This window comes from Schistocerca piceifrons, chromosome 4 (assembly GCF_021461385.2).
Source record: "Schistocerca piceifrons isolate TAMUIC-IGC-003096 chromosome 4, iqSchPice1.1, whole genome shotgun sequence".
NCBI lineage: Eukaryota > Metazoa > Arthropoda > Insecta > Orthoptera > Acrididae > Schistocerca > Schistocerca piceifrons.
Genome location: NC_060141.1, coordinates 312,693,131 through 312,765,219, shown reverse-complemented (window position 1 = coordinate 312,765,219; position 72,089 = coordinate 312,693,131).

Below are 72,089 nucleotides of genomic sequence, written 5' to 3'. Positions count from 1 at the left end.
TGTTTCTGCGGCAATTACGAATTTTTAACCCTTTACAAAGGAACTGCAGTTGTAACAATACAAAGTAAGTCAGACACGCGCAGATGTCGGCAGCCCTCGCGGAAGTACTCGATACGAATGAAACATGTGCAGCAGTATGAGGTGCTGCGTAAACGAAAAAGCGTCACAAGAAGCAGCCGCTGCTTATTTTGTCTCTCTCCACTTTTTAAAACCGTTGTTGAGTCAAGACTTCAGTCAGTCGAAATGGACGGGTTTCAAAAGATGCAATCTTCACCGAGGACGCAGCTTTTCCTTAGCTGAAAATAACGTACGAAAGGCGACATTCCTTCTTGAGAATGGCTGTCAGTGGTTAAGAAATTTGGTGTGTTACCTACGTATATTACATAACAGCGATTTGCTAAAAACCTTTATTTATTTAAAGTTCTGATACGATCCAAAAACTAATTTAGTGCAACACACTTATTTTGTTTTCGAGCGAAACAATGCAGCATTTCAGACATTTTAGTGCCTCCCCAAATTAATTGGCATTTTTGAACTTACGCCTCGGCTTTGTTGCTTCAACAATGATTTATGCCAAGAAGTAATAGGCTATCCTCCTCCTAATGGAACGTGCGCTCTCGGAATTGAAACATTAAACCTCGTCATAATGCACGACGCCTGTCTTGGAGTATCTGACACTGTAGTTTGTTGGGTAGCTACGAACGCTACAGTTACGAAACTCGTCGCTGTTGTTCTATAATCCAAATCTCTTTCATTAATCCAACCTGGTAATGATGGTAGACTGGTGAGCAGTAGTAAAGAATCGGTCGAATGAATGTTATGTAAGCAATTCTTCGGCTGAATTACAGTTTTTTAACATTCTCCCGATGCATCTCAGCCTGGCACCGACTTTTCCTATATTTATTTCTATGTAGTCATTTCACTTAGGACCCTCTGGACGTTACCTCTTAGATATTTTACGGTTGTTATTGTTTCCATTGTTTCTTCGCCAATAGCGTAACTGAACAGTAATGGAACTCATAAACAATTTATGCACAATATATTATATGAAGTATTTGTTTACGTTCAGGGAAGCAACAGATATCAGGAATCTGAGGGGCGGTCGGGTAACTGACCACTCCGCCACATCTGTCGGTTCCTTCAGCTTCACGTATTTTCCAATCTCTGACACCATTTAATAGTTTCTAATTTTCTCTTAGGTCTCATTCTCTGGAATTTTCGGCATTTCTTTTCTAGCTGTACGATTCTTTTTACACTATTTGCTTTACTATTCTTTTAATTTTTTTATGTTTATCTCACTTATGAAATCACTCGAACCTTTGTAAGCAGTAACACATTTGATCGATAGTCGTATCAACACTCTAACTATCTATCACAGAGCCACAGTGAACAATGGTACCAAAGGTGGCAGAGTAAAGACGAACTCTTTTGAATGTTCAAGTTGCCCACCAGTGAGCTATCGGTACTTACATACAAATTGAAAATAGAGAGGGAGGGAAGAGGGGGTGGGGGAGAGGAAAGGGAAGGGATTGCTGATGTCAGCTCCATCGAGATGTTACGTGGAATCAGCGAGGTGTGTACGGACTGGGATTCGAACCCAAGTGCGTCATCCACTCACTGCGCCATCCCTGACTCATTGCTATCGCAACTGCGCGGACTACCTCGGCGCGTCTCACAGCCATAAAGAAGGACAGTGGTTGATAGCAACATTCCTCTTCGCTTGTTCTGAATTTCCCGTCGTAGACAGTTTTCTCGAATCTCCTGATCCATTCGCTGAACAATCTCACACTCACTTCCTTTCCTGGAGGCCTGTACGTCCTGCTTCGAAATCCCTGCACCTCTGCCACTCGTTGCTGTTATTTATGACACTTACGCTATGTGGTCTGCATGAAATGAGGCGTGACCCCTACGTATAGAGTGCACATCGCACTTAACGGGAAACACTCTTTTTCTAGACCTCTTTGCGTACTCAATGTGCTCACAGGACTGGAAAGAGCGACCTGACGCGATCGATGGAATATTAGAGATATTCGATACTGTGAAACACACCTGTCCTAAACTTCATCAACTTTTCACACCTTGAAAAGAAAGAGAAGAATACGGTAGCTCTCATACATACAAAGGCGAGGTCAACTCATGGAACATCTTTGACCACTGTATTGCAACATTTAATGTGACGAATTAGTATTCTGTTTCCTGTGCACGTAGTTCAAATCTACAATTTGAGCACAAAAATATGGGGACTTAATAGAAAAGTTTACAATTCTAATGCATTTGTACTCACCTTGAAATCTGTGGCAATATGTAACTATACATTCTCAGTTACATAGTTGGCATACGCTTGTTTTCTGGAACGTTTTTGGTTCAAATGGTTCAAATGGCTCTGAGCACTATGGGACTCAACATCTGAGGTCATCAGTCCACTAGAGCTTAGAACTACTTAAACCTAACTTACCTAAGGACATCACACACATCCATGCCGGAGGCAGGATTCGAACCTGTGACCGTAGCAGCAGAGCGGTTCCGGAATAACGCGCCTAGAACCGCTCGGCCACCAGCTGCCGGCGGGATGTTTTGCTTATGTAATTGTGTACTTCAACCCACGCTAGTTTTCGCTGTTAAACACAACAGACTATGTACACAGTTCAGTCCAAAAAGTTTTGGGACCAAATAAAAAGCCGGCTGGGTTCTACACTCTGGAACCGCGCAACCGATACGGTCGCAGGTTCGAATCCTGCCTCGGGCATGGATGTGTATGATCTGAAAAACAGAACTGTACAAACACTTATATTTCCAGTTACTGACTACAGTAATGTTATCCTGCAAAGCCTTTCTCAGGGAAGCCCACAGATTCTAGAACTGCTTACGAATGCCTGTATTCGTTATATCGGTTATGTTCGACTCTTTGATCACGTTTCACCATCATTTGCACAACTAGCCTGACTGCGTGAAGACAAGCTCAGAGATTCGCGTGCCCTTTGTCTTCTCTGATGTATTATCAACCAACACTTCCCCTAAAATCTGTCCTCGTCCTTAACGCTCATGTCTGAACAATATGACAGAAACACCCGTCCCAATCAGACCAAAATCCTTTCTGTCCCTCTCCATTGTTCAGCCACATTGTCGAAGCCTTTCTCTGTAGAAGGACCCAGACTCAGGAATAATCTCTCGGTTTGTATGAGAAAACTAAATAACATCTCCAACTTCAGGAGACAGTTAATGAAATATCTACTAAAGCACCTATAATGACTACTGTTGTCCCTGTACGCACTCGGTACCCTTATACATCCTTCTTTCCTATCATATCTCCCTCTTTTCCCAGTAGACTTACGTGGTGCAGCTTTTTTAAATTTTCTTTCCCAAGAACTTGCTATATCAGAAAACATCTTTCTCGTACATCTATATTTTTCTATATGCCACTATTAATATTACTGCCATTATTATCACTGTAGTATGAAATTTTCACTCTACAGCGGAGTGTGCACTGATATGAAACTTCCTGGCAGATTAAAACTGTGTGCCGGACCGAGACTCGAACTCGGGACCTTTGCCTTTCGCGGGCAAGTGCTCTCCCAACTGAGCTACCCAAGCACGACTCATGCTCCCGTCTCACAGCTTTAATTCCGCCAGTACCTTGTCTCCTACCTTCCTAGTTCTGCGAGGTTTGGAGGAGAGCTTCTGTGAAGTTTGGAAGGTAGGAGACGAGGTACTGGCGGAATTAAAGCTGTGAGACCGGAGCGTGAGTCGTGCTTGGGTAGCTCAGTTGGTAGAGCACTTGCCCGCGAAAGGCAAAGGTCCCGAGTTCGAGTCTCGGTCCGACACACAGTTTTAATCTGCCAGGAAGTTTCATTATTATCACTGTTAGGGGCAGTAGGTGCAGTAGCAAAAGTAATTCCAGTATTAACTTTATTAGTTCATAGTCAATATTATTTACTCATAGTGCTACTTCATACACTCAAATTATTTTAACATTATTTCTCATATTTAAAGATTTGTCTTTTAGGGAACTATGACGTAAAAGAGGTGCTGCACGGTGAAAACCTGATCTAATGTAAGAGACGGCTTGATGGCCCTAATCATATCAAGTTAGTGAAATAAATGAAGGTACAGCTCCTCTCCCCATTGCGATTTGTGGCACAAGAAAGTTTGCACACTACGGTCGCACGTCCACGAATTCGCACCGCCTGCTCGTAACTGATTGGTGGAATGCAAATCTGTTGTTTACAGTTGTAAATTCAAGAGGCTACCGTTTACTGCGCTGTGGTCGCTTATACGCCAGGAACTTTTTGGACGGATGGTGTAGACCAGACATCTGGAAGGCAGTTTTCGTGACATGACTCATCAATGTATGATATTATGCTCTCTTCGAGCCCGGGGTCTTGTAGAACTCCGTACTATAAAAGGGCTTTTTTTTCTACCAACGACAGTTTCATTCGAGGTGCATTTAATCCAGACTTCTATCCCCTCCTGTAGTGACCTGTGTCAACGGAACGTAAATAGCACATTAGATGGGCGGCAACGTTCGCTAGAGATGAGGGGAGGGGGTGGGGGGCAGAGTCCGGTGGATGCGATACTGGGAGGCGGTGGAGGCGGCGGCGGCGGCAGCGGCGGGGGCAAGCGGTCCATTCATGGGGGCGCGTGGCCATTCATGCGAACCCCCAACCCCCAGCCCCGGCCCGCGGATCAATGGGGGCGGCGGGAGGCGGCGTGGCTCTGCATTGCGGGGCAGCGCCAGCGCACACACATCGATTGGCCCGCGGCGCGGCTCTTCCTGTTAGCACGTCACATTAGTGCTCTAGTGCCCCGTGCCACACACTCGAGAGACGCACTGCATCTCACCATTCAGCGGAAACAAAAAGAAAAAAAAAGTCCGAATCTAACCTCTTCCACCCAACACGCCTCGCCACGTCAGCAACGAATCACTTATTACAGTGAATACCTCATCAATACTACAATCACAGAGCTATTTAAAAAGTATATCAATCGTCAGGGGATCTCAAGCTGAGACCATCTTATTAAATATTCAAAAGCCCTTTGATGGTTCAAATGGTTGAAATGGCTCTGAGCACTATGGGACTTAGCCGGCCGCGGTGGTCTAGCGGTTCTAGGCGCTCAGTCCGGAACCGCGCGACTGCTACGGTCGCAGGTTCGAATCCTGCCTCGGGCATGGATGTGTGTGATGTCCTTAGGTTAGTTAGGTTTAAGTAGTTCTAAGTTCTAGGGGACTGATGACCACAGATGTTAAGTCCCATAGTGCTCAGAGCCATTTGAACCATTTTTGAACTATGGGACTTAACACCTGAGGTCATCGGTCCCCTAGAACTACTTAAACCAAACTAACATAAGGCCATCACACACATCCATGCCCGAGAGAAGCGCTCGGCCACAACGGCCGGCATGCTCTTTGAAGCCGTTCCTCACGATCACCTTCTAATCAAATTGCGTGTCTGTGGTGTATCATCTCAGTTGCGGAAATTCGTGACTTCTTATCAGAAAGGCCGCAGGCTGCAGTAATTGACGCGACGTCATCTAGTGAACGGAAATGATGTCTGGCGTTTCCTAGTTAAGTGATGTAGCCCCTCTGCTGCTCTTAATCTATATACATTATTTAATACACAATCTGAGCAGCCCTTCAGGTTTTTTGTAGGTGATGCTGTCATTTACTACCTGCTGAAATCATCAGAAGATCAAAACCAATCCCAAAACGATATCTGTATTGTGCGAAAAGTGGTAGTTGAGACAAAATAATTAAAAGTGACGCAATAGTCTGCGTACTGCCGAGATTTTATTATTTTTCGCTTAACATTCTAGTGAAGGAATCGGCTGAATGATATGAGTGACAAATGAGCAGCTGAATATACACACATGGCCCAAGAGGGAGAATTTTTTATGTTAACGTGATTAAATATGAAATATATTACAGAGTGTTGGGACACTTGTGGGCAACGCTGTCAGCCACGACCGAGGGACTGAGTACCTGGCCACGGGCGGCGTATAACCGATGGCCGATCGAGGTTGCTACTGATGCCAAGGAAAACATATCGACGGCCGCCGCTGAAGATGAGGCAAGACACAAAAAATAAAAAGTCAGTTCTGTATGTTACGATTCATTTAACTACCGAACGGCGGCAAGATTCCTTTAGTAAGAATTCTGACTGCTGTTAATGATTTTCAGAATAGTCAGAGAATTGATGGTACACTAAAATGAATTTTGTGAGAATGTAAACATGTAATTATGAATTGCCTATGATCATTATTTAGCAGTTTTTGAACAGTGTTCATGTGACGGGATGAGCTGCCTGAACTGTCACGGTAGGAGTTAACACAACTGCCTTACAAGCTGATCCCGGGCTTGAGCCCCCGCCCGGCACAGATTTTCGCTTATCGCCGCTGATTCCGCATAAAGTCCCGACCACCGAGCTCGTTATTTCCTTCACTTTTCCTACCTTTCTTCTCCTTCCACCTTCAATTTGCACAATGGTAGATCATTACCGCATCAGAACTCATCACTTTTGAACGGACTCTGAAGGTACTATCAACACATAAAAATGAAAAACTATTAATATCGGCAATGAATATTCCGTGTTAATAACATCATAACGGGAGCCGTCTTTTGATATCTAGGAAGAAAAACGGTTTAACTGTTTCACCCGGCGAACAGTCCATGTGTGTACTGCCGATTCATAGCGTCCAACGAGCGCAATATTTCGGCAATCAGACGTTTCATCATTGTCTGTTGTACAGGGGAACTGGAAAGCACCGCCGACAAAGGGTTATAAGTCAGTTCGTGAGCGTAACCGACGCCGGTGACATGTCTGGCCGCCGAAATAGTGTGCTCTTTGGACACGACGAACCGGCAGTACACCCGTGGACTGCTCCATCAGTCCAATGAAATTACTTCACCTACAAACAATTCATTCAAGGAATAAGTTACCCGCACCATAAGTTATTGCCAAAACATTTATCGGATGACAGTTTCAAGTAGTGACGCTTTGGTTGGCTGCATCTTTGTAAACCCGAATCTGGCGGAGTTTTTCGTACAACTAGCGAGCTAACACTCCAGAGAGAGCGGGCGAGCCGTCCTTATTCGCTCAAACATGAAGTATGGAATTTTTAACACTTTATATTACTTTGTCCATCACGAAAATAACACGACTTCACACAAATTCATCTCTAAAAGTCATACCGATGTTATTACAGTAATAGCTAGGCAGTAATTTGCACTGAAGTAATAGGTTTATTTTTCAGGAGGTTCTGTATGTACATGAATGAAAACGGGCACGTGACGTAGTAGTTCTATTGTGTAGGTATTGGCTACATACGTCGCTTAACATCCTGGTTTAAGTTTCCCTTCACTCCCTCAAAGTGTTCTGCAACGTTCCTCGAGCTCGCTACCACCTACTCTTCCTTCCATCCCAGTCAACTTAAAATGAAATAGAGAATTTTTACTGGAAGATAGAATGTTACGGTACCATTCGAGCAGATCTCCAGCTGGCTCCGAAATAGAACGCAGACAATCTGAATAAGTGCTATTGGACACTCACGAAGTGGCCCAAGCTGTCTGCCAGTAAAGACAAATATCGCACAGCGGTACACTTTCCCGGCCATGCCAAATCTGTACAAAGAAAAAAACTGCACAGAAAATGCTTGTCAAAGATCTGGTGGAGACTGTTGAATTGCGTAATACTGGCTTAGGGAGTACCACTGCTTCAAAGTCGATGAGTTTACTACAGAAATTTTGCCATATAGCTTAAAAGTGCGAAGTATTAGTTCCCCAACAATATTCCTGTGGAGTCGACAGGTACGATGCAACAACATAGGTGCACGCTCTCGTAAGTTGGCACTACGAGATAAGACTAACTACGCCGACCACAGCGCCCTCTGGCCGACGCTGTGGAGCTTAGGGATTGCAGAGCAGACGGCCTGGAAGTATCGCTTCTACTACCGAATGGGCTAGTTTGCTATTGAGACTTTGTATCAGTTACATTCAGTTACAGTTTGGACAGCAACAAGTATTTGTTAGCTTTGAGATTATACGGAACACTCATCGTAACTTCACAGGATTAGACATGGACTACGGCTTCACATCTATGTGCTCATCCTAGACAAAGTTACGTATGTATTTGATATTTACTTGTATTTTTGACTCTATTCCCTCCTACCAACTTTGACCCTCCCTCCCTCTTCCTGTGTCTGTTCCTTTGGGTACCTTCCCTCCCTCCTCCCTTTCTCCCCGCTCCTCCCCCGGGCCTCCCCTCCCCTGTCCCTCTACTCCTCCCATCTCCTCAGCTATTGACATCTTTGTTCTCCCCTCTCCACCCCCCCCCCCACCCTTCTTCCCCTCTTGGCAGGTCCCCGGACTCGCACACGCTATGTGGACTTTCGCGCGCCGGAGATCATCGCCATCAGTGTCTCGTGTGTGTGACGACGTTTTGTGTTTTTAGTGTCTGCCGTCACGCTTCTACGTTCACTTGTGCCGTCGGATTCATCAGTGTTATGTGCGCCGTGTCAACGTGTTTTCAGTGTCGTTATCGTCGAGTGTGAACGGCTCCGTGTTTTTTGTGTCTCTGTGACCACTATTTTTTGCCCGTCACTTTGTCTTTTCTAATTCTCCGTTCTGTGTACTGCTATTGTTACCACTACGGCTGAAGAGCGACGTAGCATGCCGCTGACAGCCTACCTGATTGTTCAGGTATTAAAATGACAATAAAGGAAAAAAAAATTTGACTCTATTAAAAGTGTTAAAGTTACATGTAGTACTAAGTGCTTCACCTCTCCTGCTCCTACTCGCTTCCTTCACTCTCGGCCTGTATTACACAAGTAGTTCACAGGAGCAGACCCACGCGCCGCCTATCCAGGCGGGATACAAAAATTTCGTTAACAACCTTAGCCCTAGAAGCCTTTCTATCGTAACAGCTTTTTGTTCGTTCTTACGTTCTTGCGGGAGAAGTGATCTCGCAGAAATAACTGACTTGCAAAAGTACCAGAGCAGTGATCCCAAGTAGGAGACTGCGGTTTCTGCAAACAACGCATACAGGAGGAACAGAAAATTTTCGTTTGCGTAAACTTTGGGACGTTATCAGATACATTCCTACTTTGCAATTTCTCGAGTCCATGGTATCCAGGTGTGTTGGCGTCGGACAGACAGACGACAATGCACATCGCTTATGGGCCTACCTTTAAGCAATCCGTATGCTGGGCCCACTAAAGAGGTCTGAACAGTGACCACGTAAGATGCGGAAACTTGACCGAAAAGGTCAATGGCGCAATAATGAATTTCCTTCTTAAATACGAGGGTAAGTCAATTATTATCCTCAATTTGGTTATATTTTTGTTATATTGGTAATACTGTCGTTTTACGTTGATCAGGCATGCTTTGTTTATTTGCTGTTATATCTTTTCAATTTTCAAGCTGCTAGATTAGTTTCGTTATCTCAGCCGTGCTGTTAATCATGGCTGCTCCGCTATTTGCACCAAAGAAGAGCAAAGTTCAGTGATCCATATTTTGTGGTCGTAAGGCGTATCAGGGGCCGAAATTCATCGAAGACTTTCGGTACAGTACGGGAACAGTATTTTGCCATAAGAGTGTGTCTACGAATGGATTCAAGAATTACGAAATGGTCGCACAAGTGTTACGCTCGATGAAGGAGACGGACGGCCGTTTACCGCCGCAAACGAAGAAACCATTGAGCCTTCACGTGAAATGATTCTCTTAGACAGACGATTAACTATTGACGAAGTGGCACATCGTCTGCAAATTAGCCACGGTTCCGCCTACGAAATCATCCACAACAGACTAGATGTTTCATAAAATTTGTGCAAGATGGATCCTAAAACAACTCACACAGTTGCCTAAACAAACGCGCTTGGACATTTGGATCGCTATGGTAACAAAGGACGGAACCTGGAGTAAACGGCAGAGTATGAAATGTAAACCTCCTAATTCGCCCAGCAAGAAAAGTTCATGACCCAATCGTCCTAAGGAAAACTGATGCTCATGGTTTTTTGGGATACACAAGGTTCAGTACTGGAACATTGTGGGGAAAGGGACACAACAATAAACAGTGTACATTACAGTGAGGTACTTACTGCCAAGCTAATGCCTGCAATTCGAAGCAGACGCCGAGGATTGCTGTCAAAAGTTGTGCTGTTGTACGACAATGCCCATCCGCATACTGCTGACCACACTGCTGAAACGCTCCAGAAACTCAGATTTGAACAACTGGATCATCCTCCATGTAGTCCCGATCTTGCCCCTTCTGACTATCACTTTTTTGGTCCACTCAAACATGCATTAAGGGGCCATCGATTTGCCTCGAACGAAGCAGTGAAAGAAGCGGTGCATTCCTGGCTCGCATCTCAACCGAGAACCTTCTATTATGAGGGCATCAGGAAGCTTGTACAACGATTGACCAAGTGCGTTGAAACGCAATGGGACTACACCGTCAAATGATGTTCTTGAAAGCTTCCTGTTTGACTACACTAAAATTTTATAACTACTTTGAAGCTAATAATTGACTTACGCTCGTACATTTATCTGAGAAACAGATTTCACACAAACTTTGTTTTTTCATCCGTGTTGAGACACTACAATCAGATACCAATATTCCATAATGAGGTACGTGTCCTGTGACGGTATTAGTTCGGGTCTCATGACGAAGTCACTCCCCTCGCTACGTACTACACAATTATTTATCGTCTGTGTGGGACAGGTCGCGAATACCTCAGTCGGTAAAGCACTTGTCCGCGAAAAACATACGTCTCAGGTTTGAGCCCCAGTCTGGTATACAGTTTTAATCTGTCATAAAATACACTACAATTTGAAAGTGATTCACTGAATGAAAACAAAACTGAATGGTAAAAACGTGCAGCTGTGAAATGCCACGATAAAAATAAGACCAAAATCAGGCAATAATACAAAAAACAATAATAGTACTTATTAGTAGTTACTATCGCCAGATGATATATCACATCTCACTTAAAACGATAATAATAGTTTTTTCTTGAAACTCCTCCACTGGTCCGTGTTTGCAAACAAAAACAACAATACGGGATTGTGGGTCCACCTAGATGAAAAACACTTTGGTTATTTATTTATTTGTTCCGAAACTAGTTTCAACCACAACTATCGTCATCATCAATGGGTTCTTTGATTCTAAAATATGCAGAAATAGTATACTTATAAAACATTGTAGAAAATTATTAAATGTGTACAATTTGGTTCCCAATATCGTTTTCTTCAAATAATTTCATAATTATTTATTTACTATAAGTCACAGCATGGTTTTAAGATTGTTGCCGCTGTTTCCGGTATATTTTCTGCTTTTTTGTTGCCCTTTTTATTGGCATATATCGTGTCATCTCCAGCTGTAAGGGTGACAGTAAACAAATACAGAAACGTGAACTTAACGTATGTCAGCAGTACACCAGTATAAGCTGTTGCTATATTTCTGAATGTGTAGTACGCTATTTCTGCATGTTGTAGAATCAAAGAACCCACTGATGATGATAACATTTGTCGCTGAAACTAGTTTGGGAATAAATAAATCAAAAAAGTATTTTGCATCAAGGAGAACCCACGATCTCTTACTGTCGTTTTTACAACGATAACGGTTATATATCAGGATAAAAGTTGCCATCCGTTATAGACAGAGCGGTCAGATACAGACTGACAAGCTTGTAAGGACGTTGCATGGCAGGTTGTGTAGAGAACTAACTGTTAATAAAATTAATTCAATACGTTGCCTCGTTTCCGAGTTAATTAGCACTGAAATTTAGCAGATCTGTCAGTTGCGCGCGCAAAATTCAAGCGGCCCGACAGAAACCGTCACCAAATGTGGCCTTCGTTTGGATTCCTAAAACCGAACAAGAGAGCGATGCAAAAACTGGGCAAGAAGCTGTAGCAAGGATCGAACCTAAGCCAAGATCTTGTGCTTTTCAGTGTTAATAAACTCTAAAACGGCGAAACTTATCGATTTCTTTCTCAACAATTATTTCTCAGCAAAACTTACCCTAAAATACCCTTACAAGCGTTTCAGAGTGTTTCGGACCATCCTGTACATAGCAGATGCCACCTCTTTCTGCTAATTTCGTGAAATCTCATTTCGTTCCTGGAAATATTTGTCGGTTATTAATTTTCCTCTTTGTCTGTTACTTTTCAAATATCAAGTAAATGTGTTAATGATGCTTACTCGCTTGCGTGATGCGCAAGAGGCTCTCAGAATCGAGAGTTATCACAAATACACTCTCGTGTGCACAGACCGCATAAAGAAAATTCAAAATTGTATGTTTATGAGATATAAACACATAAGAGTGTCATGTGCCCCTCATAAAACCACTGTCTGCTGCCAACGTATGAGTGTTCTAACTATATCTCTAAAACGTTTTTGTTATTATCACAACACATTGGACAAGGCAAACTGTGACTCGCACACAGAGGCAGAACTGTCCTTTTCACGCCCGAGAAACAGACAGGCGAAGATATACACAAAGTTCAGATACTGATGCAAGCGGAAGCCACTGCAGTAACTTATCATTCCTCTTGGTTTCGCACAAAGTTAATCTGACAATTAATTTCACATGGGAACAAATACCAGGTACTTTCATGAAGTGTTATAATGTCCTTTCTTTCATAAAGGAATTTCTTCCAAAGATTGTAAGTGCAAATCATACTTAACTAAATTTAACATTATCTATTGTGTGAGGTTACTTTGTTATGTTTTTACAGTAATAATTTCTGGCATTCAGCATGTTATTGTCCTATATTCAGCTAGACGTCGCATTTCGGGAGGCAGGCTGCAAAAACTAACTCAGGAGGTTAAAACACTAGAAAGTCTAACAGTAAAATCGCGACACCCCTAAAATAAAATACACTCCTGGAAATTGAAATAAGAACACCGTGAATTCGTTGTCCCAGGAAGGGGAAACTTTATTGACACATTCCTGGGGTCAGATACATCACATGATCACACTGACAGAACCACAGGCACATAGACACAGGCAACAGAGCATGCACAATGTCGGCACTAGTACAGTGTATATCCACCTTTCGCAGCAATGCAGGCTGCTATTCTCCCATGAAGACGATCGTAGAGATGCTGGATGTAGTCCTGTGGAACGGCTTGCCATGCCATTTCCACCTGGCGCCTCAGTTGGACCAGCGTTCGTGCTGGACGTGCAGACCGCGTGAGACGACGCTTCATCCAGTCCCAAACATGCTCAATGGGGGACAGATCCGGAGATCTTGCTGGCCAGGGTAGTTGATTTACACCTTCTAGAACACGCTGGGTGGCACGGGATACATGCCGTCGTGCATTGTCCTGTTGGAACAGCAAGTTCCCTTGCCGGTCTAGGAATGGTAGAACGATGGGTTCGATGACGGTTTGGATGTACCGTGCACTATTCAGTGTCCCCTCGACGATCACCAGTGGTGTACGGCCAGTGTAGGAGATCGCTCCCCACACCATGATGCCGGGTGTTGGCTCTGTGTGCCTCGGTCGTATGCAGTCCTGACTGTGGCGCTCACCTGCACGGCGCCAAACACGCATACGACCATCATTGGCACCAAGGCAGAAGCGACTCTCATCGCTGAAGACGACACGTCTCCATTCGTTCCTCCATTCACGCCTGTCGCGACACCACTGGAGGCGGGCTGCACGACGTTGGGGCGTGAGCGGAAGACGGCCTAACGGTGTGCGGGACCGTAGCCCAGCTTCATGGAGACGGTTGCGAATGGTCCTCGCCGGTACCCCAGTAGCAACAGTGTCCCTAATTTGCTGGGAAGTGGCGGTGCGGTCCCCTACGGCACTGCGTAGGATCCTACGGTCTTGGCGTGCATCCGTGCGTCGCTGCGGTCCGGTCCCAGGTCGACGGGCACGTGCACCTTCCGCCGACCACTGGCGACAACATCGATGTACTGTGGAGACCTCACGCCCCACGTGTTGAGCAATTCGGCGGTACGTCCACCCGGCCTCCCGCATGCCCACTATACGCCCTCGCTCAAAGTCCGTCAACTGCACATAAGGTTCACGTCCACGCTGTCGCGGCATGCTCCAGTGTTAAAGACTGCGATGGAGCTCCGTATGCCACGGCAAACTGGCTGACACTGACGGCGGCGGTGCACAAATGCTGCGCAGCTAGCGCCATTCGACGGCCAACACCGCGGTTCCTGGTGTGTCTGCTGTGCCGTGCGTGTGATCATTGCTTGTACAGCCCTCTCGCAGTGTCCGGAGCAAGTATGGTGGGTCTGACACACCGGTGTCATTGTGTTCTTTTTTCCATTTCCAGGAGTGTAAAATAAAAACACCTTGTGCTGTGTGACCACGTCTAACACTAAAATCTGTCAATAGCTGTCCCATATCACTGTGCACTCTGCACCAGGTCGCGTCCTTTTGATCTGCTGTTGGCTCAAAGAGCGTCGAGGTGATGCTTCTGCGGAGGACCTGGGGTGCTTGTGAACTGACATGTCCGTTGTATTACAGCGTGAGGACAGCTGTGTCACAACCATAATTCACTTATATTTGTCGCCTACTTTTCCTCACTTCCTGGTCCTATGAGCGTCAACTTCTGCTGTCCCGTCAAAGAGGTATTACAGATTTATAATTATGTATCTGCCTTAATGTCCGCCCCGGTAGCTGAGTGGTCAGCGTGACAGACTGCCAATCCTAAGGGCCCGGGTTCGATTCCCGGCTGGGTCGGAAATTTTCTCCGCTCAGGGACTGGGTGTTGTGTTGTCCTAATCATCATCATTTCATCCCCATCGACGCGCAGGTCGCCGAAGTGGCGTCAGATCGAAAGACCTGCACCAGGCGAACGGTCTACCCGACGGGAGGCCCTAGCCACACGACATTTCCATCTGCCTTAATCGTGCAAAGCTGGAAAAAAGCTCGTTCTGCTGTCTTTCACTTGAGCGTTCTGAATAAGGCGACGTTTCTTTTTTCTTGAGTAGCGATCTCCAGTTCTTCCAGCAAGCCGAGTTTCCTCCTCTGTTCTCTACACTACTGGCCATTAAAATTGCTACACCCAAGACGAAATGCAGATGATAAACGGGGTATTCATTGGACAAATATATTATCCTAGAACTGACATGTGATTACATTTTCACGCAATTTGGGTGCTTAGATCATGATAAATCAGTACCCAGAACAACCACCTCTCTCCGTAATAACGGCCTTGATACGCCTGGGCATTGAGTCAAACAGAGCTTGGATGGCGTGTACAGGTACAGCTGCCCATGCAACTTCAACACGATACCACAGTTCATCACGAGTAGCGACAGGCGTATTGTAACGAGCCCAGACGTTTTCAATTGGTGAGAGATCTGAAGAATGTGCTGACCAGGGGCGCAGTCGAACATTTTCTGTATCCAGAAACGCCCGTACAGGACCTGCAACATGCGATCGTGCATTATCCTGCTGAAAGGTAGGGTTTCTTAGGGATCAAATGAAGGGTAGAGCCACGGGTCGTAATACATCTGAAATGTAGCGTCCGCTGTTCAAAGTGCCGTCAATGCGAACAAGAGGTGAGCGAGACGTGTAACCAATGGCACCCCATACCATCACGCCGGGTGATACGACAGTATGGCAATGACAAATACACGCTTCCAATGTGCGTTCACCGCGATGTCGACGAACACGGCTGCGACTGTCATGATGCTGTAAACAGAACCTGGATTCATCCGAAAAAATGACATTTTGCCATTCGTGCACCCAGGTTCGTCGTTGAGTACACCATCGCAGGCGCTCTTGTCTGTGGTGCAGCGTCAAGGGTAACCGCAGCCACGGTCTCCGAGCTGATAGTCCATGATGCTGCAAACGTCGTCAAACTATTCGTGCAGATGGTTGTTGTCTTGCAAACGTCCCCATCTGTTGACTCAGGGATCGAGACGTGGCTGCAGGATCCGTTACAGCTATGAGGATAAGATGCCTGTCATCTCGACTGCTAGTGATACGAGGCCGTTGGGATCCAGCACGGCGTTCCGTAGTACCCTCCAGAACCCATCGATTCCATATTCTGCTAACAGTCATTGGATCTCGACTAACGCGAGCAGCAATGTCGCGATACGATAAACCGCAATCGCGATAGGCTACAATCCGATCTTTATCAAAGTCGGAAACGTGATGGTACGCATTTCTCCTCCTTACACGAGGCATCACAACAACGTTTCACCAGGCAACGCCGGTCAACTGCTGTTTGTGTATGAGAAATGGGTTGGAAACTTTCCTCATGTCAACACGTTGTATGTGTCGCCACCGGCGCCAACCCTGTATGAATGCTCTGAAAAGCTAATCATTTGCATATCAAAGCATCCTCTTCCTGTCGGTTAAATTTCGCGTCTGTAGCACGTCATATTCGTGGTGTAGCAATTTTAATGGCCAGTAGTGTATGTGCAATATTTCCAAGTCGTCTTAGATTTCCTTATGGGGGAGAACTGTTTCGTATACACGATTCGGAACAGCCGACTTCTCATACTATACACGATTCGGAACAGCCGACTTCTCATACTTACTGACACCATCTTTATGTTCGTTGAGATATAAAATGTTCTTCCTGTCCGACCAATATAGTTTGCATCACAAGACGCGCACTGAATTTTAAAAACTCCGGATCATCCCAACTTACTTATCTTTTTGTCGACATCATGCTTCAGACTGTACATCATTAGATTTATTGTCTGGAACGCTATTTCAACACCGTGTGGTTTGAAAATGATCGCGATCGTCTACGAGACTATTCCATAATATGTCATTTTTTTCTTCACAATCTTTATTTTTTCTTTTCTTATTCCTTTCTTGCAGCAATTTATTAATCATATCCACTTTATAAACTTCGTTAACGGTAATTTTCATAATTGTGGTTAGTTAGATCTCTCAATCCTTCCTGCCCGTTGGTTCTTTGACTGCCTGTGCACCAAACTACGGAAGGCAGTCTCTTTATAACCATGTGGAGCACATGAACTACAAGGAATCACAGCATTCTGTGATGTAAACAGTATAGGAGAGATAGGAAGAATCTTTTATATCATATGGAAGGAACACTAACATGCATTCAGGCTAAGTAACTACGACAAATCAGCTGTTGCGAATAACGAATACGAGGCAGGTCACCACTAAAGAGAGTAGAAAAAGACTTCGAACGCTAACAAAGGAAGGAAGCTCGACTTGGTGGAAGAATGGAGATGACCATGCACTGAAAAGAAAAAGAACGCAATACTGGGAAAGCACAAGTGAAAGACTATGGAACGAGATATGTTAGCGGCTTTGTGCAATTATTTAGGGCAGAAACATAATTAGAGATATGCAATAACTCTTTGACCAGACAGATTGAGGCTGACGTTACTAGACAGGAGAAGCGGGAAAGTAGGCGACATTTAGAATAGCATTATCTTTGAGCGAATAATTGCGCTCACGCTGTAATGCCGCGGACTTGGAAGTTCACAGCAACCGCCGGAGCTCTGCGTAATGCCTCCGTCATAAGGGCCGTGCTTTCGAACATGAATGTTGAGCGTGCTGAGGTCAACGTGCTGCTGAACGCTAAGAAAAGATGCAACTCGTACTTACGCTAGGTGGCTCAACGTGCTACACGCGACGCGACCGCAACGCGCTCCAGCGCCAGTTGTCCGCCGTATCTGGCTTGCAAATCACACTGTTTACGAAATGGACTGGCGTAAAATTTCTACTTTAGCTCTACTAAATTTCATCCCTTGTCCATATGCTAGTCATGTTGTTCTGTCCGTAATATACATAAATAAAAGTTTCAATATCCATGAATATGGTGTATAGCAAAAAGACATCAGCTTATAAAAGTTCCATTACAAACAATGATATTGCAAATCTGCAATAGTTCTTCCTCATTATATAAAAATTATTTCATCACTCTCACTTTTCAGTAGAACCCTAAAGTCATTGTTACTTGATCACTCACCCTGTTCAGTAGCAAAATTTTTACAACATGCTCAATACAATATTTGAAACAAGAGAGTGCAAAATATCTTTCTGCAAATACTGCAAGCTGTCTTGTAGATAAAGCAAATAGAAAAAAATCACTCCATAGAATGATCGTACTTATATTTATATAACATCGGATATTATAGAATATTCTTCTGATAAACTAATAAGAAAATGTCATAACCATTTAGAAAACGCGAAAGTTATTAAAACAAAAATTGCGTACAAGAAGCAGCACGTCATGTGTTACATTACCAGTCTGCATCTCTACTCATTACGCTACGCGACTATAAGTGGATTACCGTCATACTTTTCATCTTACCCTCTCCTGCTGGCTTTAACCGTAGGTATGTTATTACCTGACATCTAATTATAACAAATTGGACCAAGAACAAAAAGTTTTTGCTTGTTCCTCAATCTTATCTTGCCTTGAAGCGTCTTACGTTCATAATAGGCACTCTACAATAATTCCTTAATCACCAGTATCACGTTTCCCGTCATTTTATTACAAAAAATCATACAACTAACGACGGGTTTGCGAGAGACCTGCAATATTTTGGTGCTTAGAAATGGCATAATTATGTACGTATGCGCTTCAGTTGAGAGCCAAAGCGACGTCGCACTTCTTCGTACTGAAGAGAGATGGCGCCATCTGACACAGATGGCTTCCTCCATCTGATTGGTCTACTTCAGGGCCGGCCAAACGCTGCACAGTAGTGATGGGCTAAACTGCGATTTTCCGATATCAGTGATTTCTGTGAATGCTACTTTTCAGTATCTGTTATTCTTAACTGTGATTTGTCGCAGTTAAGAGTCGCAGTTAAGGAACCTAAGTCGCGTATCCCTCCGCCACTGCTATTTCTGCTACTTCCGCGATTTCTGCGACTTCTGCAACTTCTGCGACTTCTGCTACTTCTGTGATTTCTGCTACTTCTGCGATTTCTGTGACTTCTGCTACTTCTGCGATTTCTGTGACTCCTGCGATTTCTGCGACGTACCACCGTATGAAAAAGTTACATCTGTCCACACAGAAAATTGCATCTCAACAAACCTGTCATTGGTAAGTATGTTTTACGTTTATTCTTCCGTTGGCTTTAATTTTGTATTAAAGAAACAACTGTGAAAATATTAATAGTGTAATTAATATGTAAGTAGCCGCACAGTACCGTAATAGTTCGTGTTTAGAAAATGAATTCTAACATATTGTTATGTTCATAGGTACCTGAACTACATTTCAGTCACTCAGTAAAGTGATAATTCAAAATATCATTGTCAACAGATCTGAAGAAATTGCCAGTCTTTGACCGTTTTCGTCAGACGAGAGGTTAGTTTCTAAGCGTTTTGATGGACTTAATTACTTCAGTGAGATCGTTCTTGCGAATGTGATATAGCAAATATTAGCAAATCTGATATAGCAAATATTAGCAATCTACTCTGTCAATTATATTGCTAGTAATTAGTGACAGCAAAAATTGTTTAATAATCCTTGTGTTTTTGCAGACGCAGTTCTGACTGATTACTGGTTGCTGTACATATCTATCCACATCAAGGCTGTTGAGAGAGACTCGTGAAGATTCAAGACAGCTCTTAGAGGATTTGCAGTTTAAAAGTGAAATAATTATGAAATAAGTGTGTGATTGATTAAAGTGTTTTATTGAAGTTGTTGTGCGATTTTAAAGGAATAATAAATGTTAAATACATTGAGTGAATAATAAAAATCTCATTTTCCACATGCTAAGCCGTCCTATACCCGTAATTTTCCGCCACTTATTTATTGTTAAACACTTGTTGGATACCGACGTGCCGCCCCCCCCCCCCCCCCTTTCTCCACAATCTTGGTGTGACACTGACCTGTAACATATCCCGAAGTCTACAATATGCATTTTGAGGCTGTTGATATGAAAGTGGGAAGTACAGATCTTCCAGTTAAATCAGGAACAGCTTAAGTGCATTACTTGAAAGTGACACAGGAAAAGCTTACTTATGTAGGTGGTAGTAGTGTCGGCAAAAAGTTCTTGTGTGTGAAGTTGCCATGTAGAACACCAGGTGTAAAACTTTTCTCCCGAGTCTTGAACTGTGTCGGAACAAAAGTGAGGCATTCATATGACTGTTTTCATTTCTCTACACTTATACAGATGTCTGAGTTCTGCTGTGTTAACATTGCAAAGTCCTGTAGGCATGTGGAGTATTAACCAAAACTGTCATATTGGAAGCAGAATCAAACACATTTGTTACGTTACTTGATATTTTCAGGAGAAAAAGGCAATGTTGCTTCTTATTAATATAATACATTCAGAGTCACAGCAGTATTTGACCAACCATAACTGATGCTGAATGTGCATGTCGACATATAATATGAAGGGCTTATTTCAATAGTGGTACAAGTCCATTACCTACACTTTTCTGTCTATAATGCTTCTGAAATTAGTGATCCAAACAAACATAAATAAAGGTTCATCTCTAGCAAGAAGCCATATGCTTGAATATTTCTATCTCAACTGCAGATTTTTCAGCACTCATTTAACTTTACGACTCTATATCTCAAAATTAACAAAAATGGACTTGTACCACTATTGAAATAAGCCCTTCATATGCACACACAGCACATCGATCTCGTGAGGCACAAGGCTCTCATAACGAAGTACGTATGTCGGTCAACAGATGACACTAGGAAAAGTATGTTAACTGCTGTTTTTAGTTGCTACTTGCGACTCTTAGTTGCGATTTGTCACAGAAATCGCAGTTTGACTCGGTAGCGAATAACGTAGTATGAACTTTGCTCAACAGATGGCAGTGCTAACTGCGCTTTTTAGTTGCTACTTGCGACTCTTAGTTGCGACTTGTCACGGAAATCGCAGTTAGACTCCATAGCGTACCGCAGAGATGGGCGTAGTACGAACTTTGACTCACAGATGGCACTGTTAACCGCGCTTTCTAGTTGCTACTTGCGACTCTTAGTTGCGACTTGTCACGGAAATCGCAGTTAGACTCCATAGCGTACCTAAGAGATGGACGTAGTACGAACTTCGGCCAACAGATGCCACTGTTAACCGCGCTGTTTAGTTGCTACTTGCGACTCTTAGTTGCGACTTGTCACTGAAATCGCAGAAAGCAGTGCTAAATTCGACCAATAGATGGCTCATGTCTTTGAATGTGAAATACTACTTGCGACTGCTAACTGTGACTGAAATCGCAGTTAGATTCTGTAAAGTTGCTACTGTGATATCTGTGACTTCTCAGTCACTGCGATTTCTAACAGATACGCGATTTCCTGCCCACCACTACTGCACAGTGTGCAGACGTGCGGAAGTGTTGCACATGTGCGCACGTGTGCGACAGGGAGCGACAGCGACATCTGTTATTAGACATGTGCCCTAAATGAACGGCGGCGGCTCCACTTCCCTGTTTATGTGGTACAAGCAAGAGGAAAACTGGTCATTAAACCGATTGTTTCAATGTATACTTACATTTAGGTTTTTTTTTTTTAATGTGTGAAGAGCTACGCTCAGCTGAAGTCGATAAAACATAACATTCATCTAACTGTCGGTTACTATTCAGATTTCAGACGGAACTGATGAAAGATATAGCAATAATGGTATTGAAATAATAGGTGATCATCGAGAGGTCTGCGGTTATCATTCAGTTCAGAGGTCAGTGAGACAGAAATTATGTGTGTGTAACTGAGGGCACCGAGAATTAGTTATAGGAAACCTTGCATTAGTTTAATGTTATTTGAAATCATGAATAAGGTTCGTTGGATGTCGCTAATTGCTCTCTTTCTTAAATACTAGCTCAAAAACATTACGCGTATTTACGTGCCGTCAGTCAAGCTGCCTTAACAAAAACCCACGGTTGTTAACTGTATTACATGTCTTACTCGGTTAAACTGTCAACATAAAAGTAGATGTCTCAATGAGTAGACAGTGACAGTATTTTAAATGTTTAATACGCGAAATACCTTCCCATGGTTGGCTTGCAAGCTGTGGAAAGAGCACTGAATGCGCCGGTACAGAGTATCCCAGCAAGTAGATAAAGCGACATTTGTGCGTAGAAACATGCACTACATGAACGCTGACGGCTGCGGCGTGCACGCTGTGACCCGGAAGTTGCACATGTGCAGGAGCACCGCACGCGTGCAGAATTTCTGGCCGGCCCTGGTCTACTTTCAAACGCGCGTTCGGAATATGTGACATGCTAGATATTTTCCTGCATGTTCGGAAAGACTCCACAGAGTGCTTTCTTTCACACTATGGTGTCAGAAATCCCGACGCGCTCGGTGCTCAGCTACCGAATGCACGGCCTGCCTGCCGACGGCTTAAGCGTCGATTTGACTCTCCTGGAACCCACAGCGGATCAGCAGGACACGGCCTGGTGCAGTGTCTAGTGTGAGATGGGACGGCCACAGACAGAAGTCTACGAATTTAGTGTGAGACGAGGACCCACATTACTATGTGTTTTTATTCTGTTTTATTTTAGGAACGCCGCAGTTATGTTAGTACACATTTTAGAGTCAAACTCGTGATTTAAGTTTTTACACCTGATATGAGAGCGTTGTCTCTCGAAACACGTTGTGTTTGTGGGAAAGCATAACGGTAGGATGCCACAAACTATTACTTAGATACGTAACTTATCAGGGAGGGATAGATACACCTACCATATTTGTTAAATTATTTTATGCACCGAAAAATTTCTGTCAGCATTACATTAAATTAAATTGTGCCTCACACACTCTCCGCGGAAATTAGGGTCACCAAAGCTAACAATAAGTAATGTTTATGCCACTCTCGATGAAACAAAGAAACTCTATCCGAACAGGCGTTTAAAGCCCAACGGTACCGACAGGCCGCCGTGTCATCCTCAGCCCTTAGTCGTCACCAGATGCGGCTACAGAGAGGCATGTGCTCAGCATTCAACTATCCCAGCTGTTTTCAGTTTTCGCGACCCGTTCCGCTTCTTCTCAATCAAGCATCTCCTAAGTTGGCCTCACAGGGGCTGAGTGCACCCCGTTTGCCAAAGGCACTCGGCAGACCCGGAGAGTGACCCATCCAAGTGCCAGCCAAGCCCGACAAACGTCGGTGATCTGATGGGAATGGTTTTACCATTGCGGCAAGGCCAGTAGCACTCTCCATGGACAGTGAAGAAAATTTCTGCACGGCGCGCCGTGAAAGTGGCCACAATGAAATGAGAAATCCTTCCCTATTAAACGTATTTTTACCCCTCAATTTTTTTTCAGATCTATAAAATAGCTATACCGCGCTAAATTTGTGTCGTAAAGATATGAATGTTCCATTCAAGGGGAGGGGGAGGGAGGGATAGAACGTCAAACGGGCCGACTTGGAGCAGGAGAGGCACCACAGGACATTTTAATTTCCACTGCCTATACTTATACAAATACATGTGAAATTTCGAAATATTTTCACTCACAATTGGGTGCATTTCTTGGTATAAGTACACTTTCCTTCATAAGTAAGAGAGATCCTTCGATGAATTTTGAACAGCACACACACCATACTTACTTGTATGAAGCTCTAGAATTTTCCAAATCTACTACAAACTGTGGTAAAAATTGAGATAATTAACTGTGAAATTTGAGTTTCTTCTAAAAATGAAGTTTAAAATGTAACAGCCCATTCATTTTCTCATAAATTATAAAAATTAGAGAGTTTCATACACCTATAAGTATGGTTTGTATGCTGTGCAAAATTCATCGAAGAATCTCTCTTACTTATGAAAAAAATTAATGTAGCCAATAGCAATTGAAAAAAATGGTGAAACTTCACATGTAAAAAAATTATTTTATTATCTTTTTAAACTTCCACTGCTATGAGTGTGAATCCTCAATCCTTCCTGGTCATGCTGAAATACGTTTTATGAATTTGATTGTAAAAGTATAGACAGTGTAAATTAAAATGTCCTGTGGCGCCCCACCTGCTCCAAGTCGGCTCGCTTTACGTCCTACAACCCTTAATAATTTCTTTCATTTGATTTTAATTCGTACTGGCTTGGTTGGTTGATTATAACTTAGCTATTTTTAGCTTTGGTTAACTTTGCGCATTTCCAACTGCGAGAGAACCAAATATTTCTGCCTGCGAGGACACAATACGAATTTGACCTAGTTTTATAATCTTTCTAAAGATGTGCAAACTGATTAAATCCTGAACTTTGCTATTAATCTCTTTAATTAAGAAAAGTGGTACCTGTGCCTTAATGATCTGCCTAATAACGGTCATCATGAAATGGTCCCCCTGCATTGATAATTTTCTTAGTAAACCGGTCCTGAAATGAAAATATCTTACCTCGTAACGTTAATGCTTGGAAACGCGGTGCTTGCTGCTCTCTGTGTGCAAGTTGAAAATTTCTAACTACAGTAGCTGAGAGCTCAATGCAATGATTGAGACATGAAGTAAACTATTTTATACACATCGCTGAGTAAGACACTCCTTCCAATAAAAATGACTAGGATCGAGGATGGTGACAATGTTCTTAGATGAAATATTCCTTTAACAAACTTTGTAACTATCTAATATATTATTACTCGTATGCGATTTATGTTACAACACTCGTTAACAAAGACCAACATTGATACCAAATGTTTGCAAAATCATTAATAAACACGAAAAATATCTTACATTGAAAATTACTCAACCTGCAATGAAAAATCTAAACTTCCCTGAAAGGGATATCTCGGTCAACAATGGTTCTAACTACTAGCAATTGCGGTGTCAATAAATAAAATATTACCTTCATTCCTTTTTTTTACTCCTTTAATTCTAAATCACTAATCAAAATCTTCTCCTCTGTTTTACAATATTCAAACACAAATCATTTCACTTAAACACAGATTCACTTAACTTTACGCATACATTGCCCCAAGTCCCCTGCTCGGCATCTTTCTCACCATTTCCCTAACGTCAGAATACCTGTGCTCCTCACTGCCAAGCAGCGATGTCAAAACAAACATATCTTTCAGCGACAGAGCTACTCTGACCAAAGACTGCGCACGAATAATAATCAATACAAAATTGTTGCTTACCGTTTGAGACATCCAAAATATCTACAAATTTCAGTAATGCAAATAACAAACTCCCAATAGACCTGTTTCAGATATGCTTTATCTCAGTCGGTAGAGCCAGATCTCTTTGTTCTTCGTCTGTCCATCTTCTTTCTGTCCGTTTATTAAGATCCATTTTTCTCAGGAACGCGTAGACTTATCAAGTTTAAATTCATGCCACATAATAAGGTGTGTCGTCGATTGCCGCATTAACAACGCAAGCTTCTAAGTCAATGCAGTCAAAAGATACGGCCAATTATGTCACATATCTTGATACTTCTTGATACTCGCAAACTCACTCACTTCTCGTTGACCTAGAATCATGTAATATGGAGAAGAATTGGTTCACAGCAGAAGTAAGGAAAAAATTCTACATTTGTTAATCTGTAATTATATCACATACAAAATAAATTTTTTACCATATGTTGTCCGTCTGCATGACCGTCCATCTGTCAAAATACCTTATTCTCAGGAACAGATAAAAGTATGAGATTGAAATTTTTGTGAAATACTAAGGTGTACAGCTCCCTGGCGTTGTGAAAAGCGCACATTCACTCATAAAAACATTCAAATAAACTACCTATACAGGGTGTTTCAAATCTCGATGGCAGAACTGAAGGAATGAATTCTTCATACGACGACAAGCGAAAACTTCTAGTAAACATGGTTTCTAAAATGCATACCTTAAGAGCTATGATCACTTGTTCATCTTTGCCACACGCTTCTCTTCTACTGAACAACTGCTCTAGCTCTTACAGTAGGCGATTTAGATCCCATGTTTATTGGACTTTTTTCCTTGATTTGGTCCATACAACTTCCTCCAAAAATAGGGAAAGCAAAAACCTTGCAGTAAAAGAGAGTTGTTTCGCATTATCGAAGATAAAGAAGTGCTGGTAGGTGTTAAGGTACACACTTTAAGAGTCCATGTTTACTAGAATTCTTTTCCTCTTGTTACTTGAGGAACGCATTCGTCAAGTTTTCAGACACCCTGCATACATAATTAAATTTGAATGGAACCCTCAAAGGATGAGTCCTTCTGTTACATGTTCAGTTTATTTAGAATATATTATTAAAGTGCTATTAGAAAACTAACCAAATAGGGCTTTTGTAAGCAAATTACGCTTGTGTGACCCATTTTCTTGGCACATAAAAATTAACGTGGTTCTTGCAGATTTCAGAATTAGGCTGGTCATGTATAATGCATGGCGATAAAATGAGAATAACCAATATTAACTAGTGTTCTGCTTCAATATGGACAGAAGAACTACAAGTTCTCCTATCGTCATATTCTTCCTCGACTTAAAAAACGGTAAAATGTATGAGAAAAGCCAGAAAACGAAATTCAAGATTTTGTTGACGGTAAAGAAGAAATATCGTGAACGTCTCTTTTCTGTTAGTTTGAGTGACCTAATTCGCTTTAAAGAATCCACAACATGGGTTGTGTTGCTGAGAAATACAGCAAGTTGTATGAGGAAAAATTACGGAATTGGAGCTATTGCCTGAGACACACAACTATAATCTCTCTTGTCATTTTGTCAGTAGTAAATATCCGACAGAGTAGCTTATGACGCTGCGCTTGCAATAACAACATTTCTGATATATATCACTGAGTGATAAACAATCTTTCTGGCAGAAGGAGTGTAGGGAAATGCCAAGAGCGGAAGAATGAATGTGGAAATATGGAGAAGTGAACAATGCAACTTCACAACTATTCTAGTAATTTATTACATTGTCGATTCATCTGAAATGTGCATAGAACATCTATGAAATGAGAAATTAATAATAAAATATATTTCTTTACTTCTCATTGTAAATTATGATATGCAGTCTGTAAATATAACATTAATATTAGTACTATCAGTAATTACAATCCAATATTACTACCAGTAGCATTAGTACTGTCTGTAGTTATAATATTGTATTGCTACTACTACTACTACTACTAGTGTTAGAGGACTTATTGGAAAAATCTGCGCTTGCAGCAACCTGAATGCTTAATTTCAGAACTAAATAACTATGAAACGGCACAACGTATCGATTTTTTTCTTAACAATTAATCTCCCCTGTAATACCCTTACACGCTTTTCAGGCTGTTTCTGACCATGCTACATACGCTTTACATTTGAACTTCCCATTCCACACAGTCATAAAAAAATTCGTAAATGTCATTTGAATAGCAGTTATTCACTTGATGTACATCTCTTCTTTCATATGCGCAAAGGCAACTAAAAGTTTTTATACTACAGGTATTTGCTTATTCTTTCATGTTGTTCAAAATATGATTTTCATATCTCACTGTGTTGTTCTAAATAACGGACGCGAAATTCCTGTGACATGCCCTTTTTGAGAATTAACAAAATATATATAACAGTATTATATAGACACCCTTTCACGTCGACAGTACTTATCAACAGTACTAACGCAGAAAAAGCACACTTTACAGCAAAATTCATATAATGTCTCATTTCCTGAGGATCTCTTCAGCATGATGCGTTTCCACAGCCGTATGCAGATTCTCTCCATAGACGTACTTAACAATTGTATGCATTTGTGCAGTAAATATGTAGTCGATGTGACTAATTACGCAAATGCGTAATGTAGCGGTACTGGTAAAATAACTATAATTTTAGCAAAATACTTACTGTCAAATAATAATATATTAAGGGGATTAATTAATAAAAAAATTAGTTCTTATTCCGCAATACTTTCCAGCAGTCTTGTTATCTTTTCTTTGGTGTCACTCACAGTTACATATGTAAGTAATGATAAAGTATTTTTTAATTAAACTGTAGTTACATTAGTTGGTTCGTTGGTTGTTTTTGGGAAGGAGACCAGACAGCGAGGTCATCGGTCTCATCGGTTTAGGGAAAGGACGAGGAAGGAAATCAGCCGTGCTCTTTGAAAGGAACCATCCCGGCATTTGCCTGGAGCGATTTAGGGAAATCACGAAAAACCTAAATCAGGATGGCCGGACGCGGGATTGAACCGTCGTCCTCCCGAATGCTAGTCCAGTGTCTAACCACTGCGCCACATCGCTCGGTGTAGTTACGTTGCATTAGTACAAAGTAATCCGTAGTATACCTAAAGAGCTTTTCATTGCCAAACTTAATTTTCTTTGCTTTTCCTGGATTTTATTTTTGTAATCATCGTGTTATATGATATGAAATCTTTTCCGTTGAATGTCCAGAAGCCTGCCGCAACTTCGCCACATTCGAAACTTCCGCCTTTGACGGCAAAACAGAGCGCGGAGAGGCGCGCCACATCAGCGCCATCCAGCGCCAGCGTCGGCGAATTAAAGCAGTTCGCTAACTCTCCGCTCGAGGCGCTGCTGCTGGTCAAATAGAGATGGCGCCACCCTATTGTTACAGGCACAGCCGCAACTTAGATACTGACGACCGTTATCTTCTCGTGGTCAGATTCGTGTATGTCTCGATCATGAGTAAATCTTACGAAACTACGCGATAGTGTGTACATTTAACGAAAATCCCCAATTTTCTGTGGCGTTTTATGGATTAAATGGAACAACATAATTTCAAGCTAGCTCCGTAACTTCAGCGCTTCGTTTACTCAACGACATTTGTTTTACGTATTTGTACGTAAAAGAGTTCTTCTTTATACTTGAAGCAATAAGAAATGGAATATGCTAGTTCCGACAGAAATATCTTGCGAATTTATTTCTAATAAGCGATGTATCTCTCATTTAAACATGGCGCTATGGGCTGTATTTTGAGTAATGAAAGTGGGGAAATAATTTTACGATATTGTAACTACCATCCTTCGGATCGTGAATGCTTACTTATCGCAATATTATGTATTTATTGTTAATCCTGTGTCACCTTCCTTACAATGTTAGACAGCGTATAACTGAGATACTCACTGATGTGGGATGCTGTTAGATGGTGTCTCGACAGGCAACAGCTGCAATCCGCGAGACACAGTGACGTCACTCCCCGCCACGCACATCGATCCTCGGACGTGGGCCCATGCAGAGATACATTTGACAGATTACCAATCCCGAGCTAACTCGTGCAATTTCCATTACTGGGGTTAACTGGTTGCACAGTTCTCATACTTAATTACTTTATTATTGACATTTTAATTTTCCTCTGTATATTCTTAAGGTATGCAGCTATATATCACTTAATATAACACTGTAAAACTTGGTAAAAATAACAAAACAAAAGTTTAAATCACTTCAGCACACTTATCTTTCAGATACTGAGTAGAGGAATGGCAAGGGATGAGTGAGGGATCGACGAACATAGAACGATTATACATGGAAAATCTTATGAACGTGTATCACAAGAACGAAATTGCATTCAAGTTAGTAGAAAACCATAATATCTATAAACAAATGAGCTGATTAGTCAGAATTCCAGTCTTAATCCAAGAGGTTACATTATGTCACCAAACTTTATATTTCACCAGAATATTCCAGCTATACTCATGATCCAGACAGACGATATATTCGACTGTTAACTGCTTAAATTAAAACAAAAGTTCACATAAATAGAAACTGTCAACAATATTAACAACATGAAAGTCCTGTAAATTTGATTCATTTGTGACATACACATAGATAAATTTTATGTCATTTCATTTTATTTATGTTATCTTTAGATTTTCTCTCTTCATTGATTCTTGTGCTCTGCAATAAGAAAACTGTAAAATTAAAATCATAACAAACTTAAAATCTATTTTGTTTCAGAACAACTTACAGATAAAAAAGGAACACAAACATACCAGAGAAGTTATCTGAAATACAGTGTGATAAAAAAGGAAACGTACTTATCAGCAGTGAATTGCTTTGTTAGTCTCCAAATACTATTACTGCAATCCTCTCAAGCTGAAAATTCTGGTTTTGTTTCATCTGAAATGTTGATCAGTACAACAGATTTCCATTTATCTTAATCTTAAAAATCAATGTATAGTAGTGGCTCACCCATATTCTAGTTTCATTGTGGGTTTTCGTTGTGTTTCTAACATTTTAAAGATTAATCTGGTTATTATATTATTATTGTGTTCAGCCACAGGATTGTTTGCATTGACAACTTTGTACTTTGTGGTAGTTAATCATGTTATGTATTGAGTTCGATAGGACACTCACAATAAATTGGAAAATAATATGCTACTGAAGAGAAACACCTTACTGTTACTACCTTGACACTAAAAAATGACAAACTCTGCATCCTTTTGAATTATTTCAAAATGTGTGTATTTTTAAGTTTAAATAGCCCACTTGGCATATTGGCAATAATCTTAAAAACAGATATAATTTTAATTTTAATGGAGTTCCAGAGCAACTTACGCGCTAATTTTACTGTCCAAACTGATCTGTACTTTTAACAAACACATAGGTAAGGATTCGATACTTGATACCACATCGACATAGGAAAGAGTGTGTGAGCATCGAGGTTCTTCTATCTATGTAAAGTCAACAACATAATCTAATTTTCTAATACTACCTGTTTCATTTTTAGAGCTTCAGACAAAATAATTCGAACCATCTTTCTGCAGTTACAAAGATCTTTTCTAAATCAGTACTGAACGAAGACTGACGGCATTTATATTCAGAAAAGTGTTGTAACAATGCCTCAGCTTCAGGATTGAAGTAGTAGCTTAATACATAGTACAGAAAAACGTAGACTCTTTGTAAATATTTTATCCTGTCCTGAAACATTATGAAGAAGAGTTTCTATTTCCTTATTATACTTCACTAAGTTCCTAAAGTAAGATCAGTCGAAATAAATATCATTTAATTTATGACAATAACCCTGACGTATTTTTTCTTCACTTATAACAAGCTTTGCATTGCTGCCTTGTATATCACAGTAGAATTTGGCTTAAATCTTAATTATGTATAAAAAACTGAATTTTTATTTTTTCTTATAATTCAGTACCCCATGTTGTACAAATGAATGAAAGAGGTTTATTTTTGACAAATTAATAATTGTATTCTTTATTACATTCATTTTTAATTGATTATTATTGCTGATAGACAATCTTGAGAAGAACAATATTTTCTCTTTATTTCTTTTAATGTGTTGGCAGCTTCTTCATACACAAGAACTTTTCAGTAATATTGATAGAATGAAATTACACTTCGTCCTAATCTCACCAACACTACCACAGGTAAAATCGTGTTTACAGTGAACATTTTTACTGATAAAATTATTGTGGAATTGATTCTTTAATTCCTAAAGTTCCAGATTTTTTAAAAATTTGTGTGATTTTTTAAGTAACAGTATATGGAAATTTAGTCAATGATGAATCCTTCAATTATTCGCCTGGATAGCCGTGAACATTAGCACGCTTTTTACGAGATTTGTGGAAGATCACTAGTACCCACTGAATCCGCTCTGCGGAATAACAGCTGTGACTGGTGTGCTAACCAGCCTAGATGTGGTTTTTAGGCTATTTCTCATAGCCAACTAGGTGCATGCTGGGGTATTATCCATGTCCTGCATCAGTTATACGATTTTCAAGCATTTCGAAAAGAGTCACACACTTCCACATGGGATAACACTATACGCAGACAGACACAACTTCCTTCTTTGGGGGGAGGTGGTGGGGGTTGACGGCAGGAAGGGCATATGGTCACTTTCTACCACTAACACTACCAAATCGAAAATAACATACCGATACCATGAAGACATGGGATAAGGTCAGTAAAAAGAAGCAAGAGGGAGAGGAATCCCTCTATGTTTAGACTAGTGATGGAAATGTAAAAGTATGAGAGTGATTTGCAGTAATGTCTCAACATTTACTGGAATAATTGAAATCCAAAGTGTCCTGAGACTATGAGAGTGTAAGATAATTCACTGAATATGGCATCTACACTACAGTACACACGTTTGAGGTGTGTAATGCCTTCACACCCACCTTTTGCAGAACTTATTGGATCTTAACAATATCTTTATTTGAGGGATACTGCTATTTGTTTTAAGGAAGATGGTACATTAGTTATTGTTACACCTTTCAAGAAAAATTATTCTCCCGCACACTGTACATCTCAATTATGTCTTTAGTTACTTAATTTTATAACTAATTGGGAAGAGGTTTTAATGTGTTCTGGATAGAACATGTTCTCTAATAACTTTTTGTTACTCTCATCACTATATTTTCAGTTTAAAATTAAAGTTCTCAGTGTATCCTGCCAATTCCTCGCAAATACTTTACTGATTTGAACCACTGAATATGGTTCACGTTTCCATTGACACGGCACCTTCTCCCATTGCACTATATACCAATTTATCTTTACTTCCTCTACTAATTTTGTTTATTTTATAGATTTTCTGTTCAAAAGTCGCCTGCATGCCTGCATTTATTATTTACAGTATAAGGACATAGCACTAACTGTACAGAAAATATCAGAAACGCGAATTATGATAATACAGAGGATGAAAATGAGTCTTACGCTTACATTTAACAACAAAAATATTTTTGTTTATTCTTATTACTTTATATTCTTACAGCATTCCCTTTACAGAAGCTTCTGGACAAGTAATTAAGTCGAGTGATATGTTACTGCGTTGAAAGCTGGACTTTCTACGAAAGTCTTTTGTTGATACTAAGTTACTGACGTATCCCATGGCAGTTCAGCTCCCAACTCTACTGATCTGGCTTATGAGCGTGCTTTACCGCACCGATTTCATTGCTGACCAAACGCGCTCCAACAGATTAGCTGCATGTCTTAATGAGCATCTTATGGAGGCAAAGCTTAACTTCAAACAGACCCATGCATGTTTATTGCGATCTATATCCAAAAAGCAGGCTGGTCATCCTGGAGGCAAAAACGAAGGAAGATCACAGTTCAACATACCGTCAGCGACGAGGCCGATATCTGTAAAAAAAGCCACACGGTATTCAGTCGGACCGTGAAAAGTTTTAAAACTGGTGTAAGATTTGGCAGCTTGCTTCGAATGTTCAGAACTACAAAATTGTGTACTTCACAAACCAGAAAAATATTGTATATGTGAATACGAGGGTGGTTTGAAAAGATCTCGGAACGGAATAGAAGAAAGTACTTACATGACTGTAACTTTTTTTTATTTTTCAATGTAGTCTCCTTGTAGATTAATGCACTTGTAGATTAATGCACTTGTTCCAACGATGTTCCATTGCCTTGATCCCATCTCGAAAATGAGTTTCCTGCTGGCCTGCAAAATAATTGTCAACTCCAGCTATCAGTTCTTCGTTTGAAGTGACTCTTCGTCCACCAAGACAAATTTTCAGTTTTGGGGAGAGATGGAAATCCGATGGAGCCATATCAGGTGAATAAGGCAGGTGTGGGAACAATTCATACCTTACTTCGTGTGATTTTGCCATGTCCATTCTCATGCGTTTTTGGTCCAGCGTCAAGAATCCCGGCACGCATCTCGCAGATAAATTTTTTATTTCTGATTCTCCAGTTAAAATGTTATATACCCTTTCAGGTGACATCTGGCAAGCGTGAGGAATTTCATGCACTTTCAATCGGCTATCCTCCATGACAACCTTGTCCACTTTTGCAATGATTTCTAGAGTAGTGACACATCTTAGTCGACCACTGCGCGGATTGTCATCCAAGCCCTCCCGACCAAATTTCAATTCATTTGTCCACTTGGCAACAGTTGAATGTGAAGGAGCAGAGTCCCCCAGTGTATTCTGGAATGTCCTTTTCTTTCTTACCTTTCTTTACGGAGTACTTAATCACTGATGGAATCTAGATATTTCCATCTTCTCAAATCACTAGGCGGGGAAAACAACAGAGCTACGTCACCGCCACAGCTCCCTTCCAAGAGCACTGACGTGGTAAGTGTTTATAGGCAACAGTCCAATGAATATCACGTGAACAACTCGTTGCACTAGCGCTGATCCCTCATGGTGATTCTGAGAACTTTTCAAACAACCTTCGCGTAATGACACCGAGCTACTCTTTAAATCGGTCTACTTGTACAAATACGTGTATGCACAGATTTTTACGGATAGCAACTGGAATGACGACACATGGTCAGTCGTAGGTGAAGCGGGTGACAGGCGAAGATTCACAGGTAGAATGCTAGTGTAAAGCAGTCAGTCTACAAAGGGGATTGCTTACAAAACACTTGCGCGACTCATCCCAGAACATTGCTCAACTTTGTGAGATCCGTTCCAAATAGGACTTTCAGGGGATATTTGACATATACAGAGGAGGGCAGCACGAATGATCACAGGTTTGTTTGGCCCGTGGGAGAGTATCATAGAGACGCTGAAGAAACTGAACTGGTAGTCTCCTGAAGATAGACGTAAACTATCCTGAGAAAGCCTACTACAGCTTTGTATGATAACCCTAAGAACGCACTACAACCCGCTAAGTAAAATTTTAGCTGCGTTCACAGGCCCTGGCGCGCCCATGGTACCGAACGACCGCCGTTTCATCCTCTGCTAATGGCATAGTTAGATGCGGAATGAAGGGACGCACCGCTCTTTTCGGCCGCTTGAGTTTTCGTGACCTGGAGCCGCTACTACGAGGCGAAGAAGCTCCTCAGTTGGCATCGCGAGGCTCTATGCATCCCGTTGCACTGGAAGAAAAAACTCCTGGCAGTACGGGGCATCGAAGACGGGTCTTCCGAATGGCAGTCAGCCGCGCTGTCCACTCAGCTACGGAATCAGACACAAATCCCTAAGTACCGCTCCATTATGAGTCGTGAGGAAAAAGTAACAGTAATTACAGCATGCACAGAGGCATTTTTGTAGCCATTCTTTCCGCACTTCATAAGTGAGTGGAATAGTAAAAGGCCTTAGTAACTGGTACTCTCTGCCATTCACTTTCCAGTGTTTCACATGCAATAGATGTAGAAGTGTAAGACGCTTGCACGATCCCTACTCTTGGATTTTGCTCCACATCCGTGGAATCACACTGTGACCTTCATCTTCCGGTCACTTTGTGCTGACTTTAGTTCACCTCTAATCTACCAACGGTCTAGTGGCAAGACCGTTATTCGGATACGTCTACTCTGCCGCACGGCTACTCAGTGGCACTGATCGACAGATGTATGCCATACAGCCAGAAACACTATTCCTAAGAGTTTGGAAGGACGGAAGACTGCAGTTTAACGTACCGTCCATAACAAGGTCATTAGAGTCGAACACAAGCTGGCATTACACCAGTATGGGGAAGGAAAGTGTCTGTGTCCTTTACAAGGGAACCATCCCGGAATTTGCCTTAAATTATTTAGGAAGTCATAGAAAACCTAAATATGGATTGCCAGTCTGGGGCCTGAACCACCCTCTTTCCGAATGTGAGTCCACTGCTAACCGTTGCCCCAATAAATTATACACGTGGACTGTTGCAGGCACACTAAAGTACATAGCACTATCGTGCCTGAATACCACATGCGACTCTGTTATCCTTCTACAGCCTGCAAACTACTACCATGACACAATGATGTCTCAGGCATCCCGAAGATTAATCCACGAACACAAATATATAAAATAATATCAGTAATCTTCATGTCTCTTGCAATAGAATGAATTCCTCCTATTCAGTTCAAAAGTGCTTTACAGCACGAACCGCTTAACATTAAATCTGTTTTTTGTCGTTTTTTAAATCGCTTTTATTTCTTTCATAGTGTTAAATTATTTACGTCGATTTTAGACACTTGTGTCTCTCTCCGGTAGCCATACTTATGTAACGTAAATTTATCTCATTTGATGCGACTGCTGCGTACTTTTATCCCATTGATACATGGTTTCAGGATAAATGTATAATGTTTCAGGTATTTGACAAATTGTATTGAATATGATCCCAATAGTTGGAGTCACAGCGTCTGTCGTCAAACTGATTCCATGCTGGATGCCGATACAATCTCTCCAGAGTCTGCGAATGATCACAATATGAAAATTGTAATTGACCCACGGACATATACGTTCTTAGGTGTGCGGATGTTTCTTACTCTTCTCGACTAACAGCAGGACCGGCCATTCAGCGTCGACCAGTGGGTTACCCATACCCCCTCTCCTTCTGCTCTTGGTATTGGTTGAAATATAACTCAGGACGTTCGCGCAAACCATGGTAATTACTGACGGTACGCCTCTACTTCTCGTTCTTTTCCTGGCAATATTGGCCACGAGTATTTTTCTCCCACCAAAATCCGAACTGGCTACCTCTGAATGGAGCACCAACACATAAGCGTATTGTCACCTCGGCTACGGGGCTCAGCCAGTAAATGTCATTGAAAATGGACAAGATATTTTACAGTAGAGGCAGTAACACATCTGATGTAGAATTACGTACTTGTTATTTATGTCATCAGTATAAGGCCTTTGAATCATGCAATGGACCCAATAGTATTTTATGTTCAGATCCTCAGTACGTGCCACATCTATATTTACTACACCCACGTGTTACATCTACAATTACGATGCCCATCACACAATTAAGCACGGTATGCAGGAGGCACTGTTGATAATTTTTTAAACTGTGAGAGAGGCAATGGCAAATTACAAGTTGTTCCCAGAACGGTGACCTCGCGTTACAGCTGTGTGTGTGTGCGAGTGCGCGTGCGTAATTAAATGACATCAGGGTGAAAATGTGAAGCAATTGGGAGAGCTGCTGCCTAGCCAAGTTTGTGTGATGGTATGGATTTAATGTAACTGGAAAAAATAAGTTATGTTTTATATGTTTTATATGTGTGTGTGTGTGTGTGTTTTATTTACAAATTCTGGAAGACTATGTGTTTAGATTAATGTTTCATACATAATTAAATTACTGACTTTACATTGTTTAGTTTTTCTTAATACACATTGATTACCGATTATGGACTAAGCACAAGAGCTTAGCTTGTACTCACATTTAAAGATAATGTTAGGTTATATTTGTATTTGGAAGGGGGGTACATGGGAGTAGTGTATATGTATGTGGTCGAAAAGATTGCAGTGAGTAGGTATGCCACTGAGAAAGGAAGACCATGAGGGGTTGGAGCATTTAGTGTATTCAAGTGTGTGTGTGTGTGTGTGTGTGTGTGTGTGTGTGTGTCTGTGTCAGTCCGTCAGTCCCGGGTATTTAGTTTCAGAGAAACTATTTGGTTTTTAGGGTTAAAAATTCTTTAAAATTCTGAAAATGGGTTATTTGCTAAATCTATTTGTTCCTTTATGACAGTATACGGTGATTCAATGATGTTATGGATAAAAATATCAAATTTTTCCTGGAAGTCCATCTTTATTCCATTGTCTACAATGTGTGGAAAATGGTGGTTGGTTTTAAGTGGCAGTAACTGAAGAGATATTATGTTCTGAGTGTGAAGCAAGATAGGATTTAATTAGATTTTTTAAATGGAGTGTGTTAAGGGGCTCATTGTATCGAATTTCGATACTTCGCTCACTTTCTCCTATATAGTAATAGACACAGCTGTCACAAGGTCATTTCTATATATTAGATCTGTGAAAGGGTTGGCTGGTTATTTAACTTTATGAGAAATTTTGTTTAGCATTTTGTTTCTTTTGGATAGAAACTTATTTTGGATTGCTTAAAAACTTAGCAAGTTGTTGTGATATGTTACTTAGAAAAGCTACACTGACATATTTAGTTTCTTCTGCTATGGAAGTCTGATTAGTTCATGCTGTTTGATTAGTTTTGAGTTGTGAACCTAATTTGTTAGCAAAGTGTGTGTCATAAACATTGTTGTATTGTATTGTTATTAAAATGTTTAATTGGTTGGTTGCTATAGTAGTTCCAGCATGACTTTTGTTTATAGCAAGTAGTGCTGTTCTGAAGAATGAGGGTTTGTGTAGATTTGGTGGCATGACGTGTTTCTCCTTTGATATTTGATGTGGTCAGTTTCCCATTAATTAGGAATTTGTGTGTGTCGTTGAGACTTGTGATGTTTAGGTCATGAATATTAATTGCACGTTGTGTTTGGTGTTCAACTGCAAACTGTATTTTGGAATGTGTATCATTACACTTCTCAGCCAAGTCTTCTACTTCAGTTGTTGCACGGCTATATAGCATCGGAGTGTTGTCAAAGAAAGTTTATAATAAATGATGTTGTGTTGTTCTATTTGTTTTCCATTGTTCTTTTTTTTGGGGGGGGGGGAGGCAGGATATTCTGAATTCTGATTGGACTGATGGGGCATACTATGGACCTTCTAAGCCAATGCAGTCGAGACCAATTGCCAAATACGTCACATGTTTTGTTAGTCACAGACTCAATGTCCAAAGCCTATATAGGTGTTGGGCCAAGTGTGCTAGAGTTAAAGAACGTGCGTGGGAACCTGGAGGAAGTGGGATCGACTCTCGGGTGGGCAACGGATGTTTCAGTCCTCATTGTAGCCTTAGTCTTAGCCGGATTCTTAGTTAAACTGTAGGTTCCCTTTCTCTGGTTCCATAACTGGAGTAGAGTAGGGACACGTAAGTCGCAATGTGTCATCCAATAGAAAGACTTGCCTCAGGCCATTAAGCCACACGAAATTATTATTATAACCATCCATGTACGTAATTGAGTTTGTGTGGGACTTTCAGACATGTGAGCACTTGTTCGATAGAGGGGATGTGTTTCACAATAGCGAAGATGAACAAGAGCTCATAGTTCCTCTGGTACGCATTTAAGAGCCTATGTTTACTGGACATTTTTCCTTAGTTTGGTCCATACTACCACCTCTGGAAGTTGCCTGCCCTACTGTTTTAGCAATAACAGAACCGTATTTCACCGTTTGTGGTATCAGAAAGGTGTTTGCTTATACTTTTAGACTCGTTCGTTTCCGGTACAGAGACGCTTGCCTCAAATTGATATATTCATCTTTATCCGTAATCCTAGAAAGTCTGTAGCTTCATCACAGAATCACCCTGCATATGCATATGCACAAGAAATAAATACAATGATGCTAATAAGAGTGAGTAGGACTGATGCCTTTAAATGTAGCTAATTTTGTAAATAATTCTCGCCGCACTCAGTGCTCTTGATTCTTTTTCCTTTCTTGTCACAGCTATATCACTCCCAAAACACTCTAAATATTCATTAAAAAGTCTAGCATCTATGACTGGTTCGCAAGGTGGTTCGAAACCGTTCATGGTAAATAAAAATTGAAACATCACAAAAGGCGAATGGTGGCAGATATTTGTGAAAACTTTTACTCATCACAGTCGAAGTGTTCCACGTCCGTAAAGAATAAAAATTTTATAACATTCTTAGCCAATGTATCATGTAATAATCAGTGACGTCGTCTCCGAGAATCCATGATAGTCAAATACATTGAATAACAATTTCACTGGTGATATCGCGTTAAACATGAATGTTTTACTTACTCATGTGTTTGATCAGCAATAGTTCACTTTATCAGTACGTTTATTCAAATGAACTCACATCATAATATGAGCATATACCACCAGAGGCGCGCTATATCCGTTAGTTGTCTTGAAATCTGATGGCTAGACTGTAGCACCAATGAAAACATTATCACCTGAAACATAACTAAGAAAACGAATAAAATTAAGTAGTTCATATTTAAAGACAGAACCCGTCCTACAGTCTTATTGGTTTAAGTCTGTAGCCAATGCGAGGTTGAACGTCTGAGCTAAGATGTTACATGCAGTGAAGAATAGATCCAACAATACCTAATTCGTTCCAAGACCATTTAAATTCCATTGTCCCAGCCGATAGTGATATTTTAATAGACAGCCGCTAATACAGTGATTAACAATTGGGTGAGAAATCACTTCGCCTCATTGAAACATTCGACTTCAATATATGTGATTCAAGTTGACCAGATACAATTGTACCGGATCAGACTCGCGTGTTTCAATTCGTAACCACCTCACATGTTCATATGCCTAGATTATCGATTCCATCATGGTATCCTTCCACGACAAAATTTCAATGTGCTACAGCAGTTCAATGGACGATCATATTTCGAAGGAAAGTGGCACAGTATCTAAATTAGATTGGTCTAGATGTACTTTCCATTTTAATGGATTCATAGTGAGGAGATCCTCCAGGTTGTTGAGCATGACAAAAAATAAGAATCCACAAAAAATATTTACACAACTAAAACACACATGCTAATGCACATTCCACAGATAACTAGTGAAATGGTCCTCATGGATGTGGAAAAGTAAAATAAAAAAAAAGAAAATAAAAACCTGAAACACATTTTCATTTAAAAGACAATAGCACACTTTTCACAAAACATGTAGATTTTGAATACACTAAGTTGCTTACAATACTTCTTAGAGTATTGTAGCCCTGCATCATCAAATAGGAAAATAATGTTGCCACACTTATTTACAATTATTACACTAGTGCACTGAATTTGTACAGAATTCAGGTATTACATAATATTCGCATTATTTGATATTATCAGTAAGATATATACATCAGCTGCTTTGCTAAATATTAAATAGTAGACTAGAAGGAGTTGGCCACCAATACGTCCTTAAGGCTCCTCTTAAACTGAAATTTAGTAGTAGTTAAATTTTGTAATGCTATTGGCATTTTACCGAAAATGTCTGATCCCGATAATGGACACCTTACTGAACCAAAGGAAATGATTTTAAATCCTTGTGAGGATTATTCTTAGTACTTGTATTGAATCCGTGAGATAAGCTGTGGGTTTGAAAAAGAGTTGTAATTATTAATGTCAATTTTCATTAAGGAATAAAGATAGTGGAAAGCATATTTAGCATCCCTAGTTCACTAAACAGGCCTCTGCAGATTTTGCTTTACTTTTCACCACAAATAATTCTAATCGTAAGTTTTTGGACTCACAAAACTTTAGCGTGGCTTAATGAATTACCCGAAAATTTATCGCATGTGGCATTTTGAAATGAAAATAAGCAAAAGATGTTAGTTTTATATTTTTATGAAGAGTAGTGAAATTTCTGGATTACGTTTGTCTAGGTAACATATTTAAGTGGTTAAAATTGCAAGATCAAAGTGTAATGCAAGCGCGGGATAAGCCATTGCAAATGTGAAATGCTAGTACACTAATAGCTGGTGTAGCCGCCAGAATGTTGAATGCAGGCATGCAAACGTTAATTCGTTGTGTTGTACACGTGCCGTATGTCAGTTTTTGGCAGTTGTTGCAAATGTCCGTCAATACAGGGGCGGTTACTGCTGTTGCAGTTGTTGCAAATGTCCATCAATACAGGGGCGGTTACTGCTGTTCGTGAATGATGCTCTTTGTAAATGATGTCCCATATGTGATCGACTGGAGACAGATCTGGTAATCGAGCAGGCCAGGACAACATCTCGACACTCTAAAGGATGTTGAATTACAATAGTGGTATGTGGGCGAGTGTTACCATGTTGGTAAGCAGTCCCTGGAATGCTATTCTAGGCGCTCCAGTCTGGAACCGTGCGACCGCTACGGTCGCAGGTTCGAATCCTGCCTCGGGCATGGATGTGTGCGATGTCCTTAGGTTAGTTATGTTTAAGTAGTTCCAAGTTCTAGGGGACTGATGACCTCAGAAGTTAAGTCCCATAGTGCTCAGAGCCATTTGAACCATTTGAATGCTATTCATGATTGGTAGCACAAGGGGCCTAATCACCAGACTGACGAACAAATTTACAAATTTGCAGTGAGGTGTGTGGGATAGCCGTGGCCATAACTCCAGGTTTAGGTCCAGTGTGATTAACATGCAGACAGGTCTGTTGCCGGCGCGCAACTGACCACTCACTAACCAACACACAGTCGTCACTGGAAACGAGGCCATCAAGCTTTCGTCTGGAAACACAACAGACCTCCATCCTTCTCTCCAGTGAACTTTTGCTCGACACCACTCAAGCCCCAAATGGTGGTGATTTGTGGTCAGAGGAATGCACACTACAGGGCGTCTGAATTAAGTACATTCTCGGTGGGTATTAAATAAGCTTCTTAATATCCGAACCCTTCGGATATCCGAACTGTGACTCTGACAATATAATATTGGTTCTCAGGCTGTTAAGGAGCCGACTGAATATTATCTGTTCCGAAATTTTCGATAATGCTGGATATATGAGATCGGACGTGTGACATTATTTCTTTATCTTCAGTATTTTTTTAAACAGAAGGTTAAGTTCAGCATGTTTCAACCCTTCAGAAAATGTTCCTTAGATAAATTACTCGGTATACACATAACTTAATGTGTTACTAGGATCAGAAGCACACTGTTTCATTAACGATGTTGATATTTCATTATAATTACTAAAAAGTTATTATTTTAAGGATTTAACGGTGGACATTGCTAATACTGGTGTAACAAGATCATATTCATGTTAGTGAAGTAATTTGTAATTATTACTGTGAGCTGTTCCATGACAACATTTACTGTAACTAACAACCTCATCTTTTGAGTAACGGTTATGAAATGCTTCTTAAAAAGGTTTGCAAAACTGCACACGTTCACCGATGATGGTTACAAAACGTTCGTCCCAACTACGCTTCAGTATTTCTACCCTTATCATGTGGAGTTGACAAAAGTGACAGAGTAGATCTAAAGAACAGCGACGTGTTTCGATAGCATCACGAAAATGCTCATCAAACTACAGCGGGGACCATACCCGATGTGTTGCGCGTCGTGAGATGATTTACCGTTAAAATTCTACGAAGGCACTGCCTCCTGAAACGACACTGTATCACAATGTAACAACGTTTCCTCACAACTTTTAATACGTCCTCTCCCTAATCTTTCACTCCCTCACATCTCCAAGTCCCTCACAACCTCTTTTTCTCCGTTACACCTCCTATCACTCCCTTAGAACCTCTCTCACTCCATCAAAATCCCTCTCTCTCTCTCTTTCTCTATCTGTCTCCTGTAAAACCACTCTCACTCCGTCATAACCATTCTCACTGCCTCACAACCTTCTTCACAACATCTCTGTTTCCCTTAACCTTTCTGTCTGTCTGCCCTCTCTCACTCCCACAAAACCACTCTCATTCCCTCACACTCTCTCTCAGTCCCTCAGTATCTCCCTTAGTCCCTCAAAAGCTCTCTCTCTGTCTCTCTCTCACTCCGTCACAACTTCTCTCTCTCTCTCTCTCTCTCTCTCTCTCCCTCTCTCTCTCTCTCTGTCTCTCTCTCACTCCGTCACAACTTCTCTTGCTCCCTCCCATTCTCCCTCACTGCTTCCTCACTCCCAAGTAATCTCTCTCACTCCCTCACAATCTGTCACTTCCTGGTGACTTCATTCCCTCACATTCTCACGTTATCCTACACAGCCCATCATCACAACCTTTCTTACTCCCTACTCTTTGACAGATTCTTTCCTCACAATCTTCCCATCTCCGTACAACCTCTTCAAATTTTTTCAATAGTTGTTCTGCATAACTCTCATCCAAGTACTGCGATAATCTCACGACTGTATATCAGAACTGTATTTTATGTGCTCTGCTACTGAAACTATCATTCTAAAATGAAAACTGTGAATGGAGCTGCTGAAACACTATCTGAGTTATGTATCTAGTCAGGCTGTTGTAGTTAAGTGATTCCCTGCACCTACTAACTTGCTGTACATACTTATGGTGCACTTAAAACTGTAAGTAACCTTCTTTTTACGTAGTCTGTGATTTGGATTTAGATTGTAAATAATATCGTGCTGAACTATATAGTACAAAAATGAGACACCACATGCATATTTGGGAGGAGTACGATACAAATCTCTGTTAGTCTGAACAGAATTCTGCTTTCCCTAGAGTACCTAAACCGCTACAGCGAATTCAGGGGCGTTACCTAAATACTGGGTGTGTCTGCTAACTGCCCCACCTTCCTTCAGTATGAGGGTTTGCTTGCTCCGTAGTGACCTAGATTAACAATATACTTCCTCCTTCGCAGTATTCGCCAGAAGTGCTCTGTGTAGTACCGCGAACGCAGCTGTACGCTTTCTTCAAGTACCGCAGTAAAAGAATTTTTGCAATGAACTCGGGGGCTGTGTCCCGCTGCAGCTGCAGATGCAGATGTAGACGCAGGCAGACGGCAGGTGAGTGAACCGCGCCCCCGCGGCGCTATCGACCCGGCCGTTTACTAATGTATTGCGCCCTGCCGCTGCCTGCAGTCATCGCCCCTACCGCCCGCTATGCTAACTGCGCCAGCCGCAGCGGGCTCGTCGGGACCCGCTTCAAAAGCCGCGTATTACATGGCTCTGCGTTCCGCTACAGCCCGATTTAAATTACTTGGCATCTGCTGTTTAAGGTCCAAACTCGTGACATTACCAAAAAAATACACGCTTGCAGACAGCCGCCACAGGGTTCTACTCTCCGCGGCCGTAGAAAATTATTTTAAATTTCCTGTACTCTACAAACATTACGCAAAATGTTTGGGTTTGACGTAAGGTATATATATTTATATTCTCGCTAAGTATTTCAAAATCTTTTCTTAATTTTAATTCGGCCGAAACGTTCGATAATGATGTCGAAACTGGTCAAATTGTCCCTTTAGGGACAGAGTTCACGTCACATTTTTAGAATTACTGAGAACACCGAAATACTCGTTGCTTTCTTTGATTAATAAAATATCCGGCTCGGCCATGGAACTTTCCAGAGTAGACTATCACATGAAGTTAGCGTTGTATACTGTTTTTTTTTTATTTTTTCTGATTTTTTTCCTATTAATTTGTCAACAACTCTCATCACCCACAAAAATCACGAAAACGTTCTAAGGTTCACATACGGTACAGGCCTCAGTAATCGCTGTAAGCGTGTCCAAAATCTGTTCTCACTTTTAATTAGGGCAGGAGTTGTATTTACTCTGAAACATGTAAAATTTTCACATGCAGAAGGTTTCCTCCTTGACAACCAGCAGGCATAGTGTTTTGCACAGCGCAATTAGCAACTATACGGGTTGGAAATGAATGCTGGGTCCACCAATATTTTACATTCAGAAGCAAGGCTGCTACTGAGATACTCAGTAATAGTTTGAACAGGTAAATAAATTATATGGCATAGATTTTTGACAGACGGTGCTGTTATCAGGGTCGATTTGAGAGCGTTTTTCCCAGTATCATTTGGCACTACCATCCCCCCACTTCCCCTCCTCCACCACCACCCACCAGCACCACCACCAGCATCATTAACACCCTAAGATATAAGCTGCCTTTCCTTGCGCTCTTCGTGAAATATATGAAAATGAATCTAACTCTAGTTATCGTGGAAGTGGGTTGTTTTTATGGTTTCGTACCTCAGTCGGTAAAACGTAACCCCCGTATGATCACTTTGTTGTCCGTCTATCCGTCTGTCTGTCCGTCTATCGGACTGTTAAGAATTCTTTTCTTTCTTATCAGGAGCGGGTAGAATTAAAATTTATGTCACATAGTAATGTCGTGGTCCCTTGACAATATAAGAGATCACAGCAATGAAAAAATACTGCCATTTATATCATATTTTTTGATACTCATAAACTTACTCATCATGTTTATGAAATTTGGCAGGAAGCAAAGTTTTACAGTACAACTAAGGGAAATAATCCAAAAACAGTTAATTTGTAATTATATCAAATGAAGAAATATGTTTGTCATTTGTGGTCCGGCAGTCTGTCAGTCAGTCTGTTAAGACCCCTTTTTATCAGGAACGGGTGGTCGTATCAAGTTGTAATTCATGTCACACACTAAGGTCTATAGGCCCTTGGTGATGTAAGACTTTTTAAGTTTCCAGGTCAAGTCAGTCGTAAGATGTGACTATTTACATCACAAATAATGAAATTTAGCAACAAGGAAAGGGAAAATACGAAAGTTGCTAATTTCTAACTTTATCAGATGAAAGAAAAAATGTAATTTATTATGCCTCTATCTGCCTGTCTGTCTGTTCGTCTGTTAAGGATCCTTTCTCTCACTAACGGGTAGACTTGTCAAGTTGAAATTTACGCCACATACTTAGGTCTACAGTCCCTTACTGGTGTAAAAAATTTAGGCTTCTTCGTCAATGAAATCAAAATAAACGTTCATTTATGTCACAAATTTTGATATCTTGTTGTTGTTGTTGTTGTTGTGGTCTTCAGTCCTGAGACTGGTTTGATGCAGCTCTCCATGCTACTCTATCCTGTGCAAGCTTTTTCATCTCCCAGTACCTACTGCAACCTACATCCTTCTGAATCTGCTTAGTGTATTCATCTCTTGGTCTCCCTCTACGATTTTTACCCTCCACGCTGCCCTCCAATACTAAATTGGTGATCCCTTGATGCCTCAGAACATGTCCTACCAACCGATCCCTTCTTCTGGTCAAGTTGTGCCACGAACTTCTCTTCTCCCCAATCCTATTCAATACTTCCTCATTAGTTATGTGATCTACCCATCTAATCTTCAGCATTCTTCTGTAGCACCACATTTCGAAAGCTTCTATTCTCTTCTTGTACAAACTATTTATCGTCCATGTTTCACTTCCATACATGGCTACACTCCATACGAATACTTTCAGAAATGACTTCCTGACACTTAAATCAATACTGGATGTTAACAAATTTCTCTTCTTCAGAAACGCTTTCCTTGCCACTGCCAGCCTACATTTTATATCCTCTCTACTTCGACCATCATCAGTTATTTTGCTCCCCAAATAGCAAAACTCCTTTACTACTTTAAGTGCCTCATTTCCTAATCTAATTCCCTCAGCATCACCCGACTTAATTAGACTACATTCCATTATCCTTGTTTTGCTTTTGTTGATGTTCATCTTATATCCTCCTTTCAAGACACTGTCCATTCCATTCAACTGCTCTTCCAAGTCCTTTGCTGTCTCTGACAGAATTACAATGTCATCGGCGAACCTCAAAGTTTTTATTTCTTCTCCATGAATTTTAATACCTACTCCGAATTTTTCTTTTGTTTCCTTTACTGCTTGCTCAATGTACAGATTGAACAACATCGGGGAGAGGCTACAACCCTGTCTTACTCCCTTCCCAACCACTGCTTCCCTTTCATGTCCCTCGACTCTTATAACTGCCATCTGGTTTCTGTACAAATTGTAAATAGACTTTCGCTCCCTGTATTTTACCCCTGCCATCTTTAGAATTTGAAAGAGAGTATTCCAGTCAACATTGTCAAAAGCTTTCTCTAAGTCTACAAATGCTAGAAACGTAGGTTTGCCTTTCCTTAATCTTTCTTCTAAGATAAGTCGTAAGGTCAGTATTGCCTCACGTGTTCCAGTGTTTCTACGGAATCCAAACTGATCTTCCCCGAGGTTGGCTTCTACTATTTTTTCCATTCGTCTGTAAAGAATTCGTGTTAGTATTTTGCAGCTGTGACTTATTAAGCTGATAGTTCGGTAATTTTCACATCTGTCAACACCTGCTTTCTTTGGGATTGGAATTATTATATTCTTCTTGAAGTCTGAGGGTATTTCGCCTGTTTCATACATCTTGCTCACCAGATGGTAGAGTTTTGTCGGGACTGGCTCTCCCAAGGCCGTCAGTAGTTCCAATGGAATATTGTCTACTCCGGGGGCCTTGTTTCGACTCAGGTCTTTCAGTGCTCTGTCAAACTCTTCACGCAGTATCGTATCTCCCATTTCATCTTCATCTACATCCTCTTCCATTTCCATAATATTGTCCTCAAGTACATCGCCCTTGTATAGACCCTCTATATACTCCTTCCACCTTTCTGCTTTCCCTTCTTTGCTTAGAACTGGGTTTCCATCTGAGCTCTTGATATTCATACAAGTCGTTCTCTTATCACCAAAGGTCTCTTTAATTTTCCTGTAGGCGGTATCTATCTTACCCCTAGTGAGATAGGCCTCTACATCCTTACATTTGTCCTCTAGCCATCCCTGCTTAGCCATTTTTCACTTCCTGTCGATCTCATTTTTGAGACGTTTGTATTCCTTTTTGCCTGTTTCACTTACTGCATTTTTATATTTTCTCCTTTCATCAATTAAATTCAATATTTCTTCTGTTACCCAAGGATTTCTACTAGCCCTCGTCTTTTTACCTACTTGATCCTCTGCTGCCTTCACTACTTCATCCCTCAAAGCTACCCATTCTTCTTCTGCTGTATTTATTTCCCCCATTCCTGTCAATTGCTCCCTTATGCTCTTCCTGAATCTCTGTACAACCTCTGGTTCTTTTAGTTTATCCAGGTCCTTAAATTCCCACCTTTTTGCAGTTTCTTCAGTTTTAACCTACAGGTCATAACCAATAGATTGTGGTCAGAGTCCACATCTGCCCCTGGAAATGTCTTACAATTTAAAACCTGGTTCCTAAATCTCTGTCTTACCATTATTTGATATCTTGGCAGTATCGATATCGATAACTGACAAAAATCGTCGAAATTCTCGATTCTCGGATGGATGGATTATCTGTATATATAATCAAGTTTCACGGAGCTCTCTATGAACGAGTCCTCCTCGAAAATATATGGATTTTGTCGTTATAAAATAAGTAATACACTGAAATTTCTCTGTAGCAGACAGAATTTTAGATCTTATTCCAGTGCTAAATATTAAGAGAGGAAACAATTCATTACTATTTAAGGTAACTGCTGAGGTCCTTAAAAGCTTTTAGTGAAAATATTTTGTTAATATGCATGGTGGACTACAGTTAATAGCTACAAATATCAGTTTGAAAGTATACCGTCATAGAACCAAAAATATTCTAATGAACATGGGCCTGCAAGCGATATGACTGTGAATATGATGTTACGAACGACCAGTGACCTCAGTCTTTATTACTGCCGTAGTTAGTACAATTTTATTTAAAATTTAAACTTTTCCACCAAGTACTCAAATTGCACCCATGGCCAACCTTACCTTGGGCAACGATGGCGAATGTGATACCTGCATTATGTGTCACAGGAACATTTTGCTGCTCGTATAAGACGACATCTAACACACCAATATGGTCCAAAATTGGTACGTGAAACACAGCCTGTAACTCACTACCTTTAGTTTTTTGGTTTTTCTATGTCTCGGATCGAATCAAAGTGAAGTGTACGGTACTCCCGTTGATGCGATTGAAGAACTTCGGCAGCGAATAAAACAGTCTTGTCAAGATTTACATGATCTGGGGTGTTGAAGGAATTCATAACTCGCTGCAGAGACGAGTTGCAGTATTGCATAGAAATGTGATGAAAACTCTTGGAACATTTCTTTAAACATGTACGTGTATGCTATGATTTGCAACACGTAACGTGCTGAAGCATTATTTTATTTCTTATTATGGTAGGCCTTGAGTGAACACTTCCTCTAACAGGTACGTGGTTACAGTAATTTGAAATATAGAATGTTCTGATCCAGTATTTTATTTCTCGTCAAGGTAAACGTTGAGGAAAATTTACATACGGATATAATCGAAAAGATTATATTTCAAAAACGTTTTTACTATCTAGGATACTATTTCATACTCAAGTCAGTGGTGGAAATTATTTCGCAAAGGGATCGTTGGTGGCCCCGCGTTTACTGGGACGTTTTTTGCTTCTACGAGTATTATGGTATCTTTTCACCCGCTTTGGTTTTCGCTGATAATTATAGCATACAATGTATACAAATTTTTAACTTCGTTACATCTGGCGCCCCTATCAGTTTGGGTCGCAGCTTAGGCCTTAAACCAGTCCTGAATGTGATCTACGTCATGTTTAGATTTTAGATCTGTGTCTCGCAGATGAACTGTTCAGGAAGTATCAAGGAGTCAATTCAATCGTGTATTTACAAAATACTTTAACTGATGCTCAGGTGCAATCTGCACTGCAAAATAATCTAAAAACCGGTGGCGAGTCGGGCATTGAACCCTACAGAACGATTTATCTTGAAAGTGATGGGAGAAAGTACAAATTCGTCGATGCCTACCCTGATTCTTTTACTTCTGTACAATGGACATTTACATGAGCGCCGGCCGCTGTGGCCGAGCGGTTCTAGGCGCTTCAGTACGGAACCGCGCTGCTACTAGGGTCGCAGGTTCGAATCCTGCGTCGGGCATGGATGTGTGTGATGTCCTTACGTTAGTCAGGTTTAAGTAGTTCTACGTCTAGGGGACGGATGACCTCAGGTGTTAAGTCCCGTAGTGCTTAGAGCCATTTGTTACATCAGCACTCCTTTCAAAGTAAGTGGTAACACTTACTATAGAAAGGCCGTTTATTAGCAATAACGTTTCTTCCAGGAGGGCTTGACCGCAAGCTTCTGTAAGGCTTGAAAAGCAGAAGGCTGGTGCTGGCGGAACTGCCTCTGCGAGTGTGGGTCATGAGTCATGCTGGGTGGCTCGGTCTTTAAGAGCATTGGCCGACCAAACAGACCAGGTGGTTGAAATTAAAGTGCAGTTATTCGCGGAGGTTCGCTGTAGCCTGTAATTATTATATGTCTGCGAAATTTGGTGACTATGCAAATGCATTAATGCGAAACAGATTTACGCTGGAAAAAAGTTAGTTCCAATTTTGGCCACCAGATGCAGATCTGGCGATGGGAATGCAAGAAAGACATATATAGATGTCTCCATATATAGGCTAACTGATTAGGAATGGAATGTAAACAGAAAAGGCCAAACAAGTAAGAAAGGCATAATGTTGGTGTTGTTATTAACCACCACTTACACAATTTGTGCAACATAAGCACCAGAGATGTCGACGAGACGCTGCATCCGTAAAACGACGTGATCAACAGTTTCTTGCAGCAGTTCCGGGGGAATGTGAGCAACGTGTTCCTGTATACTGGCCTTCAGATCAAGTATAGATCGAACGTGTCCCTGGTAAACGCGTTTTGTTCCATATCCCCACAGTCAGAAGTAGCATGGATTCACATCAGGTGATGTTGCAGGTCATGCACCTGGAAAACCTCAGAAGATGCTACGTTCGTGGATGGTTGCATTAAGTAGATCTTTCACTGGGTGAGCGACTTGAGGTATTGACACCTTGCATGGTTCAAATGGCTCTGAGCAATATGGGACTTAACTACTGTGATCATCAGTCCCCTAGAACTTAGAACTACTTAAACCTAACTAACCTAAGGACAGCACACACATCCATGCCCGAGGCAGGATTCGAACCTGCGACCGTACCAGTCGCGCGGTTCCGGACTGCGCGCCTAGAACCGCCTTGCATGAAAATAGTGATATCCACACGGTTGCGCTCTACTAAAGCAGGAATTACATGCTGTACAAGAAGGTCTCGGTAACGTGCAGACTTCTCGGTAAACCTAACAGGCCTTCTAAGTGTACTCTCTTCGAAGAAGAATGGACCAACGATAAAGGTACTTGTGAATCCACACAGCACGCGATTCTCAACATTCTACATTCGGCATTTCTGTTGTGTTCACTGCACCCTGTAGTGACACTACAGGAGCACTAGTACGCCCTAGGCCACGTGCTACGTGGTCAGCTACAGCAACATCACCCTCGTCAATACCTTCAACCATGATAGGATGCCAAGTGTCACACCAAACTCACTCACGTTTTCGAATTCATTATCATCTTCTTCAAACCATTTAATGACAACAGGTCTCCTCTCAGACCTTTCAGTGGGCGATAGTCTCTGAATGCAGCACTGTAATTTCTGCCGTTCGCATACAGTTTCACTAACACCGCACGGGCCCTCATCTCGACAGCCATATTGTTCACTCACGGTATGACATGTCAAATGTCAGTATGGAAGTCATATAGTCATACGAACGCTGTACAGTGCCAGATTTGCACCTGATGGCCGTTGGAACTATTTTATTTCCAGCGTAAATCCGTTCCGCATTAACGCTATAGCGTGTCTGCCAAATTTCCCCGCCATACGATAACTACAGCCCACACTGGACGTCCGTGAGCAGTTCCAATTTAATTATTATCCCCCGGTATAAATACTGAAGTACACTGTATAAAATGATGTAATCATTTACGCTATCCACTTGACATACATACTCTGGCAGTCTGAAAGATTTTGAAACTGGATTAATCAAAAACAGATAAAAGTCAACATAGTCGTTGTAATGCTTCAAGGGTGTACGTAGTCTCCCCTGACTTGAATATGGCGTACAGAAAGTCATTTCATTTGGACTTGGACTTCTGCACTTTCTCTCTCTCTCTCTCTCTCTCTTTCTCTCTCTCTCTCTCTCTCTCTCTCTCTCTCTCTCTCTCTCTCTTTTAGATCGCATTGATAACAGCCAGCCATGTTCTGCTTTTCAGTAGAACGTGGCAGGCGTTGTTTTTGTTCAGGAGTCAGAGTTTGGTGGGACAAACATTGTGTAGATTTGTTTCTTTTTGAAAACATTCTGGAGAATGTCTTGAACTGTTTATTTAGAGACGTTTCTCTTTCGCGATTTATGACACAGCAACACTGACACGCTACGGCCGCACGTTCACTACTTGGCACTGCCTGCTCACAACTGAACGGTTCGAATGCTCATCTATTGTCAGCAGTTGTCAGTCCGAACCACCACCTTTGTTACTGAGCTGACGTAGTTTAAACGTCAGGAACAGAGTCTGCCTCGAAATCTTTTGTACGGATGGTGTAGTCATGAGAGACAACATCTGAGCAGTTGTAGTTCTGCCGATTAACATTGAAACTATGTTCACTCTACTGACACTCCTATGTTTTCGTATGACGATGCTTGAGTATTGTCCGCCTCGGTCAGCGCGGCGGATTGCCAAGCGAATAGGTCCGGGTTCGTTTCCTTGCCCTATCGGCGATTAGTCCGCTCCGAGACTGGGTGTTGCGCTGCCCTTACGTTCGTATCGTTATTATTGACTTTCCACTAATGCGATGACTGAAAAGGCACATCCTGAAAGCCAATTAAAAACAAATCTCTGCTGCTACATTAGCACACTCGTCTAACGATATTTTAGCAGTTGTTACTCTGACCATGCAGGAAGTACACACGGGCGTGTAACTACCCACAAATAAATTTTAATTATTCTCCTAAAAATTACAACTGAATGTCTTGTGTATTCTTTCGATGCAAGAAGAGATTTTTATCCTACCCCGAACCAGGTTACTACCTGGGACGTAATGGAGGGTGTGATATGATTGCCTATTCATCAGATGAGAACTTTACGTTCAGAAACTTCCTAGCAGATTAAAACTGTGTGCCGAACGGAGACTCGAACTCAGGATCTTTTCCTATCGCGGGCAAGTGTTCCGCCATCTGAGCTACCCAAGCACGACTCACGACCCGTCCTCACAGCTTCAATTCTGCCAGTATCTCGTCTCCAACTTTCCAAACTTCACAGAAGCTCTTCTGCAAACTTTGCAGAACTAGCACTCCTGGAAGAAAGTATATTGCGGAGACCTGGCTTAGCCACAGCCTGAGGGATGTTTTCAGAATGAGATTTTCACTCTCCAGTGGAGTGTGCGCTGATATGAAACTTCCTGGCAGATTTAAACTGTGTGCCGGACCGAGATTCTGCCAGCAACTCGTCTCCTACTTTCCAAAATGGTAGAGCATTTGCCCGCAAAAGGCCAAAGTCTCGGTCCGGCACACAGTTTTAATCTGCCAGGAAGTTCCATATCAGCGCACACTCACCTGCAGAGTGAAAATCTCGTTCAGGAAACGTTACGTTCAGTTGACCTCTTGGTGCAAAGAGGAAGGAGTGGGCCACATAGTAATACAAGTTTTCGTCATTCATCTTAAATCATCAATATCAACTCTGCGCTTTGGACATTCGCGATAGTTATCCACACTTAAATCGCGACACTCATGTGTGGAGAAATCAACGCTTCAGTGCCGGCCGGATTGGCCAAGCGGTTCTAGGCGCTTCATGTTCTAAGTTCTAGGAGACTGATGACCTCAGATGTTAAGTCTCATAGTGCTCAGAGCCATTTTTGAACGCTTCAGTGTGCACAGATAGAAGCCTCTCGAATATACTGTTCGAGGTCCCCATCGTAACCCTCGCTACATCCCACCCAACGGCCTTATACAGTTCTACTGAAGCCTCGAGCTGCAGATTACCTTATATTTGCTTTCTGGAAAGTAATAATAGAAAGCGTAACAAGAAAAACTGCTCTAATGTCTGTTAGGAATATTGGAATCATATTTCAGAAAGTCACCTTCATAAGTTTTTTCGTGAATTTTCAACACCTAATTATCTAGTTGCGTACTGAGACCACGTTCTGCGCGTTTCTAGCAGTGTGTGGTAAGTGCTCATTATTGTACTTTTGTATCCCGCCTGGAAGGCGGCGCGTAGGTTGGATCAGGAAAAGGTAAAACACGTCGGTACTGCTGTATGAATTTAAATCCCCTTTACTCAAGCAATAAGAATACATAACTTGGAAGGAGGTGCGAAGTTGAGGCGAAGTGTCCTTGCTGGCTGCACCTGATGAAATGGGCTGAAGCAGTCACGGAGCTCATCGACCTCTAGGGGGCGCTGTCGTCGGTGTCTCTCGTAGTGCCAACCTAGCAGAGCGGACCTACGTTGTGGCATCGTTGCTATCGATACCACAAGTACAATTTATGTACAGGGTCACTGGAAAAACAGCCACACTCCCGTCACAGATACAAGAAGTCGCTATCAGCCTTCCAGTGACTTTATTCCACACTTATTACTTGACGGCGCTCACAGTAGCACGTGAAGACGTGCTCTGAGCTGCGTGGTTTGGACCTACTGGCAGATGGCCGCGAACGCGTGCCGAGGTGTAATTATGCTCACACGCGCGTCACATGTCACCTGAGAGCTCACGGGAAAAACCTCACGCCACAGCGACGCGTTATAATCCACTTAGCGCTCACGCCAGAAGCCTCAAGCGAAGTAAGTCACTAAAAAACTAGATTCTGCTTCTATTTATAACCTGAACCAACTCGAAAGAGACTGGCGGATGGCTCCTTTTTTTTCTCTCATTAGTACAGTAAAACCCAAAAAAAATTGTAATATTTTTGGACTAGTCTTAAGTACTAAGCTCTTTGTAACTAGAGTAAGGGCCTCGTGAAAAGGTCAAACTATTTAATTTCTTAGCATGTAGCTTGTGACAGTATTTCGGAATTTATATAATACGAAGGCAATTTCTTTCAAGGTTCGATCCGTTGCGAAATTACAACTACAGCAAAAATCCGATGAACCTTTGTGCAGACGTGTTGAGCAGTGTTTCTGCTAAGCTCACCGATCACGTCACGTCGCGCTATTCAGTTCTGATTGCATGGTGAGTGCTTCCAAAAGTCCAGAAGAACGGTATCCCGACTAGTACGAGGTGCTTTATGTCAGTCGATTCCTTCATGGTGAGTGTTCCGTCTGAATTCGTGCAGCCAACATAACGTAATCGTCACGCGTGACTGCAAAACGCGGCAGTGGTGCAGGTACGTTGAAGGACGAGGTACAGGCATTCATGATGCAGGTGGTCAGGGAAAGAAGCGAGTACTTCTTGATGCAATAATTTACCAACAGCCGTATGTATTGTAGAAATTTATTTTATGAGCTCTTATGTGCTACCAGTTCATAAAATAAATTTCTACAACACATACGGCTGTTGGCAAATTATTGCATCAAGAAATTCATGCCAGCCGTTGTCCCACAGTCCATAATGGATCAAGGAAGAAGCGAGTGCAGCCGATGATTTCGTTCAGAGCATGGATCAGCCGATTCAAGAAAATTGTCTACGACAGGCAATTTCGAAGAAGCAAAGAGCAAAGACTTCCTGGCAGATTAAAACTGTGTGCCGGACCGAGACTCCAACTCGGGACCTTTGCTTTTCGTGGGCAATGATCTCCCAACTGAGCCATCTAAGCACGACTCACGCCCGGTCCTCACAGCTTTACTTCCGGCCGTACCTCATCCCCTACCTTCCAAACTTCACTGATATTCTCCTGCGAAACTTGCTGGACCAGTACTCCTGGAAGAAAGGACTGAAGGTAGGTTTTCAGATAGGCAGTAATCAGCTTGACATATAGGTCGCGAATGAGTGAATGTTTCCCACTGATTTAGTTGCAAGAATAACATGCAATAACATTAATAATTGATTAAAAGTGTTGTGTCAACAGTTAATAAAGAAAAAACCAGTCTTATTCATTTTTTGGAGCTTAAGATAAGTAAATCAACACTTAAAGTCGGTTATTATATTCGAGAGGAGCCATGGATGTTTACATTCAGGCCAAGGGAGCCATGGACGCATAAAGTTTGAAAACCACTGAGCTACGAGCTCGTTGTCCCTTGTGTTTATTTTACTTTTCAGTCGTGCCTGACAAAGATGTTTCTGTTATCGTAAGCTAAAGCTCCAGACAGTCCAGTACCAGGATTGTAATCAATAGCACATATCATATACTGAATAATGAAGATGATGGCAATGTAGAGTTCACATATTTGTTTCCTTAGTGAGGCCACAAACATACTGTTTCATCTCTTTATGTGATGTGTAAGACTCCACATTCTACCAGAATGAATATACTGTTCCTCTTATCATTAATTTCGGCAATGTCGTACCATGATTTGAACACACAGTCGTCACTTGGTCATAATTGCTACAGGTACATCCAAGGCGTTTGAAATCTATGAGCTTTTTCCAGATAGCAACTACTGCGCCATACAGAGGTGGCCCAGGCGATTAGTTTCCCGAGTCTGATCCCGTAGCTAAGGGATTCGAACATCCGGCCAGCCATTCAGATTTTTGTTTTACGGTGCCTTCGTGAATCACTAAAAGCAAAACGTTGGTCAGCTTCCTGACACAGGCTGCGACAATTTTTCTGCAGGATTCGTTTTTAACATGAGCTTGTAAGGTGTCCCTAACAAATGACGTTGATGGAACATTTAAGCCTAACCATCGTTGCTTCCACTAGCCATTCTAGCCAGAAATGCTTTAGATAGTTAATTATAAGATCAGATGAGTTCTAGTATACCGCTTGGTGTGGAACGGACTAACTTTCTAGACTGCGATAAAACGAGTCTGAAATCAAACACCTTTAGACAATAATAGCTGCATGTACTCATGTTAAATGTTTTTGTAATTCCAATACTGCCTCATGATGAAGTATCAGCTCGAAACATGTTGTTAAATAAATAATTTAGTAGTAAACAAATTTTGTGACTGATAGCGCTATCTAGGAAACCTTTTCATAAAACGGCTGTCACTGTATATTCTGTATAATCAAATGCGACCAATACGACCTACTGTAAGTGGCCGTTGCATAATAAGCTGCCGGCCGCGGTGGTCGTGCGGTTCTAGGCGCTGCAGTCCGGAACCGTGGGACTGCTACGGTCGCAGGTTCGGATCCTGCCTCGGGCATGGATGTGTGTGATGTCCTTAGGTTAGTTAGCTTTAAGTAGTTCTAAGTTCTAGGGGACTGATGACCTAAGATGTTAAGTCCCATAGTGCTCAGAGCCATTTGAACCATTTGAACTATAGTAAGCTACATCAAACAAGCGAACAAGGAATCGCCATGAACGAACCCATAAAGCTACCAAGAACCTGTAGTACTACGGCTCACAAATTTGCTAAAGGGCAAAACAATATCAGTGACAGGTACAAGCTTTTGTATCCCGCCTGGAAGGCGGTGCCTGGGTCTGCTCCTGAAAACTGAAAGTTTGGCCGAATGAAGGAAATGAGTAGGAGCAGGAAAAGGTAATACACGTCGCTAATGCAAGAAAGTGAAAGTGGGTTACTGGTGCATGAATATATACAGGGCATACATAACTTTGTAAGATGAGCAAGCCTGTCGTAAGTAGAGCAAAGTATATGAAGCGAAGTGTCCCGGCCGTCTGCTCTTGATCAAATGGGCAGAATCTGCAGCGGAGCTCGTAGACCTGCACAGCGCCTGCTAGAGGGCGCTATCGTCGGTGTCGGTCGTAGTGCCAACTTAATACTTCCACCTACGTCGTGGCATCGTGCCTGTCGATACCACACAAGCAGATGTCATACCAGTGGGCAGTCAACGTCACGAACTAAAATCACCAGATTCAGTACACAATGACACACAGTATGACAATGGCTGATGTGGAACAGATGCAGTGCTTTATTGTGCAAAACACTTGCCCTTTGTATGAGAAACGGTCAATTTGAAAGCTTCATGCCAGTGTGTATCGTACGCCGCCACAGGGGGAACATTAGTGATGGTGTACAGAGACAGAAAATGGCCGCGACAGCACTGTACCTTGAGTGTTATATACCTGCCAGATGGCCTAATTAATTGGTTTCGGAAAAGAACGTTTCACTACAGTATGTGATTTATCTAGCTGGCCTCTATCCATCGACCTATAGGAATTTGGGCTTCTCAGTGCTGTCTTCTTACTACATATTAGTAAAAAAACTCTTACGATTCAAATAGTTTTACATGGTGTTTCTCTGTACCATGTGCCCTGGTCTGCAGCCAATAAACTAAGAATGGCTGCAAAGCGACATATCTGCGGTTTTGAACTCGTATGTAAGCTTTACTCTGTAAAATGAATATACGCGGTACTCCCAAGAATTTCTCCTTGTAAGCGGTCTATGGGCGACATATTAGTATTATTTTTTTCATAAGTGGCTACAGAAGCAAACTTTGGCCATTTTTGGCATTTTCGACGGGTGAAATATTCTGTTGTGACTACGAAAGATCACCTAAATGTGATGTACGTTACACAAACGTTACGGTCAGGAAATGGAATTTGCGGACGGAGGTAGCGCTGCGGTTCGTCACAGATTGTTGTGCTCAGCAATTACAAGAATTTAACAGCGTCTATAGAGATGTACGCCGCAGTGCCCCAGCTGTGAAAATAGATGGCAGTGGAGGCGTAAATACTCCAGTGGACCATAAACACAGTTTCAGTGCCTACGCCCTGTACTTGCTCACAAGCTCCGCAGCCAGACTCTTAAAACGCGTTAAGTGCTCCTAGCGGATAGGAGCTACTTTCGGGAGAGTCTGAAACAGAGCGCCACACTAGAGCGATGTATATTCGCAATGCAGTTGGAGTTGTAAAAATCTCTTTATTCATAGAAGAAATAAATATTTATATGATTTGTTTTACGCAGTAGGAGGGAACGCACAACAGAAAATGTTCCGTGTGTCGCAACTTTAAAGAGCCTTTCTCAAATGCCCCTCATTTCCATCTTTCTGCAACCTGTGCAGTTTTATTCCTGTCCCCGGCAGCAAACTGATAAGGGTACAACTGACTTGAAAACCGCGACATACAGTCGAATTATGTCGGCTAGGAATTTGAGATACCATTTACAAACTTTATCCGCCGGGAGACGCTACATTCAGACATCTTCTGTGACACACACTCCTAATATATAAAATACCCAAAAGTAATTCGGTATCAACTGATACTAAAAATCGCTGTTGTTAGCTTTTAATTTCACTTTATTTAAGATCCCCGTACGAACACGTTCATGAGCAACTATAGTGGAACACTGCTCTGTCACACCATCGGATATCATTATTGTATTTCAAAGCGAACATTACAACGAGTTATTAATTAGACGAGAACAATGAGGATAATTGTCTTTTGCCTCTAACATCTATCGACAATTTCGAAGATAGTTTACACCCCATACCTGTTTCTAGATACTCCACTGTAGCTATAGCCTTACCGTTGATGCTTCGATAGAAAAGTAGATCTGCTACGTAATTTACAGAATACTTCTTTGTTTCAGTAGGTTTGGCTACGACTTGGCAATTTCTAAATCCATCCCCGAATGACAAATAAAATAAGAATAAAATGTCATTATTCTTAAGTTCCAGACGACGAGTGCATAATTAGAGACGCCCTACAAGAACTGAATGGGAGAAGTATGCGTAAGGATATCGGCTGCGCAGTTTACAAAAGAGCCTTCTTGGCAGTTACCATTTACGATTGTGGGAAACTACAGGAATTCATTAAGAGAGGAATAGTATTTTACTTACATTCGTTTTAGGTTCACAGTCTCGTATTTTACGGTGTGGCAGCATTACAAGTTCACACGATCTACGGATAAGCATGCGTACTTATGAGGGCAGATAACACGGGTCTACCGAAAAACGAAGCTACTGATTCTGAAAGTTCAGTTAATTATTCGCCATTACTTTCCATTTTGCAGTTACGGAGATTTTAAAATACATATACGTAAAAGCAGCGGGCGTTGCAAGTAGATACATATAACCCTTACCACTTTGTCTCTACGAAATTCTTGTGAAGTCTGAGCTGAGCAGCGGGTGAACGAAGAAGTTTGGAAATTCCACTAAAGCAACATATTTCACATTTTCTTTCCATGTACTCAATTCCTCTCGTAGTGGGCATGGTTTAACTGCATAATATTTATCTTTTACACACCTGTGCTATAGATAATGAAAACAGCAATACTTTGTGAAACCACGTTGGAGAACAGCTTACAGAATAATTAACTTGCTATCAACACGTAGGTTCCAATTGTCTTCTTTATGGTTGTAACCTCCCCACAAGAATTAAAAAATATTAATTAAATGTGAATGGACATCGTGCTGTAAAACGTAACCTCCCAGCACAAATAAAGAAAATTGTATGATAATGAAAACGAGCCAAACGTTTGCTCCCCACAAAAATTATAGAATAATAATGACCCAAAGGTAAACTCGACACAAAAATTAAGAAATGAAGAATGATCATTAAACCCACAATAATAGGGCAGCAGCGCTGACCTTAGGCCCTGTGCAATAATTAATCTGATAAATTGATTCTGGGAGGAAAACCATAGGAAATATTGTTTCAATTGTAATGATTCTTTTCTTAAAAACGATTGCTTTGAAAACAAAATTATTATTGGGGCATTTCTTGAACAAATTAATTACAATTAACATACATTACATTATCAGATGTGCGCAATGCTGCTTCATTACCTTATCTAACAATATACCTCGTCCCGAACCTTGACCAGAGACCCATGTCGACGCCCGCCGACTCCTCATACGCAACTCCCGACTGAGTACAACTCGCAACTGAACTCTCGCGCAGTCAAGCGCAGACTAGCCACGATAAATAACTCTCTGGTCAGAGATTCTGTCATGCCTCGCCATCGCTGGTACTGAATACATACGCGTTTCATGGTTCATATCTTGAAGTACCTCTGATGAATTTAAGTGATTCTCTTTCATTGTCACAGATTATCCTAACTGTAAAGATGGAAAATTGCTGCCATTATAATAGTAATAGCACGGCCTGCAGGCGTGTATGCTCTGCAGCATGATACGATGTGTTTGTTTCATTAACCCTTCCACAACACTACAATCATAAAGGTTGCCCATCATATTTCGTATGGTATCATGTGTTTATCCCCTTGTCTGAAGTGACTGATTTGTGTTTTTTGAAGTACCTCTGATGAATTTAAGTGATTCTCTTTCATTGTCACAGATTATCCTAACTGTAAAGATGGAAAATTGCTGCCATTATAATAGTAATAGCACGGCCTGCAGGCGTGTATGCTCTGCAGCATGATACGATGTGTTTGTTTCATTAACCCTTCCAAAACACTACAATCATAAAGGTTGCCCATCATATTTCGTATGGTATCATGTGTTTATCCCCTTGTCTGAAGTGACTGATTTGTGTTTCTTGGGTAAAACTCGAAGTTATACTGATATGCTCAGTACCCATGAGCTTACTGAATTTCTTGTTATGAGCATATCTTACTTGGATACTTGTGAAATGAACGTACCGGTCAATTAGCTTGGTAATGTGATCGAAAATAAGCCATGATCCATTTTTGCTGAAAATATAAGTGGGCTATATACAGTTCTTCATTGATGGTTTCGTTTCGGCGAAGTTGGTCTTGCATCCCTCGATTTACCCAAAGTCTTCTTGCATAGGTCTTGATACGAGGCATACGGTTTGACTTGACTTTCATTTCTATGTTTGCTTTGGCAGGAGTTACTCTACGGCGGAGGAAGTGCTTTTTGTGTTTTACGCCTTCATTTTAACAAGCTTTATTTTCAAGCATAAGAATAGCAGATTGTGTTTTTGAAGTCAGTTTCTTTCCTTAAGACATGAAGATAAAATTTCTGAATGGTCCTCTTCACATGACTGACACGATACTTTGGAGATTCAGTGTCAGAAATATGATCTTCATCCCACACGGATGGAGCAACCGGCACTAGCAGTCTTCACTTCGGGAAACAGGTTTCATTGAAGAGGGCAGATTGGGGTATACAATATTCTTTTGATTCTTTGGCGAAAAGCCGGTTATATTGTTCAGACAGAAGTCGTGATCATCAACGTGATTTTGAGGCAGTCGCCAGATCCTTGGTACATCAAATAGCAAGCGCCAATTTCAGTCTATAAGCTCTTGTGTTGGCTTAGAATTACAGCTATTAGAAGTTATGTCACGCTTGCAATCTTTATGCTGATCGCCGGCCGCGGTGGCCGTGCGGTTCTGGGCGCTTCAGTCCGGAATCGCGTGACTGCTACGGTCGGAGGTTCGAATCCTGCCTCGGGCATAGATGTGTGTGATGTCCTTAGGTTAGTTAGGTTTAAGTAGTTCTAAGTTCTAGGGGACTGATGACCTCAGATGTTGAGTCCCATAATGCTCAGAGCCATTTGAACCATTTATGCTGATCTTCTAGTTGGCATTTAAAGTGTAAACTGTGCGGCGTCTTGAATAGGTCAGTAATTGTTCTCCTGTACTGAGTTTGTCCATATGTAACAAAATATATCTCGATGGTTTCCACATCCACGTTTTGATTTCTTCGTGGTGAATGTTCTGTGCACATAAATCGATTTTCGCTGTCGATGGCTTGCACTATTACAAAATCAATTCCTGAAAAAGAATAGAGAAATACACTAGACTCCAGGTAGTGTATACGTAAGAAGTATAATACAAACTGGCTGAGGTGCGTAAATACACGACGTAGAATACACCAGTGGTGTGTGTTATATCTGAACGACAGTTCACATTAAATGCGCACACTGCTTTGGAACACAAAGAACATAAAATTTTTGCAGTGATTCCCGTAAAGGAAAGTACATTACACATTAGGTAATGTGTAAGTAAGTAAAAGTGTAATACTAACTTGCTAAGGGGTGTAAACACATGACATAGAATATAGCAATGGTGTATGTTATATTTAAACAACATTTCACAGTTGCACAGTGCTTTGGCACACAAAGAACCTAAACTTTATACAGTAATTCTAACAAATCTTTTATCACTTGCGGCTCATAATTTTTAATCTTGGTGTGATGGACACTTTCAGAATTCGAATTTTACATCACATTATGATATACAGGGTGTTAGGGGAATAACTGCAGATATTTATATTCATGATTGAGTACAGTGTACTGAACATCATTATGTCAGTATTCACTTCTTTTTCAGCCTAATAATTAAAACTGTTATGAGTAGCACGTTTTTAGGTTGGTTAGTACTTCCAAGTAACCGTGACACAAGCAAGCCATTTGTGTTTATTTTCTCCTCGGCAGCAGGTCAGCTATTGAAATGGGAAACTAGTAGCCTCTATTGGAAGGTGTAGTCCATGTCGTGGCACAATTACAACCGCACAGGCACAGTTACGACCGTGCGGAAAACATCAGGTAGTAAATTATGTGATGCGTTTGTGGGAAGACTGTTAGATACAGAGAGAAAGCTACCAGTTATCACACTATTTGTACATATACCCATAACACTCTGTATAGTAAACTTTACCATAAGCTTTGTCTGTAACAAAACAACAGTTGCCAGTGTAATAATCAAATTGGACAATAAAGTCTCCCCTCAGAGACATCACGCTAACACTGTGTAACACCACCTCAAGGCATTGGTCTTAATTTGGCAAGAAAACGAGTCCACAAATTTGTTAGGTATCTCATATCCGGATGAAGACACTCATTAACTATCAGATCCCGCAGAGCGACCAAAGTGTGCTGATGTTGAACGCTGCATTTTACACAGTGTTCCAAATAGCCCTAGTCAGTGAATTTAACATCAGAATGTTTAGTGGCTCAGCTGAGGTGCGACAGGGGACCTGAGCGGTCGTCAAACTGTGTGCGCAGCCATATGAACACAACTGTTGTCGTCTTGGTAGACGGGAGTACTCACAGCAAGCTGATGAAGAATTTGAAGATCAGGCAACATTTGGTCACGGAGAATGTTTAAATAAACGTCGTGGCTCACGTTCACGATATCCTGAATGAATGGGCCGATGTCATGGTACGAAATACACCCACATGACACAATATAAACCCACCTGGTCTGAACTACACCTTCCACTCACTGCGAGGTAAACACTTCGTAGGGCCAACGAAGCGCTCCGTGTCTGGCATCATTTTTTTTTAAAAAAAAGGTAAAACTGATTCATCGGACCGTACTAAACACCTCCAAGCAACTACTGTCCAATTTATGGCTGTTTGGCGCACTGAAGACGTGAAGCAGAATGTGCCGCTTCGAGAAATTACCTGTTACAATATTCCCGAATTCTAATGCCCACTGCGTGCAGATCCATTCTCGATGTTCGTTCGAAAACTGGTTGAAATAAACCAGCATTCACTGAAGGCAGAAATTCCTGTCGAATCTGAAACCGTCTGGCACTGGCAATGCCTGACATTCGTCTGCATTTCCTGTCGACTGCGATTTTTATATGATTACCGTTCTTACTCCGTATTACATGGCTGCCATTGGTAGACCATTCGATGCAGATGCACTGGTTAGCCCGCATTGATATACCAAAAAACCACGTTGTGTGCATAGGTACGCCCAAACACTACAGCTCGTTTTTGCCATGTATTACGTCGACGTACCTTATCGCGCCGATTTCATGCAACCTGCTGGAATTTTCTTTTTTTTTCTTCAGTCGTCAATCTTCTGGCTGGTTACATGCGGTTCGCCATGAATTCCTCTCTCATCTCACATTTTTAATCTCAAACTGTTCATCTCAAACTGTTTATCTTTCATCTCATAATAGGAACTGCAACCTGCATCCTCAATTATTTTCTGAATGTATCACAATCTCTGTTTCTCTGCAGAGCTTTTACCCTCTACAACTCCCTCTACTACCATGCAAGTTATTTCCTGATATCTTAACAGATGTTCTATCATACAGATGTTCCATCATACAGTCCCTTCTTTTTCCCAGTGTTTTCCATGTATTGGTTTCCTGGCCGATTCTCCAGGGATCCTTCTCATTCTTTACCTTATCAGGCCACCTAACTTTCAACATTCTTCTCCTGCAGCACCACATCACAAATGCTTCGATTTTTTTCTTTTCCGGTTTTCTCAACGCCCATGGTTCACTACCACACAATGTTGTGCTCCAAATGTACATTCTCAGAAGTTTCTTCCTCATTATTAAGACCTACGTCTCTTAGCCAGGAATACTCTTTTCGCCAGTGCTAGTCTGCTTCTGAGTCCGCCTTGCTCCGTCCATCATTGGTTATTTTGCTGCCTAGGTAGCAGAATTCTTTAACTTCAGCTGTTTCGTGACCACCAGTCCTGATGTTAAGTTTCTCACTGTTCTCATTTGTGCTAGTTCTCATTACCGCCGTCTTCCGTCTATTTGTTCTCAGTCCATATTCTGTATTCATTGGACTTCTCATTTCATTCAAGACATCATGTAATTCTTCTTCACTTCCACTGAGGATAGCAATGTCATCAGCGAATCGTATCACTGGTCTCCTTCAACCTTGAATTTTGACCCCACTTTTGAACGTTTCTTTTATTTCCATCAATGATTCCTCGACTGATAGACTCGAAAGCAGAGGCGGAAGGCTGCATCCATGTCTTACATACTTTTTTAACCTGAGCACTTCTTTCTTAGTCTTCCACTCTTATTGTTCCCTCTTGGTTCGTGTAAATACTGTGTAGTATCCGATATTCCCTGTAACATATCCCTATTTTTCTCTGAATTCCGAATATCTTGCATTGTTTTACATTGTCGAAAGCTTTCTCTTCAGTCTTGCTTCCATTACCAACCGTAACGTCACAACTGCTGTTCCGGTGACTTTGCCTTTCCTAAAACCAAACTGATAGTCATCTAACAGATACTTAATTTTTTCTCATTCTTCTGCATCTTATTCTCGTCAGCAACTTGACTGCATGAGCTGTTACGCTGATTGTGCGATAATTCTCACACTTGTCTTCTCATGCTTTCTCCGGAATTGTGTGCGTAATATTTTTCCGAAAATCAGATGGTGTATCACCAGACTGATATATTCTACACACCGATGTGAATAGTCGTTTTGTACCCACCACCACCATTGATTTTAGGAATTCTGATGGAATGCTATCTGTCCCTTCTGCCTTATTGGATCTGAAGTCGTCCAAAGCTCTTTTCAATTCTGGTTCTAATACTGGATCCCCTGTCTCTTCCCTGTCGTCTCCTGTTCCTTCGTGTATAACATCATACAAGGCACCCCACTCACAGTGGCCTTCAGTGCACTCATTCCATCTATCCGCTCTCTCCTCTGTATTTAGCAGTGGAATTCCCATTGCACTCTTAATGCTGCCGACCTAGATTTTAATTTCACCGAAGGTAGTTTTGACTTTATTGTCTTCCGAGTCAATCCTTCCGACAATCATTTCTTTATGGATCTCTTCACATTTTTCATTCAAGCATTTCGCCTTTCCCGCATTCCTGATTAATTTCATTACGAAAACACTTGTATTGCTGCATTCCTGAATTACATTTTTGAATTTCCTTCTTTCGTCGGTGAGCTGAAGTATTTCTTCTGTCATCCATGGTTTCTTCGCAGTTGACTTACCCATACCTATGTTTTTGTTCCTAACACAACGTTAAACTGCTATGACCTTCGCCAGTCACGTGACTGCCCAGTATAGTTCCACACCAGCCACAGTACGTCAGAGCGACGGGTGTCTTGCTTGAATTGGGTGATTAATATTAGTCCGATAGGCTTATATTGTATTTACCAATATCAGGCTTTAGTATAGAAAAGTAGAAACCATCATCGCTGAAATTAAGAGCTATACTGGTAACATTTAGAGTGAAATGGGAATTCCACTGTTAAACGCAGACGAGGGGGCGCATAGGTGGAAAGAACACACTGAAGGCTTTTATTAGGCGGAGGCTTGTCTGTCGACGTGACAGTAGGAGCCGACATGGAAAGAATTGGGGATTCAGTATTAGTCAGAATTTAAAGGAGCTCTGCAAGATTTGAGATCAAATAAGGCAGAAGAGATTGACAACATTCCATAGGAATTCCTAAAATCGTTGGGAGAAAAGGCATCCAGACGGCTATTTAAGTTGGTATGTAGTATCTATGAGGCTGACGGCTTATTATCAGACTTCCGGGAAAAGTATCATCCACACAATTCCGAAGATAGCAAGGGTAGATACGTATGAGAACTAGTACCAATCAGCTAAACAGCTCATGCAGTCTACGTGCTGACAAGAATAATATACAGGAAAACGGAAAAGAAAACTGAAGACCTGGTGGATGCAGATCAGTTTGGCGTTAGGAAAGGTAAAGGCACCAGAGAGACAGGTCTGATGTTGCGGTTGATAATGGCAGCAAGACTGCAGAAAAATCAGGACACCTTCGTGGGATTCGTTGACCTAGAAAAAGCGTTCGACAGTGTAAACTGGCAAGGCGTTCGAAATACTTAGAAACATAGGAGTAAACTACAAAAGAAAACAAGTAATACACAATATGTACAAGTACCAAGGGGGAAGAATAAGAACGGAACACCAAGAACACAGCCAGCCGCGGTGGTCTCGCGGTTAAGGCGCTCAGTCCGGAACCGCGCGACTGCTACGGTCGCAGGTTCGAATCCTGCCTCGGGCATGGATGTGTGTGATGTCCATAGGTTAGTTAGGTGTAAGTAGTTCTAAGTTCTAGGGGACTGATGACCACAGATGTTAAGTCCCATAGTGCTCAGAGCCATTTGAACCAAGAACACAGTGCTCGGATTAAAAATGGTGTAAGATAGGAATGTAGCCCTGCCCGCCTGCTGTTCAATCGAAGAAGCAACGAGTGAAAAATATCAATGATGGGATTCGCTGATGACATTGCTATCCTCAGTGAAAGAGAAGAAGAATTACAGGACCTGTTGAATGGAATGAAAATGTGTGCAGAATGTGGATTTATAGCAAACCGGAAAAAGAGTGAAGTACTGTGATGCAGCTGAAGCGACAGTAGCGAGAAACTTAACATCGCAATTGGTGATCACGAAGTAGATTAAGTGAAGGAATCCTTCTACCTGGGAGGGAAAATAACTCATGACGGACGAAGCAAGAAGGACCAAAAAGCAGGGTAGCACAGGCAAAGAGGACTTTCCTGGCTAGGAATAGTTTACTATTATCAACCACAGGCCTTAATTTGACAGAGAAATTTCTGTAAATGTACGTTTGGAGTACAGCGAGCTACGGTAGTGAATTATGAGTGGTAGGAAAACCGGAACAGATGAGATTCGAAGTGTTTGAAATATGGTGCTACATAAGAATGTTGCAAATTAGATGGGCTGAGTCTGAGGAGGTTCTACATAGAACCAGTGAAGAAAGGAACATATGGGAAACTATGACAAGACGAAGCGATAGAATGATGGGGTACATGGAATATCAAGGCATAGCATTCATGACACTCGAGGGAGTTGTAGAAAGCAAAAACTGTAGGGGAAGAGACAGGCTGGAATTCATCCAGTAAATAATTGAGGACGTAGGGTGCAAGTGCTACTCTGAGATAACGTTGGTGCAGGAGGGCAATTCGTGCCGGACCGCATCAAATCAGTCAGAAGACTGATGATCTTTTTTTATAAAAAAAAGAGAGATAGAGTTGTTTTTGCACAAACAGAACACCTCAGACATTGACCAAAAGATAATTGCTGACTCCTGATCTGTGTGTATATTCACTGTGAATCTTCATCGCCAAGCATCCTCGGCGTCCCCGCCCATTGTCTTAAGGCATTTTTTTAAGGGAACGAGCACAATAGGTCTATTATTAAGAAAGACAGCTGTTGGTAGCGTTTGTCTTCACATCTTGCTTACTACTGCTGTTTGTAAGACCCTCCAAAGCTGAGTTGTTCTGTGTCACCTGTCCGGACAATGTGTGAACAAGTGGTATCGATCGTTCTCAGTGTGGTTGCTCATATTTGCCCTTAACCTGATTCTATTCAAACAGCTTTACTTTGCGGTAACACAGTGGTGCTCACTACTTCACACTCTGATTGATCATCGTTTGGCCTGCTGATGACTCACCACAATACGTTTTACCGTAAACCGCACTTTAGTCGCATCGAAGGGAATGCAAGCACGGAGTTCCAATGACCTGGGGAATTTAACGAATGCGTACACCATGAGTGTACTCATACAGGACGTCACAACATATTAGACTCCACATTATAAAGGCCGTAGAAGATCCTAAACTGTGTATTTTAAAGTATGGACTTTATGAACGTAGCCGGCCGCAGTGACTGAGCAGTTCTAGGCGCTTCAGTCTGGAACCGCGCGACCGCTACAGTCGCAGGTTCGAATCCTGCCTCGGGCATAGATGTGTGCGATGTCCTTAGGTTAGTTTGGTTTAAATGGTTCTAGTTCTAGGGAACTGATGCCTCAGATGTTAAGTCCCATAGTGCTCAGAGCCATTTGAACCATTTTTTCTATGAAAGTAAGTGAATTTTTAGGATGGCTCGACATATGTATCTAAACTGGTTTCATTACAAATGATGACTGACTCATCCTGGCGGCGTTAATTCTGAAAGAAAGTAGTCCAGCATGATTTTAGGGAGACCTTCTGTGAAGTTTGGAAACTAGGCGAGAGGTACGGAACTAAAGCTGTGAGGGCGGATCATGAATCGTGCCTGGATAACTATGTCGTAAGACCACTGCCTTCGTAAGGCAAGGTTCCATGTTCGAGTCCCAATTCAGTACACAATTTCAATCTGCTAAGTAGTTTAAAAACAGTGTACATTCCGCTGATGAGAGGGTGACTCCTTTTGTAATACGACCTTCTTTGCTACCATCCAATTTCGTCTACGTTGCCACGTTTTTATTCGAGATGTCCAACGCTCACTGTATACTGTTGCCCTTGTTATCCGGATGAGGACGTGGTTTCACCATGACGAAGCACTATTCCACATCGATGTTGATGCTGGTAAAAAAAGTAAAGTCACATAGTATTGTTCGCTGTGACACTCCGAAGGGCAGAGTCATCCCCCTAATTAAGAACGTTTTTCTTATCCTTCACGCACAATGGCACCTTTCCTTTGCGAAGTGCGACAGTTGTGTGCTTGCAAATGTAACTGATAACTGTAGGTGATTGTAATAGATGAGTGTAAAGTGTTAGATGATAATGATGAGAGAAGGGAGGGTGAAACCCGAAGCCGGCAGGTAGCCTAACCCTCTCGAATAACACCAAGGAGGTCGCCGAGTTTAACATCCCCATCCAACGGATGAATCACAACAGCGTCACTTGCCCTCACTTAATTTGATGCTTCCTAGAGGTCTGGAATATAACCCAGGACATAAGGGCAAAGGCTCGTGATTAAGGACTTTACGCCGTCACCCCTCCTCCACTTTCCTGTAACAGAATGGGAAAAACAAGACAAGTTGGTGAGCATCTGATCTCCAAATACGTTCAGCGTCGATTGAAAGAAAAATTATGTTCCATCAGCATTGCATTCGAACTCCTGAGCTCACTCCTATGGAGTTTTCCTGCTGGATTACTTGAAGTCCTTCGTCTATGAAACGCCTGTTCAAAAATGGTTCAAATGGCTCTGAGCACTATGGGACTTAACATCTGAGGTCATCAGTCCCCTAGAACTTGGAACTACTTAAACCTAACTAAACTAAAGACATCACACACATCCATTCCCGAGGCAGCATTCGAACCTGCGACCGTAGCGGTCGCGCAGTTCCACACTGAAGCACCTAGAATCGATCCACCACACCGGCCGTGAAACGCCACTAGAAGCTAAATAAGAAGTGTTTGGAAGAATGCAAACTGTCTGTCTCATTATACACCAGACAAAAGGGATATTTGAGAGATTTCGGGGCAAAAGTATATTTTTCATTGTAATGCGTGCCTTGCGCTCAGATTCGACACTTTCAACAGTTGCTATTAGCGTAAGTTTCTTTTTCAATAAAACAATATATTCTTTTCCGATCATAGTTCCTGATCTCAATGGTACTAATTTATCACGTTACAGAATTTGTGATCGAGTGATGACCAAGTACTCACTCAGCTGCTTGGATACAGAACATTACAATAACCACTTCTCATGGTTTGTCACCCTGATGTTTATCTAAACCGCCGCGTGGCTGGTAATTTTGTGCCTTACGTTTACAGAAATTTGTAAATAACAGTTTCTTCGACTCGTACGCAATCATTTTCGCATATTTGTGCAACTTGATCGCCTTATATGGATACCGGTGTAGGTTGGGACTCGTATGGCTCGCTCACATGCTGGTTCAAATTTTTGTAACCTTTTAATGCGTCAGTTATTTATTATGTTTAGGTTAACAGCTTATTGTTTCTTTCTACATGTATTTGATTCTATGTCCATTTATATTACTGGTACCGTAAGATTAAGCTATTTACCTTTTATTATAATGTCCCAGTTCCATATCCCGGTTTGCATTAATGTGTCTTTTATATAAATCGTTTCGTTTTTCACTTTGGTGCATATCCATATGGGTGCATGTGGGGGTACTGATGCGTTTCTTGTGTATACTTTCCATTTTCTGTCCCCAAAGGTTGTTCAAGTTTTGAGCGCTATGGAGTCAAGGTCTTTTCAGCGAAATATCAAGAGAGCAGATACAATTGGGAATAGAGTATTTGGGACGTGATCTCCATTTCTGGCATTTGCCTAACAACCAAAATTTCTCGAAAAGTTTCGTCTGAGTCGTGGGACGGAACTTTTTTTAATTTACTTGTAAGACAACATGTCGCAGCAAAATCGCAAGCCTAGTGTATTTATTTCAGTCTATACAGGTTGAAGTTGATCCTCGAGATGCAGAATGACGTTGATAGAAGTGAAATACTAGAAAATGCGTGGCTCACGTATCTTGCACATAGCATTTCTTTCTTTTTTGACCTGTTACAGTAGAAAATAGTGAACGTGGAGCCATCTCTCACGTCGATCATTCTGTAACATTTGATGCCGTCTGCTTGTTTCCATATTTGTGTAGTTTCTCGACGTTTTGAGAACTGCGAATTGCGGCTTGGGTGACAAGACAAGACAAGACAAGAACGATCATTTTTTTAAATTGAATCATCCTTATCGAAACTGCTGAGCATAAAGAACCCCATTCCTAACAAACTTCCACCAATCATGGATTAATTAACATTGGTGTCAGCCGTCCACATTTTAGAATTTACCGTTTTATACGAAGCACAGTAGAGAACAACATCGTCCGTCCTAAAATTACCGAGACGTATTGAATACCGAGTAACGACGTCAGCGAAGTAAGTACGCTATATA